Here is a 63,998-nt window from a genome sequence, read left to right as displayed (position 1 = left end):
CTAATTATTCCTGTAAAATTCTAAAAGGCTTATTTTATACAAAATGGTAAGCTAATTTCAAAAATTTTTGGTAATATAAATGACTTGGACCAGGGTTTGGTGAGACTTTTTCTATAAATGGCCAGAGAGTAAATATTTTAGGTCATGCAGTCCATAATCTGTCACAGATACTTTACTATTGTAGTACAAAAATAACTGTTAGAAAACATAGATGAATGGCATAGCTCTGTGTCAATAAAATTTACAAAGACATCAACCCTAACCTAGATTAGCAAAAAATATTTTGAAAAAGAATAATATTGGGTGAGTTACTCTGATTTCCACACTTGTTTTTAGCTACAATAATCAAAGCAGTATGATATTGGTGAAAAGATAGGTATAGTTCAATGGAGAAGAAAGACTCCAGAAATAAACTCACACATACATGCTCAATTAATTTTCAGTGAATGTACTGAGATAATTCATTGATAGAAAGGTTAGAACACGTGCATGCAAAAACAAAAAACAAAACCTAACCTTGATCCTTACCCTACAACATGCACAAAAATCAACTTGAGATGGATCATAGGCTTAAATTTAAGAACAAAAACTATACACTAATAGAAGAAAACAAGTCACCAAAAGCATGATTCATAATAGAAAAAAATGATAAACTGTTTTATCAAACTTCAAAAGTGTTGCTTTCCAAGGAACACAGTTGCAAAAATGAAGGGGCAAACTGCTGACCAGGAGAAAATATTTGCAAAATATATATCTGAAAAGAGATTTGCATCCAGAATGCATTTTTAAAAACTCTTACAGCTTATATAATAAAAGGGGAAGAAAAGTTAAAGGGAGTGAAAGATTCCAACAAATACTTGCCAAAGAATATATGCAAATGGAAGCACATGAAAAGATGCTCTCATCATTATTCATAAAGAAAATGCAAAAGCAAAGCCACAGATGCAGGAACACCTACAAGAATGGTTAATATAAAAAAGACTGACAATAGCAAGAATTGTCAGGGATGTGGAGAAACTGGAATACTTTCACATGGCTGGCAGAAATGTAATATGATACAGTCACTTTGGAAAACTATTTGGGAATTTCTAAAAAATTAAATGTACTTTTACTCCTACTTACCTATTTAAAGAGAAATTAAAATATATATGATTACAAAAAGTTGTTTTCACAGAAGCATTATTCATTAGAGTCAAGTCCTAGAAATAATCCAAATGTCCATCAGCTGGTAAATGGATAAATAAAAATGTCATACATTCGTACAATGGGACAGTACTCAGCAATAACAAGGAAAAACTGCTGATATATGCAATATCATAGATAAACCCTCAAAAATATTCTGACACAAATTCTGCACATTTACATGACTTTTTTTCCAAAAATGCAAAGCTCTAGAAAGAGAAAGCAGATCTTCTCCTACCTTAGGCCAGGCTGAGAGTAGGGGTTGACCTCAAACAGACACAAAGGGTGATGGATTTGGTCTAAAATTTTATTGTGGCTGTGATTGCACAACTGTGTACATTTACTAAAAACTCATTGATGAGGTAAATTTAATGGTATTAAAACTATTAAAGTTTTAAAGAATAAGAAAGAAAAAATATGGACCCAGAAGAGCTGTACAAAGGACACAGCAGCCCCAGATGGCATGCCACAATAAGAGACCCTCAAGGTGCCAACTGAGGTAGCATGGAATTCCCAGGATGATCTCAAGGTCATGGAATACTGAGGTATGTTGGGGTCCAAAATACTGAATTTTAATTATCAATGTTTCCCAGGATAGGCCCTTCCTGAGTTTATGCCTTTCCTTCATAATGCTTCTGACTTGTTTTCTGTGAAATGGAAGATGTGACTAAAGAGGTTACAAAATTATTCTTGAAATCTCTTCATAGAGAATAAGTGTCATTCTCAAAATACCAAATAGTTTTCCTGATTATTCACCTATTCCCAAATCTGACACAATAAAATTGTACCAATCAATCTATGATCCTACTTCATGGTTCCTAAGGCTAAATAAGTTTAAACTCTGTATTTTAATGCTTTATAGTGAGTACATAGAATTAATATGTTCCAATGTTTTTTCCAACAGTGGTAGGAATTACATTGTATGAATGTTAATAAATGAACTGTCAAAACGACTAGAATCCAGGCCTACGTTTAAAACAATAAACTAAAAAGTAGACTATTAGACAAGTGAATTGTGAAAAGAGATGGGAAGGAGGAAAATGTATGGATTAAAAGTGTCCCACTGGAACAAATACAGAAAATATGGCCATGGGTATAATATGTGTCTGCTTCTTAAAAATTGGTGCTGATAATTACATAGAACATAGACTCTGGACGGTACTCAACCATGCTAATTCCCTACCTCTGACCTCCACGGGTCTACTAAATCATTGTTTCCTGATTACCTGACCTAAGTAACTCTACATCATATATGACCAGAAGAATAAGGAGTTATACTCCATTTATGATGTGTCGAAAGTTATTCTACTATCATGAATAACTAATTAGAACAAATGAAAAAATAATTTTAAAAAAATGGTGTTGAGCTGGGCATGGTAGCCCATGCCTGTAATCCCAGTGACTCTGGAGGCCGAGGCAGGAGGATTGAAAGTTCAAATCCAGCCTCAGCAAAGAGCGAGATGCTAAGCAACTCAGAGAGACCCTGTCTCTAAATAAAATAAAAAATAGGGCTGAGGATTTGGCTCATTGGTGGAGTGCCCCTGAGTTCAATCCCCGGTACCAAAAAAAAAAAAAAAAAAAAAAAGGTGCTAAATTTACAGTACATAATAATAAAAAGTGATTGTTTCTTAAGGTCCAAAGTGAAAATAAAGTGTTTCTTATTTCAGCTGCAGGATACACATAAGATAGGCTTTCTGGGAATATGGATCTTTTTTTTTTTTTAATTTACATCAGTTTTAAGAGAAATTCCCCTGCCTCCCTCAGCATTCCCTGCCTCTCGTTGTGGTCAAACACACTAAGTGGCAGAACTGAGGTAAAAGTTATCTGATGGAAGCAAAAGGAACACATATCACTGCGTCATAAGATGAAACACAGACAACCCACAAACGTTCATTCATTTACTGCCTCAGTGCAACACCTATTTGGTGAGCAAATGAGCATTCAAAGTTAGCAGGGCCCTGGGGTTTGCTTTTTGCCTGAGCATGGTTTGCTGCTCTATCACAACTTCCATGTGTTCTATTACAAACAAAGACTTTCCATTATAACTTGTAAAGAAAGTCAGAGGTGCAACCCAAGTTCCAAGAAGAGGATTTTTCTTCCTTGTCTGATCTTACCCATCTCTAGGTAATGGAAAGAATGACCTTTTGTCCTGCTCAGCTAACCACGTTTATCAATGTTGCAGAGAAGCCGCCTGAGGAAGACAATGCATCCATCTACTGTTCCAGAAGGTGGCATCCTCACCACTTCATTAGCACCATCTTTACATTGATAGGCGGGGCTACAATTGCTAGCCCTACCAATTTATCCAATAAACAGCTGAAATCCATTTTTTTTTATGTTTTAGACAATCTTACAGTATCTAGAAGAAACTGATAAGATAGTTAGCCCTTCTCTTCTTCTGTAAAATATTGATAGTCCAACCCTACTCTTACTTTATAAATGAGTTTAGTTTGAAGACTGCACTTTGCTTAATGTTAGATGCAATAATGTTGAGCTTAATGTCAAAAATTTTCAAAACTGCTAAAATTTGTCTTCTTAAGGTTTTATTTGTTAAATTTACACTCAATATTTCTTTGAGGGGCTAAGAGCACCCGGAACCAGACTTCCCAAGTTTAAAATTGACCTCTTCGGGCTGGGGATGTGGCTCAAGCTGCGCGCTTGCCTGGCATACGTGCGGCCCGGGTTCGATCCTCAGCACCACATACCAACAGAGATGTTGTGTCCGCCGAGAACTAAAAAATAAATATTAAAAAAATTCTCTCTCTCCTCTCTCTCTCCCCTCTCTCACTCTCTCTTTAAAAATAAATAAATAAATAAATAAATAAATAAATAAATAAATAAATAAATAAAATTGACCTCTTCAAAACTAAAAGTTCTGTGATTTGGAGCAAATTACTCAATAGATGAGTTTTTCCACTTAAAAAAATAGAACTGATCTATAGAAGAGGGGTGATGATTAAATGGGTTAATAGGATAAAATACTGAACACAGTACCTGGTACATAAGACTTAACAAATGTTATTATTTGCAAGTATTTAATGTTTCTCTTACATGTACATTTATGTCCTGTCCTTCTCATCCACCTTCAAGATTCTTGAGGAAAGGGAACACATCAGACCAGGTAGCTCTCAGGGTCTGTCTTCTCTGTTCTCCCAGACATCCTGTCTAGGAGTCTAGGGTTCACACAGGGAACTGAAAATATGTCCTTGACTTCTAATGCTTGCCTAAAGTTCCTCTAATTCTTCACTTGGGTTCCTAGCCCAGGATTCAGACAGATCCCACTTCCCACTTTTTGTCTGATCTCACGATGATGGAAAGTATGACCTTCTGTCCTGCTCAACACTCTACCTTGATCAATCTCTATATCAGCATGTGATTTCATCATATTCAATTAGTGGAGAGAAGGGTGAGCAAAGACAAGTGAATCATAGTCAACAACAGTATCAGAGACACCAAACACACCTGCATGTATGCATACTACCCATTGATGTGCCCAACCAGCGAAAGGACATATAACTTCTAAATACTGTAGAGATTTGTATTATGCTGTGGGGATAATGAGAAAAGAAGAAGCAGGTAACCATAAGTGAAGGCATATTGTATGGAGGAGTAGGGAGAAAAGGCTGGGTTATTAAGCACTTACCCTGTGTGAGGCATATAAGAAAGCTGTCTCATCTAATTATCACAAGAAGATCGTGAGCTGGATCTAGAATTCCAAAGAAATGTCCAACAGGCACCACTTTCCCTACAGAGTGGTTGATCTGCTCACTAACCAAAGGTTTGAATCCAGATTTTAGTTCTTGTTGAAAAATAATAGATCAGGAAAAAACAGGCTGACAGTAAGCAGAGGCTGCTCCACTAGACCCCACATCTGCACTTCAGTGCATCCATGTCCCTCATCCCTTCCCATGACACAATCTTTACCTCCCTCCTTTGAGTTTCCTACACAGCTCCTATACACAACTGCATGTCAAATCCCAAAGCAGATATAATTATCCCTATTAATTAATGAATAATTGAAACAGGTGGCTCAGCACCTTTCTCAAGTTTGTTTGAAAGTAGACGGGCTAGAATTGGAATGTTGATCCATTTCCTTTTATTGAATATAAATATTATTCAGAACACACACTCTTGGAGAGAACACTTTATAAGAAAAAAACCCTCTCTGAATTTAGGAGCCGAGAGAGACTTGGATTCAAGTTATAGTACTTGCCAAATGTCTGAGCATGCCACCTCATGTCACTTCTCTGGACCTCAGAGAGCTCATCTGTAGAATGACCAGGCCTACTTTACTAGATTGTTCTGAGGACAACATGCACAGTTTGGAAAGCCCTTGAAAGTTCTACAACTCTGAAGAGACTGCTAATGTTGGCCAACAGCAAGATGGTAAGGTTGGCGAATAACATCTACTCTAAAGGAATGTGGGGGGGGGGGGGGAAGAGATTTGAGCCAGACCTCAGACCTTGAGCTAATGGATCAACACGTGAAAGGACTGGCTGAACTTGGTGGTCCCAGGTGGACGAGCAAACCGTTCACAATTCGAATGCACGCGGAGGAAATTCAGAGATGACACATTTGTAGGCACTAATTTTCTTAACGTCCTGGGCGAAAGTCTCACCCTCCTGCCCAACACCTTCCAGCCCCTCCGCCCTGCCCTGGGCAGGCCCGAGCCCAGCCGGCCGAGACCTCTCCCTGGCCCCTCCCCGGCCCGCCCCCGGCCCCGCCCCAGCCCCGGGCCGCCGCTCCTTCCCCGCGGTCTCTGCTCTGGGGCCCCCGCCCAGGGCCGAGAGCCTGGCATCTCGGAGCAGCCCTGCTCCTGTAGACTGGCGTCGACCGAGCCCAGCGCGCCGAGCCACAAGAGGGTCCCAGCAGGTGGCCGCCTGTCAGCCTCTCGGCTGAAGCCTGGGTGAGGACACCGGGAGCGCCTTTCGGCTCGCCCCAGTTACTTTGAAACCGAAAACGTCGCTGCGGCTTCAGCTTGGTGCGGGGCCGCGGCGGCCGCTGGCCTGGCCGCCCTCTGGGCTGGTGTCGGGCCAGGCCGGGCCGGGATGGGACAGAGACGGTGGGGTCCGGGTCCTAGGCGCGGGAGGCCGGCGGGGCAAGTGGCCGAGTGGGTGCGGTGTGGAGCGAGTTTTCTTAGCAGGGGGGTGTGGCAAGGACAGAGACTGGGGGTTCCCGAGCTGGGGAGCTGTTCCAGAGTGGCTGAGGGCTGGAGAAGCCAGGTTCAGGTGGGGGTGCTCTGGCAGGGTGGGACTAGCAGGACTACCCCAGCCCCTCCACTCCCTTAGCCATCCCTCCACTTCTGCAAGACTTTCCGAGCTGAGTTCCCCTCCAGAGGGAACCGTTAATATTGCCATGAATGGAAACCTCCACCAGTTCCATTGCACAGCACCCCGCCTCCCCAGAAGGTGAGTTCTAAGCGGTCTTGAAGCAAAAAACCAAGGGTCCCGGCGGTGAAATGAGTTGTTCAGGGGCACCCAGACAAATTGTGAAATTACCAGGACGTGTCCTCCCTCCGCACCCCATCCCCGCCCGCCATTATGGCTCTGCAGGGTTTTGGCAGTTGTGAGAACTCTCGGTGAAGATCAGGGCCAAGCTCTTGCTGCTGGTCGCGCAGGGCCGCTCAGGTCTACTTTCTTTCTTTCTTTCTCGGCTGTTCTGCTCCCTCCAGTGGTTTCCATATTTGGCTATTTCAGATTTACTTTCGTGAGAACTCGGTTATCTCGCAGTTGACAGGCAGGACTGCCAGAGGCATGTTGAAGTTAGTGAAATGAGACGAGGCTCCCTCCCCTGGCTGCCCCCTGCAGCCCCACCCTCCACAGCTCTGGGCTCTGACCCACGTTCGGGAGAATGGAATCTAGTAAACCAGTTTAAGGCACTAAATCTTTATTGGGCACAGGTGCTGTGTGAGAACTGGACTAGGGCCAATGGATATGTTTCCTTTCTCCAGAGGTACATGAATTTTAAAGGGGTTTTAGAAGACATGAAATGCAAAGAGATTGGCTGAAATACTTCTGGGAATAAAATAGGTCTGGGTGTGTGTGAGAGAGATAATTTTAGACACCAAGAGGCTGGGCTAATGGGTTAAGACCTCTCAGGGCCCAGCATGGACTGCCTGCTCTGCTTTACACATACACAAAACCCAAGTCAGGAGCCTTAACATAATTGCTGGTTTGGATGAATATCTGCTGTCTGAACACTCCCACCTCCAACTCCCATCTGAAGAAGAGAGACAGAAATTGCTGCAGGAGAGATGAATGTGAGATGGAAGTGGGAAATGCCTGGCCTTTATAGAGGGTTTTTGTTCTTGTAACTCTAGGAATGGGTCAGCTCTTAGATCTCCATTTATCTCTCATTAGGTAAAAGGCAGGAAAAAGCCTCCTGTCAGAGCCAGCCTCTGGAGAGGAGAAATGAATGGGGAAGGTGACTGGCCTGGGGTATGTGGTAGGTGGGGGAAAGAATAGCAGGCAGCAAGCATCACCTGAGAACTATTGGATGTGGGTAGTAGGACAGTGGAATGAATATGGAAAAGAAGTGGGGGCCCAGCCATGGGAAATATTGTCGTGACTTGGGTGTTTCAGGGGAAATATTTGCAGAGTGGGGGAGCTAGATGCCTCTGAGTCATTCCCATTAGGCTAGCAATGGGAAAGGTGCCTCAGCACTTGAACAAATAAACCTTCTGTGATTATCTCTGCTTTACTAGAGAGGACCATGAAGAAAAAATAATAATTTCTTGTTGTAAAACTCATTCCTTTCCAAAGCATTTTTTCATTACCCTTGTCACTTTGTTCTTTTTTGTCCTCCATGACACCCTCATGAGTCAGGCCAGAGCAGGATTATTCTCCACACCTCCCAGATGGTGAGGGGGAAGCACTGAGTATAAATAACACTCAAGTGCTTCTGCTGGATTAGGCTGGGGGCTCTAAGGTCTGGTTCTACTGCTCCAGGACCCTCACCCTGGTTTCTCACAGAGCCTCACATCTGCCCATCTCCTCTTCATCTGAGGGGTCAGCAGGGGACCCAGAATCCTGGATGGTCTGTTCCCAGCAACATGAAGTAGATTTTGTTGGAGACTTCCAGAGTCATTACCCCAATAGATACTTCATAGTCAGTTCTGCCAGCCAGGTGAACTTGGGGCAAGACCTGTATCTGTTTTTGTGTGTCTGGCATAGAGTTTGCTGAATTGCACTGAATTCATTTAGGATGTGTCTCCCTTGGGCTGCAAGCTGAGAACATGTGAGAATATGGGTAGGGCTTGGGAGAAAGATCTTGAACTGCTAGTAAGACTTGCTTAGATCCCAGGAATCAGTGTAACACTGTACAGTTTACAAATAGCCCATATCATTAGATTAGCTCCTAGTTACTTCCCTGAGAGAAGGGAGAGGCAGGTGCTATTCCTTCCACTGTACCTAGTTGCAAGCTGGGGCTTAGAAGTCATATGAAAGATCTCGGGTATGAGCAGAACCCAAGTCTTCTGAATGAAATTCCTGTGCTCTTCCCATGGTACTTTGACTAAAGGAATCCAAGATTCTGGGCAGGAAGGAGGTGACAGAACCAGCAAGGCATTCATCAAAAATTGCCAGGTACCTTTGTCACTGGTGGGGGTCTTTAAGAGTTCATAGACCAGGGGGAAGGGGGTAGTGGCAGATTCAATCTCTGAAGAATTTTCTCTGCCTAGGTTGTGGCTTTCCCAGTGTGTCTCTGAGCAGAAGCTCTTGTCTTAGCAGAGCTCCAGCAGAGGAGTATCGGTGTGCATGTGTGTTGGAGGTGGGGGGGGGGGACACACTAGGACAGAAATGATCTCTAGGACTGGGGGCACCTGCTGCTACTGCTGCCAGGCTTGGACCAACATGAATTTGTTGCTTTGCTAAAAGAAAAGCTTTATTGGAGGGACCCATATGGCCTCTGGCAAGTCATGTCTTGTGAGGAAGTAGAGTGGAGGACCAGGAGACAAAAGTGAAAATACTCATTGGTCCAGAGAGAGGCACATTTTGCAAACAACGACAAGCACATTTTGCATATTGATGTTGGCAGGCAGGTGGTAGTGCTGTAGCAGAAGCAGTGTGCACCCCCATGGCTTGAACATGTGCAATGTACATCAGACATGCAGTTCCTGTGGACACCGTGTTAAATGGCTTAGCCCAGTGAGCATCCCTCCTGGGGTATTCTGAGGGGTATGTGCATGTGTGGTGGGGGTGCTACTCACTTTCAGCAGATCCCTGTGCCTCATTTCCTGACAACATGAGCTCTGTCATTTTCACTCCTCACCAATTCACAAAACCCCTGGAATCCCCCCCCCCCCCAGCCTTTTCTTTCTTCACCACAAAGGTGCTCTCTTCCCAACCAAACCAAGAGCAACTTCTCCACCTACACTCCTGAGTCACTCCTCCCTCAGAGTCAGGTTCCCTCCATTATTCCCTCCCCTCTCCACAGACTGCCTTCTGCTGTCTGCCTTTACTATTAAACAGGAAGGCCCTGTGTTTTCCAGCCCTTCTTCTCTCTCCTTCACCAATTAGTTTCTGAAAACAGTAGCTAGCACTTGCTCCCTCTTCCTCACTCAGCACCCAGCACCTGCCCTGCTGCTCGGATTGCCTTGTGAAGACTTCCAGGACCTGGTAATCTTCTGTCGCCAGCCTCTGCTGCAGCTGTCACCAGGCTGCTACTCCATCTCCACTGGTGTTTCCCAGCTTGACCTCGAACTTCTAGTTCTCCCTCCCTCCCTGAAAGTGTCGGTGTGGGGCCCAGATTGCATCCAAAGGTGAATTTCTATTCCCCAGGCCCCTCTTCTAGAGCACTTTGTTACTCTGAAGGCTTAACCCCACCCTTTTAAGGAAAGATTATTTCTCTCCCAGCTCTATTCTTGGCCACTTTGATTTGTGATATTTCAGTAGCCCCTTAGATACTTGTCATAAGCCACTTCTTCCTCTGCACCCTCCACAACTGTTGCAGAAGTCCTCTCTTTCCCAGTCAGTGCCCATCTAGTCTATTCCCAGATCAAGGCTCTCCAGCCTTTTTCCTGGATCTCTGAATTATCCATTCTCTCCTTTCCTGCCCCAGGCCATACATATTCTCTTTTCCACACTGTTGCAGAGGGTCTTCTTAATACATCACCTAGTCAACACTTACTGCTTTCAGTAATAGCAGAGTGGAAATAGTGTGGTCTTCGGAATCTGGCAGAGCAAGCTGCAGCTTTGAGGAAGAATAATACCTGGCAAGGAGCAAACACCAGGAAAGCAAATAAAACTGATTTGGGAAGCAAAATGGAGGCTCTGGCTTAATCACCATGATCAGAGCAGTTACTTCAGTGATATTCTACTGTGAAGTGAGAACAGGATGAGCTGTATTTGTTGCAAGCCCATTAGCCAGAGGCCTTTCTGTTCTCTCTTCTCTCTCTCTCTCTCTCTCTCTCTCTCTCTCTCTCTCTCTCAACCTCTCTCAACATATATTTATTTAGTTGATGATAGAACTTCATTTTTCATTTACTTATATGTGGTGCTGCAAATCGAACCCAGTGCCTTACACATTCTAGGCAAGTGCTCTATCACTGAGATACAACCCCAACCCCTCAGTTCTCTCTTACTAAGGCAGATGACTTAGAACAGCTAGGCTGAGTTCTGAGTCTTCCAACAGTGAGGCTCTTGATCCTGGAGGATAGAGGCTGGTGGGTGGGGTTAAGCTAAGCCAAAATCAGGAAGGTCCCTCCTGATGCTGTTAGGACTCTGAGAGAGAGGTTGGGCATGTGATTCAACCTAGGAAAACTTACCCTGCCTCCCAGTTTAACATAAAGCAAAGGATTAGATGCTAATCTAATGAAAGAAGTTATCTTTCACTAATCTAGTGAAAGAAGTTATCTAAAAATTGGGTGAGGTTGATTGTGGGGTTGGAGAACAGTAGACAGAATATGTCCATAAGGTCCATTCAGGAGGCCTCAGCTACCAACTGGATGCGGGGAGGAAAAAAGGCATCGCCAGGAATGATGCCGGTATTCTGGTGACTGCAGCAAGGCAGACAGTGAGTGTTCACCAAAAGGGAGCTCTGGAGAGAGAGCAGCCAGGGAATGTGGAAACTGGCTCACTTTTGGATGTGCTGGCTTTGGAGTGTCTGCAAGGCATTCACAAGGACAGATGGGGTTGGCAGGAACACGGACAGTCTATAGGCATAGGGGCTGTCTGGGATGGAGGAAGAGACAATTGGGAGTTGTTTGTTCATACATGGTTATAGACGCCAGCTCAGTTTGGTTTCAGTGAAGCTAGAGGGAAAGTATTTTCAAGTGTGAGAGTTGGATGTGGAGAGTTGGAGTTAACCATGTCACATGTTGCCTAGAGGTCAGACAAGGGGAAAACTGAAGATTGACCATTAATGTTAAAGACCCATAGTCACTGGGGGACATGGCGAGAGCCGTTTTGGGGATCAGTGAGGATGTGAGCAGGCTGGAGTGGCTGTTGATTGGGTGGAAGAGAGGCCCACTTGCATGGGGTATGAGGATGAGTCCAGAAATTTAGCTGTGAGATGGGAGCGAGCACAAGTTTTAGGGAAATCTGAGAGGGGGAATGTTTTGTTTTTCTTGAATCTTGGGAGACGGTGACTGTTTGATGCTGAAAGGAAGGAGAGGTGGGTGGTAAAGGAGGTGGAGGTGGATGAGAATCTACATCAAAGGATCCCTGGGAAGGGAGGAAGACAGGAGTCCAGGGCAGGTGCAGACCATCTGGCGAGATTAGCCTAACTCAGAAGTCACCTCTGCAAACGCCCTGGGAGGGAGAGAGCAGAGCAAGGCCCCCTGTATAGGGAGATATGCAGATCTGGTGGCAGGAAGTGGAGGTCGTTCTGGTCTGATGACTTCTAGTTTTTTTGGTGTGTGTTGTAGGAAATTAAGTTTCCTGGTGAGACTGGGGGGAGTGGTCAAGGTTTGTGGAGAAGAGATAAAGCTTTGAAATAAACAGTGAAAACACAAATGAGCTCAAATAAAAAACTAGCCTTGCACCTGTCGACATGATCCCAAAAAGGATTCTGGCAAATGGCATTTTAGATTTAGCCCCTGTGCAGTGCCTGGCACCTCAGTGAGGACACTATAAATGTCTGGTGAACTGAATTGTTGTCTATCCACCTACAGACATCCTTCTCAGCATTTCTCCCCTCCTTTCCAGGTAACTGGTGCCCTTAGGCCAGAGCTCTCCACTGTGGCTCCTAAGTGAGTGAGGAGCACTGCTCTAGCTTCACTCTCGACCATGTAGACCCTCTTTCTCCTTACCCTTCTACCCCACCCCAAGTCAGCCATCAGTAGTCAACCTTGCCCTCTCTAGCTGAAAATGGTAGAATTTGAGGACTTACAAACAGGTGGCATGTTCCATGGCAGAGAGGCTGTCTGCTTTCTGTGGAACACCACTAAGGCTCTTGGTCTTCAGGTCAGTATTTATTGAGCATCTGTCATATGCACCACTGTAAGGGTTGGAACCTCAGAAAGCAGAAGAAACAACCCCTGCCCTCTTGGAGCTTTTATTCTGCTAGGGGAAATCAGAGAGTAAAGGGGTAAACATAGAATATCAAAAGGTAATACGGGCTTCAGAAAAAAAAATACAACAGGGGTTGGGAGTGCCAGGGACATTGGGTTTCCATATAGGTTGGTTGGCAAAGGCCTCACTAATGAGGCAGCATTTGAGCAGATGCCTGAAGCAAAAGAACAAGTCCTTTGGGCATCAGGGTGAAGAATATTGTAGGATTAGCAAGCAGAAGGCAATTGTGCCATTAAGAAAAAGCAAGGTCAGTGTGACTGGAGTTAATGCAGCGGGGGGTGGGGGGAGATGGGGGAAGCAATTAAGAAATGAAGATGGAGCGAATGGAAGGCCACATCACAGTGGGCTCTGCCATCTGAGGACCCTGACTCCTAAGTGTGATGGTACCCTTTCAGAAAAGAAGTGACAGAGATGACTTCTATTTTTTAAAGAGCCACTCTGACTGCTCAGATGTGAATGGGCTATAAAGGAGCAAGGTAGAACAAGAGACCACCTAAAAAGATGAACGCTATAATTAGTGGAAAGATGGTAGCACCACTTAGACCAGGGTGGTTATTCTGAAATCAGTGAGAATTATTTAGATTGGGAATATATTGGGATGGAAGAGCTAGTAGGATCTGGCCTTGTGAAATGGAGAAAGGAACCAAGGATGACTCCCAAGATTTAGGCCCAAGCAACAGGGTGATTGGTGGTACCATTTCACTGAGATGGACCAAAGCTATAAGGGGAGCAGGTCGGGGGGATTGAATGTGTTAAGTTTGTGATGCCTTCTAAATGTGGGGGAATGGATGAGGCAGTTGGAATGATCTGAGGTTCAGCAGAGGGGTTTATATACATAGAAATTGGGGCATTGTATGCTATTGATGGTATGTAAGCTGGGATGGACTTGGCAAGAGAATGAGTGTAATTAGAAAACAAGAGGAAGTGCAGAACCTACTTGGAGCTCCCCAAGAAGGGGCCTAAGACTGCTACAGTAATCTAGTTGGTGTTCTTGCACTGTTGCACCCATAGAGTCTAGCCTGGGAACTTGCTAAAATATCACTCTTCTCATTGCTGCTGAGAAATCCTGATGCTGAAGTATATTAATTAGGGTAGGCTAAATTACTATGACAAATAGACCTCCTCAAAGTAGAGGTCTTGTCCTTTGGAATAAAGAATCCAAGCCAGCAATTTTATCATGCTTGGGGACAGATTTTTAGGCAGCACATGCTGGGACCTGACCACTCTGAGAACTGCTGCGTAGATATGATCCCCACCTATACTGAACACCCCTTGGGAATGAGAGCTGTCCAGCAACCCACTCCAGCTCCACCCATGATAGAATAAGGCATAGACCTATCTGCATGCAATAGGCACTGAGTAAATCTGGCTGGAATGGAAAAGTTGATATTACACAGTTATTAAGTGCTGATTTATGTGCCAGACACTATGTGCTACTAATTTATGTGCATTAGCATATTTAATTTTAGCTATAAGCCTTTGAGGCAAGTATGGTTTTTTGTCATATTTTCTATATGAGGACAAGGTGCCACAGGTCAGAGGAGGGCAGAAATCCCAACAGTCTGGCTCCAAAGCTGGTCTCTAGCCAGTAGGCTGTACCATCTTTCAAGACCACGTGGTGTTGGTTGGGATGGTGGAACATCTCCCAGCGTTAAGAGCACTGGATTTGGAGTCAGAAAGTTTATACAGGTTGAGCATCCCTAATTCAAAAATTCAAAATGCCCCCAAATCTGAAACTTTTCTATTGTCAACATGATGCCACCAGTGGACACTTGCACACCATGAAACTCTGTTTCATGCACAGAAGTATTAGAAACATTCTACTAATTACTCCCAGGCTGTGTGTATGAGATCTATAAGAAATAAAAATTAAATTTGTGTTTAGACTTGGGTCCTATCCCCAAGGTATCTTGTTATGTATGTGCAAATGTTAAAAAAAATTCAGAATACAAAACTCTTCTGATTCTGAGAATACTGGATAAGGAATACTAAGCCTATATTTTAAATTCCTGCTCCACCACTTAGCTGTATGATTGGAGGTAAACTGCTTAACAGCTTGGGGCCTAGATACTAGATTGGAAATGGGACAGTGAAAATATTGTCACAGGATTAGTGGAGGCCTGGGTGTGATATTATATGTAAAGTAAGCTGGCAACGGGTAGTAGGTGCAAAGCATCATCATCATCATCATCACCACCACCACCACCACCACCCCTTAAAAAATGAACTGTTGGGGGGCTGGGGCTGGGGCTCAGCGGTAGCATACTTGCCTGGCATGTGTGAAGCACTGGGTTCGATTCTCAGAACCACATATAAATAAATAAATATATTGGGATAGAAGAGTTTGTTGGATTTGGCCTTGTGAAGTGTAGAAAGGAACCAAGGATGACTCCAAGATTTAGGCAAAAGCAACAGGGTGATTGGTGGTACCATTTCACTGAGATGGACTAAAACTATAAGGGGAGCAGGTTGGGAGGGGATTGGATTTGTTAAGTTTGTGATGCCTAACTAAATGGGGGGGAATGGACTGGGCAGTTGGAATGAGTCTGGGGTTCAGAGGAGGGGTTCATATACATAGAAATCTATTAACAACAACAACAAAAAACTGAACTGTGGGGGCTGGGGTTAGAGCTCAGTTGTAGGACATTTGTTTGCCCAGCATTTGTGAGGCACTAGGTTCGATTCTCGGCACCACATATAAATAAATAAATGTCTATTGACAACTAAAAAAAAAATTAAAAATAAAACAAACAAACAAACGACCACCACAACAAAAATCTGTGGATCCCCTGCTATTACCTAAAAGAGCTTCCAGATAGCAAACCAGAATAGTTCTTTGGTACATTTTTATGTGTTGGTATTTCTGCATGATATTTGGTTTGATGAGTTTTGCTATGTTTGCTTGCTTGATTTTTTAAATGTGAAGTACTTGACTAACTTAAGTCCTTCCAGAGCTATGTGGCTAAATTGGGGAAAGAAAGAGCCCCTCCCCAAATTCTGCCTGTTTCTCTTGGGTCTCCTTTCTGGATTCTCCCTCTTCTGTGTTATCAAGCCATGAGTCTCAAAGGCCAATGTCTTCCCCTGAGGCTGGATTGAGAGGGACCCCCCTGGTTCTGTCTGCTTCTTCCATGATCCTGGGCCAGAGCTGGCCTCACTACCAGTTAGGAGGGGGTTGTCCTACCTCCCACACAACATCACCTCATGCTCTAGCCACAAACTTCCAGCTCTGGCAGTATAATGTTGTCAGTATGTCACATGTCTGTGACCAGATTTAGAGATATGTATCTCCACAGCTGACAAAGGCAGCTATAGGTGAGCATTTATAGGAAGGTGGGTCACAGCTAGAATGATGTTGACCTTTGGTGGCTAAGCATCACCAAGTGATCAAACCACTCCTTATCAACAGGGGATATGTTCCAAGACCCCCCCGTGATGAATGCCTGAAACCTCAGATGATAACATACCCTATTTATACATACATACCTACAGTAGGGTTTAATTTACAAATTAGTAACAATAACTAATTAAAGAGATTAGTTAGAGATTAGTAAGAGATTAGTAACAGTAACTAATAAAAATAGAATAATTAAAACAATATGCTACAATAAAATTGCCAGCATAACTCTTCTTGTTCCTTGGGGCCAGTATTAAATAAAATAATGTTTACTTGAACACAACACTATAAACTTGTGGGTTGATAGCCAGGATGGCTATCAAGTGGGGATGCTGGACAAAGAGATGGTTCATATCTCAGCATGGAGCGGGATAGTATGATATTGCATCAGACTATTCAAAATGGTGTGCAATTCCAAACTTACTATTAGTTTCTTTCTGGAATTTTTATTAGAATATTTCAGACCTTGGTTCATCCCAGGTAGCTGAAACCAAGAGAGCAAAACTGAGGATGGGGGGAGCTACTGTACTCATTAGCATATCGGTTCTGGAGCCTGTGTAGAGTGGTCTCAGGTCCTTTGCCTTCCTTCAGAGCACCTTTCTTAGGCCATGGAGGGTGGAGTTATACCCAGTCCTTACTTCAAAATACTTCTGAATTCACCCTAAATCTAAAGTGTTGTTTATTTGGCTATGTATCCAAGCTCCCATGTCCACAGGACCATTGGAATCCCATTCAGTTTCCTAGTGTGTGCTCAGTGTGCCTATGTGAGCAAGTAGGTAATTAGGAAGGGAGAATGGAAGAAAAAATTGGGCCTGAGATGGTAGTCCCATAACTCCTCCAAGTGAGGATTTGCCTACATTCAGAAATACAGTCCAGCTGGGGAGGAGGGATCCTTTTTAATAAGAAGTGGAATCTGTGGCAAGAACCAAGGTCAGAGGGCTAACCCAGCCTGGGGAGCCCCACAAAGGGTAGGGTGCTGACAAAGAGCCTCCTAGTGGTGTGGTCCAGGCTGGGAAGAGAACCAAAAGTACAGTGTCCCCAGGGCCAACAGATCAGGGGGTTTCAAGAAGGAAGTGCCAAATGCCACATAAAGGGCAGGAGGACAGTGATTTAGAAGAGACTGTTTGGCAAATCCAATTATGTGATTATAGTTTAGATCATCAAATTAGCATAATGTGTTTTTCCATACTAGGACGGTTACGTATACCCCTCACCCTCATGATTTGGGCCCCCTCAGCCTATTCAAGGGTACAGATGAACTCAGGAGGGTAGGGAACACCACAGGAAAGTGCTGGTGAGGTCTAATGAAGGACAAGAGTCTTTGGCCACTATCTGGAGCCGCCGGGAGTGGGAAGGTGTTTGGCTGGAGCTATGACTGGGCTTGAGATGGTGAGTGAACTGGGCTCCAGAGAATGAGAAACCTGAGCCCATCAAACTGCATTTCTGTTTCCTTCCCTGCCTCTGCAGGTGGTAGGGACTCAGCAAAGGAACTATTTGCACAAAGTGGTTGGCTAAATGAACAAATGTAACCATGAATTCAAAATACTGCATTGGGTGAAAAGTGATCAGAAAAAATGGAGGATAAAATAGAGAAATGAGAAAAATGACAACAGAAGACAGTTCTAGGTAGAAAGAAAGCAGTCAGCTTAGTTAAGAGTGACAGAGGAGAGGGAGCAGCCCTGTTGTATGTTTGGGGTCAGTAGTAGTGACTAATGAAAAAGCTCATGATGTGGGGAAAAAACATGGAAATAGGTACAGTTTGGTGAGTAAATATGAATGTCAGCCAACAGTGTGCCGTGCTAAGCAGCCAAAAGGTTGCAATTATGACCTTGAGCCTTAATAGATGTACTACTGACTGGGAGTGGGGAGACAAAGAGAGGGAGTAGGGAGTGGCCTGACAGGACTTCACTGTGGTCAGATCACGTTGACCCATCACATTTCCTTCTGGGCCCAGACAAGGGGATAGGGATGCATAAAAAGCAGTGTCCATTCCCAGCAAACTGATGGATGGAGAGACAAGCATAAAAAGAACATGGGAAGGCAGTGGGCTTGCTAGGCTTAGGCAGGACCTCTTACTCAAACAGGTCTTCAGGAAGAGGGATTAGGCTTTCTCCCAGGGGTCCTCACCTTTCCTATCTCACTGGACAGCAGCACCCAGGTCCAGGTATGAAGTCCCAAATCTTGAATGTTAGTCTTGGTTCCTTCTGGGCTTTCCAGCGTCACTTTCAATCTCCTGTGAAAACATCCCGAATCTCTCCCTCTCCCCACCCTTCTTGGACCCACACCATCTCCTTCCCCTGGATGGTGTTCAGTTTCTTAACTTCCCTTGCTGTCCCTGATCCTCCATTCTCCATTTAGCATTTGGAATGGTCTTCAAATTCCAGAACAAGTACTGCCAGTGGCTGCCTAAGGTGCTCATGTGGCTTCCTGTTGCTCTGTTCTTAGGATAAGCCCAACTCCTTCCCTCGTCCACCTGTCCCTGTGGGTGCTGGCTCCTGCTTGCTCCTACTATGCTTCTCCTCCAGGACACTTAGGCAGCACTGCTTCCCTTCTGTTTCTCTGACGTGGCCAGTCCTTGCCAGCACTGACCTTTGCCCTCACTGGCCCTCCCTCCTTTCCTCATACCTGCTGCTCAGGTATCACCTCCTCCATGAGGTTTTCAGTCTAAAGTGGATGCTTCTAGCTCAACATCTTGTTTATTTTTTTTTCAAAGACCTTATCATATCCTGTGATTGCCAACTTTGTTTGTTTTCCCTTTGTCACTTCCATTAGATTGTAAATGCCATGGACCATCTTTCTTATCCACCCTTGGCCCTGAGCCCTGACATGTCAGGCAGCCGGTTATCCTCAGAGTGTATGATGATGATGGAGGCTTAGAGGAAAATGCTTAATAATTATAATAGCGTTTTGTGCAGCACCATTACAAGTGCTTAATGCCCATGGGGGTCTACAAACTTTTTCTGTAAGAAACCAGATTATGACTATTTTAGGCTTTGTAGGCTATATGGTCTGTGATGCAACTACTTAGCACTGCTGTGGTAGTGCACAGACAACCATAGGCAATAGAACAAATGAATGTTCCTGTGTGCCAATGAAACTTAGTTTACAAAAGCAAGTAGCAGCCTCACTGAGCACACCTGTAATCTCGGGAGGGTGAGGCAGGAGGATCCCAAGTCCAAAGCCAACCTCACCAAATTAGTGAGGTCCTAAGCAACTTGGCAAGATCCTATCTCAAAATAAAAAATTTTAAAAAAGGGCTGGGCATGAAGCTTCGTGGCTAAGCACCCCTGGGTTCAATCACTGGTATCAAAAAAAAAAAAAAAAAGTATCAGACCAGCCATCCCCTGATGCATAGTATTAACTTAGTTAATCTTCAAAAGTTCTATGAGGTAACTACTATTATCACTACCACCATTTTCAGATGAAGAAACCAAGAGTCTTAGACACTAAATAACTTGACTTCAAGCAAGAGAGGTGAAACCAGAGTTTGGACCCACATTACTGCACTTCAGAGCCCCTGGTGGTACCTACCAGATGCTGCCTCTCAGTGGGCCCTGGAGAAAAAGGGAGGAACCCCAGCTCCTGCTTATCCCAAGGGCCTCACTGCTTCCTGGCAGGAAGAACTCTCCGGTGTTCAGTATTCTCATTCAGTAATTAGGAAATGATGCTAATATGTGTGTCATAGTGTTGTCAGGGTTAAAATGGTTTAAACAGGTAAATTAGCTGGCTCCATGCCTGGACACAGCCCTAATAAGGATAATCCTAACCCAGGATTGATTCTAGTCTTGGGTTCCATAAACATCTTTCCATATCATCCCCTTGTCCTCTCCTCAACCAGAACAGTCCTGGATTCTCTTCATGGCCCTGCATACAGCAACCCTCCTGCACCGTGGCCTTGTCCATTAGCCCCAGCTTCCTTATTGATCAAGCACTTGAGTGCTTGGCCAGGCATGGTAGGTCTGAGGGTCAGGAGATTAATGGGGATGGCCATCCCCTCGGGCAGCCTCCTGAGGGGTTGCTGGATAACAGCAGGTCATTGGAGATTCACAGAATCAGAAATGAGGAAGGGTCCTAAAGTAGTACTAGAGTCAAATAAGCCTTACTGGGGGGAAGCTTTGTATGACCAAATCACACAAAGTATGATGCTTGCTCCCTTTTTTTTCCTCTTGGTTTAAATAGAGCAAATTTGAAAGTTCTCCTAATTCCCTAAAAGTAGCTCAGATAGACTCTGGATGGTTCTGAGTGGCTTCCCTTCGGTGAGACTGACCTAAGGCATCCTCAGGATATGCGTGGGTGTGTCAGCAGCAGCAGAGATGCCTTTTAGCCATTGCACACTTTTCTGTTCACCAATATTATATGTCGTGCTGCCAGGAAAATGAGGAAGCAGAGATTTCCTGACAACTTGGACAGAATCACACTTCTCTTCTAAGGAATTATGGTCAGAACTACATCACTCTTCATCCTGGTTCACCAACCTATCATCATATCTCTTCTGGCTACTATGGTGTTACCTGGTCTGGCCTTGGTCGCCCTCCCTTGATAGGTCCCATGGAAGAGGGCTTCATTGCTTCTGCCTTTCACCAAGGTCCTTCCTCTTTTTCTAACCTGTCTGGTTAAATATCAATAAAACCAGTTTCTCCCATAGGTCACATAGAGGGTTTTTTGGGTTGTTTTTAAGGTTAGGGTTGGAGGAGAGCCCTGGAAGTTCTTTGGCGTGGCTGCTTCTTCACAGTCTTAGATTGTGGGCTGGGCTGTCACAGACAGATTGTTTCAGTTCTCTCTTGTGCCATGGAAATAACATAGAGAAAAAGAGCTTTTCTTCACCCCCCCCCTTTTTTTTTAACATTCATGGAAGGAAATCATCTTCTTGAGAAAGCATATCACTGAATTCAAGGCCAGGTGCAATCTTGAACAGGGAGTTGCTGGCCTCCTAGCTGGTGAGCTTCTGGCATCAAAGCCAGGGCTACTGTCTTCTAGAATACCCAGGGCACAGCTTCCAGAGCCTCCTTGGGTTACTTTATCTAGAAACTTTTCCTAATTACTAGTCACAGTTTCTCCTTCTTTGAGCCCAGGGTCCTTCAATGGGCCTTAGGAAGGTTTGGAGAATAACATATTTGCATCCCCCTCATACTGCTGAATGTGAGTATTAGGAAGTTGGCTGCAAATACTCCTGGCAAGGCCTGAGAAGAACTGAGAAATGGACAGTTTGCAGTTGAGCAGCCCATCTATGACTAGGCAGATTTCACTGGTCAGTGTGGTGTTGCTTCCCAACTGTCCATGGCTTGAAGTCTATCCTGCAGCACTGAGCCAGCCTTTGTATTCCCACTTCATCACCCAGTTCTACAGCTGTAACCTCCCAAAGAAAGTGGTGTCTCTTGGCTCTTCAGCTTATTAGCCTCCCTTGCAGAGGAGCCTTGGAGAAAGGCCAGGGGCTTCTCCTATATCCTCAAGATCCTCCCAGGAACCACCACAGTACTTAACAGCAGCCCTTGACCCTGTGTGTTCTTGTCTAATCTAGTCACTAATAGCTTGAATCTTGGGCCTGGAAACAAGTCACAAAAGAGTCACAGAAGGCTAAAGGGGATATTCTTTGGGGAAAGCAGCACCAATTAAATCATACATGGGGTGTGACACAGAGGCTGTGCCCCAGCAATGTGTGTGCACAAGAGGGTTAAGGCTTTTATACTCACTTCAAAGAGTTTTCCAATGTGTTCTCTTGGCTTATCTTTCCATATCTTCCTGGCATAGACTAAACCTATTACATCAAACATCCCCACTAAATAAGAAAAGTATTTGTAAAGTAAAAAAAATTTTAATTCCCCAGACACATTTTTAAAATTTTTTTAAGTTGACAAATTCTGCATCTTTAATGAGAATTCCTGGTATTCTTAGATCTAACACACTGTGTTTTTTTTAAATTGAGGTAAAAGCCACACAACATAAAAGTAGCCATTTATAAGCATATAATTCAGTGATATGCAGTATATTCACAATATTATATGACCCTTGGGCGGGTTTTAAATTACTTGTATCACAAAGAAAACATGGCCATTCCTAGGAATAATGAAAATAAATGATAGTTTATATAATATGATAAATCATATGATTTTGACTAATCATATAATTTATTCCAATAGAAGAGATGTGAGAGGTCAGCAGGTCTCACTAACCCCACTCTCCCAAGACTGTCCCAAAGGCATCCTGACCTTACAAAGCCTCTACCCACACCCTCGCCTTCCCTCTCCATCCTCTCTTCCTGGTGCCAGTCCTTCCCTGGAGTCTCAGTCTCATCTCCAGTCTCCTTTCCCTCAGCCCTCTTAGCCAACTCACTTCTACACCTATGCATGTGACCTCACAAAGTGCTCCACAGACATGGGTCATTGCTTTGGGTCCGGCCGTCCTCACCTTCCTTTGCTCCCTTGTAGTCTCTTTCCATAAATTCCCAGCTGGGCTGTCTTCCACACTTATAATCCCTAAAAAGATCAAAATCATGGGGTGAAGTGTGCAGTTACAGGCTATGGTATTCATTCGGGGATCTTCACCATGTGCTCCTCCCACCTCTCCCAACTAATGTCTCACAGATCTTTCTAGGTATTTCTAAAAGCTAGTTAAGTTGTATAGGAGTCAGGCATAGGCCCTGGAAAAGCTGGGAAGCCAAAAAGGAGATTTGGAGGGAGGCATTCATACTCCTCCAGGGCTGAAGGCACTAGGGAGGGGACCCAGGAGCTGGGGATCATGCTGGGTCAGCCTGGTGGGAATTAGTCCATAAAGAGGGGTCTTTGGGCAGTGGGGTCTTAGAGCCATGGAAGAGACCCAGTCATGTTGAGATGCTGTCCAGCACTGGGAGACTGGGAAGAAATCCTCTGGCTTCTCCTCTCCTCCCACTTCCATCTCCTGCCACTGCCTTTCATTGACTGAAACCAGCCAGAAGCCAGGGAGTCCAGAAAGCAGAGTTTGTGGGGGTAAGCCTCACCCCACCTCATGATGCAGACCCTTGCAGAACAAAAGTAGTGAGTAAGCAAGCCAGCAAGTGACCACAGTGTTCCTTTACTTCCACTACAGTGACAGTTAATTACTAACCATTCTAAGAGCTTTTATGATACCCTCTGGGAAATTATTTTATGACTTTCATCTAGAAAACGCCTCCTTTTTGGGGACCAGCTGAAATGCTTTCTTCTCAGTGAAATCAACATGGACACACCTCAAAAAATGTTAGCTACCCCTCATCTGGGCTTCCACAGTTCTTTGTCTAAATCTCTTGGTGGCACTTGCCACCAGAATATTACAATTTATCATTTCTATGTCTGATTTCTTCTGCCTTTGGAGGGCCGCAGGTGTGGTCACAATGTCACATGCTTCTGCATTCTTAAGATCTAGTGCAGGATGCAGTCACTACAACTGCATCGGTGCCAGGAACATACGGACCAGCAGGCTGTGGAGGGTTCTTGCCCAAGATTCCACAGCTGGTGAGTGGCTGAGCATGTGGTGGGACTGTCTGTCCACAATCTCTTACCCAGGAGACTTGGTCATGTGTCCTTTTTACTCTGGGATATGCTTTGTTGTAATCAGAACTACCCAAGAATCAGCACTTTAAAACCCTGGAGACACAATTCCTGGGCTTATATCCTAGGAACTGTAATGTGGTGTGTAAAAATTTCCAGACCTCCATGAATCCAAAGAGGGTGTCAGGAATCTCTACAGGTGGTGTGGACAGACAGACAAGAACTGACCTTTCTTCATTAAACCTCGAGACTAAATTAACATATGGCCTTTTTGTTGTAGCTAAAGGCTCAATGCGTGCTGTTTCTGTATGTGAAACTACTTATTATATGTTCCTCAGAAACAAATAAGTCAGAAGGAATGTATTAGTAAAGAATTTAAATTGCGACATGCACATCTGTTCTTGGAATTCTCAAAAAAAAAATATTCTCCTGGAAAAGATGCATCCATTTGTTAAAAATCAAAAATGGTATTTAAAAGAAACTCTGTGGTTCTTAGGGAGCAGAGAGGTGAGATTTTTCTTTTGTCTTTCTTGACCTGAGCTAATAACTCCTCAGCAGGAGGAGCACACTGTACACTCCGTCACCCACAGGAATCAGGTACTGTTGACTACAGAAAGACGATGTGCAAGTTCTATTATTAGTGGCTTTGATGATTTCTTCCTTTTTTGTAAGAACTGAGCTTCTTTGCTGTTCCTGTTACATAAGCTATTATACACAGAGGGGAAAGGCTTTAATAAAGCGGGGTGCTGACTCATTCCTACAAAACAGCTGCCTGGGAATAACAGAGGACCAGCTGGAGTGCCTCATTAACTAGAGAACTATATATGTTAGGCAAAGAGCAGCCTTTTTAGTTCTGTTGTTAGGCTCTCATGTGGGTGGAGACCTGAGGAAACTTCAGAGGAAGGAGCAGGACCCCACCCTGCGAGATACCACAGCTCCCTTTGCCATGCAACAACATCAGAAGTCCCTACCTTACAGTTAAATGTAAGCGTTGGGTTTTTTATGTGTGTAATGAGATAAAAACTCAATTTCATATAAACAGATATTGAACAAGACAGATAAGGGCAGTGAACGAGGTCAGTGGATGGCTTGGGCTTGCTGAATAGGTCTGGGAAATGTACATATGGGTGGGGAGAAGAAGGGCCAGGCATTAGTCCTCGGGCCTCTACAGGCTGTTGAGCAGCACCAAGGAGACTGTCTGTGAGGGTCAGCTAGGGCTGGACCAGCAATTGTGAAAGTGGCAAGATACGAACCTACACAATAGCCTACTAGAGCAGTGGGTCCCAAAGTGTGCTTCAGGGTCCCTAAAGTGCCAGAGCAGCTCCCACGAGAAAAGCATGCACAAGATCTTGCTAACCGCGGGCAAGTTCAGGAAAAAAACAGTTGTGTGCACCTCTTTCCAGCTGGTGCCCATGGACCTCCTGCATTGGTGGCTTGAAACCAGCCATGGAGGGAGTATTTATAGCCACAGAAGTTGGCAAATGCTATAGACTGGAGCTTTTCCTCCAGGAGAGCATATTGTTAAACATTTACAAGCACATCCCTGATTGGATTGCCTGACACCCGTTCAGAGGGTCTGTACTGTCAGAACTATTTTCATAATACTAAAACATCCTTCACCACTTTCGCTCTTCTTTCCCAAATGTTCAGAGTTGCTTTCCAGACGCTGTGACATGTGATGCTGCAGATCAAATGTAGGAGCAGATGCCAGAATTCAGCTGTCTTCTTGTAAGCCAGATAGTAAAGAGATGTGCAAAAACAGTGCCATTCTTTTTACTGATTTTGTGTGTGTGGGGGGGGGGATTTTTTTTTTCTCAAAGATATTATTTATATTAAACATATGATTGGCTTATTATGTTAAAGTGAATCAATAAAGAAATAGTGTTAAGTTTATCACTTTAAATCTCAAATACAGTAAATATTGATAGATAAAATTCACATGAACAAAATACCTTAGGAGTCTTCATTTTAAAAAAATAGATTTATTTTAGAGCAACGTTCGATTCACAGCAAAACTGAGAGGAAGTTTAGCATATCGATTTTTTTCTTTCCTGGATTGTGCCTTTGGTGTTATATCAAAAAGTCATTGCCAAACCCAAGAACTAGATTTTTTCTCCTACACTGTCTTCTAGGAATTTTATAGTTTTTAATTTTATATTTGTATCTGTGATCCATTATAATTTAAATTTTGGGATGTGTGTAAGATCTGTGTCTAGGCTCATTTTTTTTTTTTTCAAATGTGATGTCCCATTGTTCCGGCACCATTTGGCTTTGCATCATTGAACAGTACTACCTTGTCAAAGGTCAGTTAGCTGTATTGATGTGGGCCTATTTCTGGGCTCTCTGTCCTTCCACGAGTCTGTTTATCTGTTCTTCCCACACTAACACTGTTGTTGATTACTGTAGTAAGTGTTGAAGTTGAGTGGTGTCAGTCCTCCAACGTTGTTCTTCTCCTTCAATATTTCGTTAGCTATCCTGGGTCTTTGTGTCCTGAATTTTTAAGGGTATCATCTAGTTTGTTTGTATTGTTAGAATAAAATTTACGGGTTACTAAAGAGCAGCAATTTATCTCACAGTTCTGGAGGCTGGGAAGTTCAAGGCGCTGGCAGGTTCAGTGTTTGGTGAGGGCTATTCTGTTTCTAAGGTGGCACATTTTTGCTGTGTCCTCACATGACAGGAGAATAGAAGGGCAAAATGTCTTTCTAATTCCTTCCAGCCCCTTTATAAGGTTGCTAATCCCATTCATGAGGGTGCTACCCTCATGATGTAATCACTTTCTAAAAGCCCCACCTCTTAGTATTATCACATTGGATCTTAAGTTCCAACATAGGAATTTGGGGGGCACATTTATGGTCAAACCATACTAAATGTGAAAGGGGAGGAGTCCTGAGACCACAAAGTTTGAGAACTGCTGTTGTAGAGAAAGATGGACATATAGATGAGTGCAACAGACTCTTGTGCTGGGAAAGAAGACAGAATGTAGTGGAGGAAAACTGAACTGAGTTTTGTACATTTCCCTGCTTGTTCTAGAGACTGAATGAGTCTGTTAACTTTAGGGTGCATCTCCAAGATTCCATATTTAGATGCTGTGTGACACAGGCATGATCTTTGTCTTAGAAGAGAATCCCAGAGGGTCATAGTACATGATCTAAGGGTGTAGGATGTGAAATGTCATCCTTCCTTGAGACTAGAGACCACAGGGCAGGTTAAGGCAGTGGGAGATTCGTTCTTGCAGTTTTCTGAGAGAAAGGTGGCTTTTTGGTTATTAGGGTTGTGCATGAAAATCATGCAAAGAGGCATACCTCTTCATCTTCAGAATTAAAACTTTGTTAAGTACCAAGAACAAACCACGTTAAAAGGGGAATAATAACACTCACCTCTCACCTGTCAAGATTTACAGGAAACACATGCTAAAGGGAAGAGGTGGGGTAGGTTCTGGTCTCAAACATCAGGATTAAAAAAAAAGTCCCCTGGTCTGCCAGAATCCTCCAAGGACAAAGCTTATTTGCCTAAAGAGGCCAGTTGTTTACTCTGCTCCTTTCTCCCCAGCCACACTCCAGATTTCCACCACTCTGGCAGGGAGAGAAGCCAGACAGGTTACATAGGAAAGAAAGGCAAGCAGATGACCCAAGCAGAGCTGGGTGGCAAACGGGGCTGTGTGTCTCTCCCCTGGCTTGTTGGAGCTTGCAGCTGCTCCCAGGCCCAGCAGAGTCATAAAGATCTCCAGAGCAGCCAAACCAAGCAAGTCTGCAGGTCAGGCCTTCCTGACCCTGGCCATGTGGAGGGGTAGTATCTCCAGTAACCACTCCAAAAGGCCTCCCATCTTTTAACCTTTAGCCAGATTCTGAAAGCACATTTCTGCACGGTGCCCCAAAGTAACCTCTGCTGGCAAGGCTAGAATATTCTCAATTGGGAACAACTAGTATGTTCCCAAGGTCCTAAAATGTTCAGAAATCTGATGGTGTGTGTGTGTGTGTGTGTGTGTGTGTGTGTGTGTGTGTGTGTGTGTATGTGTTATTTTGCAGAGGGAAGATCTAAAGTTTACATGACATTTTCAAAGAGGGGGGCATCTTGCACACACACACACACAAAATGTTAAAAATGGCTACATTAAAGACCAGTACTAATGAGGTTGCACTATTGAGGGTTTTTCAATGTTTTGTAGAATTAAAAATATTATTTCAGTGAATAGCTGACTTGTTCTCCACACCAGGCATAATGCTAGATATGGGAATACAATAAGGCGCAAGACCAGATGTAAACTGTGTGTCACTGAGGGACATAAACATAAATCAAAAAATTGCACCAATGCTGTCTAATGTCAGACCAAGTGTTGCACTGGAGGAGCAGAACCGGGTTCTACAAGTGATGTGATTTAGTGGATGTTTAGCTTTTGTTTTCTATATTTATTTATTTTTTAATTGATAATGCATTCATTTTTAAATGAATGTAGTGATTTTCATGATGTAGTGAAAAATCTTGTTCCTCATCTATTCATATTCCCAACCCCCTCTGAAGTCCACATACATGTTTTACAAACTGGTCATAGACCAGGAGGAGAAGAGAAAGCTTAACCTGAATATATGACTCTTGAAAGTCACAACTGGAGTATAAGTTCATCAAGTGAAGAAGACTGGAAAGAGACAAAGATGTTCCAGACACAGGCAACAGTCTTGCAAAGGCCCTGTGAAGTGTATTAAAAGAACCAAAAGAATGCATACATGGAAGGAGTGCTGAAAGCAAGGGCGAGAGAGACCAGGATGCCACTAGGTGGAAAGGATACAGCCTTGTAGCCTGTTCAGCACTATAGACTTTCCCTCAGAGATTGGGGAAGCCCCTGAGAGATGAAGGGCGATAACTTTAAATCATACTTGAATTTTGAAAATAATTACTCTGGCTAGGTAGCATGGAAAATGACTTGGAGGAGGAAGCAGTTAATGGTTTCCTTTTTCATTCAGGTGAGAAATGATGCAACTTGGCACCGGTCTTGGTTGGGTTGCTGACTCTGACAAGGTACCATAGACTGGAGAGCTTATCAACAACAGAAATTTCACTCTCATGGTTCTGGGTATTCTAAGTCTGAGATGAAGGTACCAGTATGGTTGGGTTCTGATGAGGACCCTCTCTTGCAGTTTGCAGATTTATTGTTTGCAGCAAGAGGGTGAAGCAGCTTTTCATTTATTTATTTTTCCACATATTTACTGATGTGTTATAATTGTACATAATGATGGGATTTGTCGTTAGATACTCATACTTGCACACAATGTAACTTCCCTCCTCCCTGCCTGTCTCCCACCCTTTGGTTCCTTTCTTCTATTGATCTCCCTTTGATCCACCCCATCTTTCTTTTCCTTTTCCTCTCTAGCTTCCGTATATGAGAGAAAACACAACCCTTGACCTTCTGAGTTGGACTTATTTGACATAACATGACATTCTCTAGTTCCATGCATTTTCTTGCAAATGACATAATTTCATTTTTCTTTATGGCTAAATAAAACTCCATTGTGTATATATACCACATTTGCTTCATTTGATGGATAACTAAACTGGTTCCATGGTTAGGTCATGGTGAATTGTGCTGCTGCAAACGTGGGTATGCATGTATCACTGTAGTATGAAGACTTTAATTCTTTAGGATAAATACTGAGGAATGATACAGTGGGTCATATGTTGGCTCCATCCCTTGTCTTTTGTGGATCCTTCATACTGATTTCCATAGTGTTTGTACTAATTTATAATCCCAACAGTATAAAAATTTCTTTTTTCTCTACACCCTCTCCAGCATTTATTATTATTTGTCTTCTTGATGACTGCCATTCTGACTAGTGTGAGATGAAATCTCAGTTTAGTTTTGATTTACATTTGCCTAATTGCTAAAGATGTTGAACATGTTTTTTGTTGTTGTTGTTGTTATTGTTGGCCATTTGTATTTCTTCTTTTGAAAAGTGTCTGTTTAATTCATTTATCTGGCCTCTTTTATAAGGTCACTATTCATGCTCTACCCTCTTGACCTAATTACCTTCCTCAGCCTACACTTTCTAATTGCATCACCTCATGGGTAAGGATTTCACCATGAATTTTGGGGGCCAGGGGGAGACAAAAATTCAGTCTGTTAAGATAGAGGAGTGGGAAGAAAGTGCGTGTGAGGGAGCGAGGGGAGATCAAGATTGATGGTAAGAAATGTATTTGTGTATAAGACATTTGCTTCTGGAATTTTTTTTTTAACAAAACATCTGTTTCAATTCTCTCATTTTTGGAAGAAAAACCCATAATAGTTTGCTTATAATGTACTTAACTCCTGGCAATATTTTATCCAAACATGTGGCCAAACTGACATGACGATGTAGCATCCTATAGAAGGTTAATGAACAAAGAGCTAAAGTTTCAGAGAATCTTGCTAGAGGTCATCTGGACCAGCTTCCTGGCCCGGTACCCCAAGGTCATCTCACCTTTGCAGGAGCCTCCCCATTGGCAGGAAGTTATCATTGTTGTTAACAGATCATAACAGAATGAGCGTGCGGGTGATGTTCACTAATTTTGAAACAAGTAATTGAACACTTGGTGGCTGTATCGTTTGGGTGTTTTCACACTTAATTTTCCTTCTCTTCCCCCGACTCCCCAGAATGGCTTTTTCAGAAGAACAAGGAGGAGCCCCCTGTGGTTTCATCCGCCAGAATTCCAGCAACTCCATCTCCTTGGACTTTGAGCCCCACACAGAATACCAGTTTGTGGAGCAGTTGGAAGAGCGCTACAAATGTGCCTTCTGCCACTCGGTACTTCACAACCCCCACCAGACCGGTTGTGGGCACCGCTTCTGCCAGCACTGCATCCTGTCCCTGAGGTGAGTGGGCAGGGCCTGCAGCTCCAGCCACAGCAGGCCAGACCCAGGCGGCGTGTTCCTGGCATCTAAGAGTCAGCTGCGCCACTCAACGGTAATCATGGTTTTGGGAATTCCTGTCGCTGGCCACAGAACCACAATAGATAGGAGGAGCTTTCTCAGGGGTCCTCTGTGAGGGCCTAAAGAGTAACCTTCACTTTTTGCCACTTATGATATATACCTTTTCTCAAAACCCAGACTCTGCCCATTTTGCATGGCAGAATAGACCCAGTTGCACAGTCTGTCATGAGTTGCCTATCAAGAATGGATTGTATCTTACAGCATCTGTGTTGTAACTTCCCTGACTGTTCTTTCCTTGAGGTAAAGATGCTGTCACATACATACAGGACTTGTTGCCATGGCTGCTGCCCACTCCAGGGCAGCTATCAACCCTGTGTTAGTCAGATTTCCATCACTATAACAAAACACCTGAGATAATTAATTTATAATGAGAAAAGGCTTATTTTAGCTCTCATTTTTGGCGATTCCAGTCCCAAATGATCAATTGGCCCTGATATTATGGGCCTGTGGCAAGGTATCACATCGAGGCAAGGTCATGTGGTGGAGAAAAAACACTTACCTTATCAGACAGGAAACAAAGGAAAAGGAGAGAAGGGGGCTTGGGTCTCACTATCCCACTCCAAGGGCATGCCCCCAATGACCTAAGGACCTACCACTAGGCCCCAGCTCCTAAAAGTTCTACCATCTCCCAGTAGAACCAGCCTGGGGACCAATCCTTTAACACATGGGCCTTTGGGGACATTCAACATCCCAACTGTAGCAGCCTGGGTCATGCCATTTTGAAGATCAGGAGAGGTGAAGAAGCATTCTAAGGGGGCTTCTATAGGGTCATCAAGGTAGTTGTTTTATCCTGCTGACTTTGAAAAGGGTTATCAAGCACATTCTTATTTACTCACATGTTCATACATTCAGCACTTGCTCTCCTAAGCTCTAGTGTAGGGAGGTGAACAGCTGGAGTATAGTGTGGAAAAGGACCTGACATATGTCTTCTAGAATGTCTCAGTCAAGTGAAGGAGACAGATTATGGCAAAGGACAGGGGCATTTAACACTGTCTGGGGGACTCCATTTTTGACTATATACTGAAGGATGAATGGGAGTTTTTCAGGTAGACTGAAAGAAGGAGGGGCCCAGGGGTGCCTTCTGGGTAGAGAATAGCATGTGCAAAGTCAAGGTCCAGCCACCCAGGGATGGAGTGTAGCTAGAGTACTGGACTGCTCTTAAAAAAGCAATTGAGGTTAAATGTCTAATTCTGGCTCTATTTTTATTTTTCTCTCCAGAGAATTAAATGCAGTGCCAATCTGCCCTGTAGATAAGGAGGTTATCAAATCTCAGGAGGTAAGAAAATCACTACTTTGCCTTAGCATCTGTCTGGGTGATAGTGAAGAAGAAGCTGGCGTCCTGGGTTGAATTGGACCTTAAGGAGAGTGGTCAAGGGGGACCTTCCTTGGAGCCTCTATTTCTCTGTTTTCGGGTCAAGTCAGACCCTCCTACCCCTGTTTGAGAGAAGCTTGCCTGGGTCTTTGCTGACCACACCTCCCCCCAGGTCTCCTCTCCTGCTTCTTCCTCACCCACTTCCTACACTAGCTTTAGCCACCCCAAGCTGCTGGGAGAAGTGGAGCATCCTGCCTAGATTTCACCTTTTCATCTGGTTGATCCCTAAAACTTCCTTTTATTATATGTTTGTTAACAGCTTTATTGAGATATAATTCACATACCATGAAATTTACCTATTAAAGTGTAGAGTTCAGTAGTTTATAGTGTGTTTACAGGTTATTAAGCTACCATAGTATCTAATTCTAGAATATTGTCATTACCCCAAGAAGCAACCCCATGTCCAGTGCTGTAGTTACTCCCCACCCTCCCTCATCCTCAGCCCTTGTAAACTACTAATCTAGTTTCTGCTTCTATGGATTTTCTATTCTGGATATTTTTATATAAGTAGAATCACATAATATGTGACTTCTTGTATCTGGGTTATTTTACAGCATAATGTTTTCAAGGTTCATCCATGTTGTAGAACATATCAGTACCAAATTCATTTTTATTGCTGAATATCATTTCTTTGTATAGATATACCACTTTTGTTTGTCCATTCATTAGCTAATGGACACTTGGGTTGTTTCCCTTTTGAACTATAATGAGTAATACTGCTATAAGCATTCATATACAAGTGTTTATGTATTCCTATGTATTTCTCTTAATTATCTAAGAATGGAATTACTGGGTCATACTCTATGTTTAACATTATGAAAACTGCCAGAGTGTTTTCCAAAGCAACTGAACCATTTCTTTCTTTCTTTCTTATTTTGATTCACTCTTTTTCCTTTTCTTTATTGGTTATTTTTAGTTATATATTACAGTAGAATTCATTTTGATATAATTATACAACATGGAATATATATTATATATGTGTGTGTGTGTGAGTGTGTGTGTAGTGTGTGATAGATATATATGTGTATATATATAGGCTCTTGCATCTAGTTTTTTTATTTCTCCAGACCTCATAAAAATTTGCTATTCTGTCTTTTTTGAGTATAGCCTTACCTTGTATGTGAAGTGAATTCATTTGTGGTTTTAATTGCTTTTCCCCCTTGGCTAATAACATCGAGTATCTTTTCATATGCTTATTGGCAAAAATGACTATTCAATTCCTTTGCCTCTCTCTCTCTCTCTCTCTCTCTCTCTCTCTCTTTCTCTCTCTCTCTCTCTCTCTTTTTAAGTTCTGGGGATTGAACCCAGGGCCCTGTGCATGCAAAGCAAGCACTCTACCAACTGAGCTATATCCCCAGTTCCTCCTTTGCCTCCTTTTTAATTGGGTGATTTGTAATTGTTGAGTTATAAAAGTTCTTTGTATATTCTGGATATAAATTTCTTATCAGATATATGATTTGCAAATATTTTTCTCTCATTCTGTAGGTTGTTTTCATTTTCTTGATGGTATACTTTGAAGCACAAAAATTAATCATTTTGATTTTAAGTCCAATTTCTTTGGTTGCTTGTTCTTTTGGTGTTGTATCTAAGAAACTCTTGTATAATTTATGATCATGAAGCTCTTCTCTCTTAAGCTTTCCCTTAATTAGATTCAGTTTTCTTCCTCTAATATTGTGTTGCAGGATGTCCAAGCTTTACTTTCTCTGGGGCCTTCCCAAGGGACTGGTCTGATGTCCTTGCTTCTTCTCTAAACTCTTTATGATGGGTTTTGCAAATGCTTCTCAGAGGACTGTGCTATACCTAATGTCTGTCTGACCCACAAGATTAGGGCGGGGGTGGGGGGGTTGGCATACTACACCTTGGAGCAAATTTAGCCCACCACCTGTTTTCATATGATCTGTTAGCTAGGAAAATGGTTTTTGGTTTTATGTTTTTTTAAAAAAGGGGTTGAATTTCAAAATAAAAATTTACTTTAAAAATCAGAAAATGAGTAATTTTTGTGACACATGAAAAGTATATAAAATTCAAATTTCAGTGTCTGTAAATGTTTTATTGAAACACAGTCATGTCTGTTCCTGTAAGTATTGCGTGCGAAAGTTGAAATAAGGCAATAGAGATGGTTGTTATGTGGCTTACAAAGCTGAAAATATTTGCTGTCTGACAGAGAAAGTTTGCCAACTCCTGGTTAGTGCTGAATAGCAAGTCAGCACAGCTTCAGGGACATTCTCTGATTTACCCTGTGACAGGAAGCTGAAAGCATCACCCTTGGCCACAGCTCCACCTCCTAACCTTTACTGTGTGGGGTCAGATTCACCATGCGATTCTCCCAGCAGTAGCAGCCTTTTGCACTGAGTCTTGAGTTACCTCCCTTGTGGGATGTATGTATCTGAGATGGCCTTTTCTTTTAGTGTGGTGGTGAGTGTGATATTTCCATTCCAACTACTGGAAGTTTCCACCTGACTTCAGAGATATACTTGAAGATCAAACTTACAGTAGCTTCATTTGCATTGCTGTTCAGCATCGGAATAAGACCTATCATCTTTATCTTTTAGGTGTTTAAAGACAATTGCTGCAAAAGAGAAGTTCTCAATTTATACGTATATTGCAAAAATGCTCCTGGATGCAATGCCAAGGTTATTCTGGGACGATACCAGGTTGGTATTACTTAGGACCAATGTTTGCCTTTGCCTTTTTTTAAGTGACATTTGTTAAACCTGTTGATGTCACAGTGCCTGGGTCAGCATGAGAGAGGAATTCACTGGCTTAGCCCCAGAGGATTCCCAGCTAGTCATACAATGAGTGGCAGTGCTATAGCTGCCAAGGACCAAGGTGTAGGAAGGACACAGGGGGTACATGCTTTACTTGGTAGGGATCACTGAGCCAAAACAGAGGGTGTTGGACATGCCAGGCAAAACGAATGCACAAACAAGACTGTGTCATTTGGGGGTAACTGAAGGAGTTGGAGTCCCTGAGGTCAGAGCCAGGCATGACTGCAGAAAAACATGATGGTGAGGGTCCCTCCCTGAAAGCATCTGCTGTGTGTTGTTGTGGAGGGTGGGCTCTGATCTGCAGAGTTATGACCCAAGGCAGATCACACAGACCAGAAAGAAGTAGTATGTGGTTTAAAGGTGAGCTATTGATATGAGATGCCAACAAACTGGTATATAGGGGAAGTGTAGGTGAAAAGATTCGAATTTCTTTCATTCTGCGGGAGAAGGCTATTAATGGGAAGCTGGAAAAGTGGCCCTGCCAGGCCCATATCAGGTTTGATCACACTGAATGAGGGAAGACTCAGGCATCACCAGCTTCCAGGGAATTGCCTGGAGGCTGCTGAAATTTTCCCCTTACACCCACACAGTTTGGAACACGTATTTCAGATGATTCAGCCTTTTCTTTATCAAGCCTCCAAATCCCCCAGGCACTGAGGTAATAAATGTGTAAATGATTTCCTTCTTAACTCAGGGAGTGCTTTGGAGGCTCACAGAATATTTTTGCTTTCCTGTGACGGTTCTTGGCTACTTGCTATAAATGGTGGGGCCTAGAAGGAGGCCTCAGATCCAACTTTCTTGTCACTAAGCCCGTATAGAAAATTAGGCTCAAATGTGCCATCAGACAGCCATAGTGACCAGACCACAGGCTACTAGAGAACAGGGGCTAGTTTCTTTCAACCTGTTTGTTTGTTTCGTTTTGTTTTTAATTTCCTGCTAGGCGTGATGGCGGCACACACCTGTAATTCCAGTGACTCAGGAGGCTAAGACAGAGGATCACAAGTTCGAAGCCACCCTCAGCTTAGTGAGGCACTAAACAACTCAGCAAGACCCTGTCTCTAAATAAAATATAAAGAAGGGCTGGAGATGTGTCTCAGTGGTTAAGTGCCCCTGGGTTCAGTCCCTGGTACCAACCAAAAAAAAAAAAAAAAAAAGAGAGAGAGAGAGCAAATGAGAGAGGTCACCCCTAACTACCTCCATCTGGAAATGTCCCTCCCCTATCAGATTACTTTTTCCTTTCCACCCAATTTCCTTTTATTTCTTGTCCGCTTCCCCCTTGTGTGGCAAGGTATAGGATCTTACAGGTAGCAGAATTTTGATGACTATTGACTGGGTGTTTTGTCTCAATGAAATTTGGAAATTTCAATGTTGATTAATAAGAACCATTTGTTTCTTTTTTTTTTGCATGTCAAAAAGATCATTTATCATGATCAAGTGGGATTAATTCTAGGAAGGCAAAGATGGTTCAATTGTACACAATCAATAAAGGCAATATATCATGCTGAAAAAACAAAGAACAAAATAATAGGATTATCTGAATAAATACAGAAAAAGCATTTGGCAAAATTCAACATCCTTTTATAACAAAAACTCGGAACAAATTAAATTATGTTATGTCGTACCTCAACATAGCAAAGGCTCTATACCATAAACAATGGACATCTTACTGAGTGGGGAAAAGCTAGGATCTGGAACATGAAAAGGATGGCACTCTTAAAACTCGGGTTCAACATGGTGCTAGGAGTCTTAGCTGAACAATTAGGCAAGAGAAAAAAATTATCAGAAGCAAAGAAAAATAGCTATCATCTTTATCCTGCTGTTGAAAAATGCTGCTCTTTTCCTTCAGAGAAGGGTTAGCAAACTGTTTCTGCTAAGAGATAGACAGTAAATATTTTGGGCTCTTCAGGCTAGGTGGTCTCTATTGCAATTACTCAGCCTTCCCACTTTAGAAGCAAGCAGCCGTAGACAGTATGTGAATGAACAGGCATTCAATAAAACTTTATTTACAAAGACATGTAGCCAGGCCAGATGCAGCCAGTTGGCCTTAGCTTGCCAACTCTGAAGCAGATTTACAGGGAGACAAGCTCACTAAGGTTTTGGTACCTTGTCAGCATCACAAGAACTTGCAATGATCTAATGGTTTTTATTGAGATATGCCTGCTTTTAAAAATCTGGAACATGAAGAACCGTAAAATGAACACTATCATGTCCTTAATCTCTAAGGTTCTAGTTAAGAATATTTCCTGATTTTTTTTTTTTTTTTGGTGGGGGAAGGTACCAGGGATTGAACTCAGGGGCACTTGACCACTGAGCCATATCCCCAGCTCTATTTTGTATTTTATTTAGAGACAGGGTCTCACTGAATTGCTTAGCACCTTGCTTTTGCTGAGGCTGGCTTTGAACTGACGATCCTCCTGCCTCAGCCTCCTGAACCACTGGGACAGGTGTGCACCACCGTGCCCAGCAAGAATATTTCCTGATTTTATAAGTCTGACCATTCCTGTTACCTTTGGCCCATGAACTCATGTTTTCCTCTCTCTCTCTCTCTCTTTTAACCACTTCTAGAACACCTTCCTTTCCTTCTTCTTAGTTCTTTACTTTTCTTCATTGAGTTAGGAGATGCCCCTTTCTCCTTCCTTCTTTTGCTTCTGTCTTTTACCATTTGCTATGCACAAACCAGTATGAGGTGCTGGGGATGGAGAGTAAACAAAAGAAACAAAAAATGTCCTCAAAGAACTGGCAAGTTAATTGGCAAACCTAAGGAAAATATCCCAGGACTGACCTGAGAAAATGAGCAGATTCCTAGATCACCTAAAACAAATGGGATATGAATTTCCCTTCTCTTCTCCTGATTCCCACTAGACAAGGCTAGCTTTCAGAGCTCAGGTCCCAGCAGCCCTCTCCATGTCCTGTCCTTAGTAGATGCAGTGGGTGGCCTCAGGGACAGCTGGGGAAACGTTGCCCCCTCCTCCCCTGTGCCAGCCTTGCTGCCCAGCTGCGCCCCTCTTCTCTTGCCCTCACTGGACCTCCAGTTGGTCCCTCCCACCACCCTGTTCTGCAGCCTGTTGTTACCCCTCACAGGACCACCTTCAGCAGTGCTTGCTTCAAGCTGTGCAGTGTTCTAACAAGAACTGTCAGGAAGCAGTCCTCCGGAAAGACCTGAAGGAGCATTTGAGCGCATACTGTCAGTTTCGAGAGGAAAAGTGCCTTTATTGCAAAAAGGATGTGGTAGTGATCAACTTACAGGTAAGAAGCACAGTCGTCTCTGTGGGGCTGTGTTCCGAGTGGTCGCAATAAGGCAGGTGGGATACTAGAAGCACATTTCTGCATTTATTTATGTACAGAATCAGGTCTATAGAGTGAGATTATCTGAGTTCGAAAGGCTCTTGCTGGCAGGACTCTGTTCACTGATCACTGGCAAAAATAGCACTTGAACACCTGCCGTGTGTGAGTGTGGATGGAGTGGCGTGAGGCCTGGATCACAGGGAAGTGACGCGGATGGCTACACTCCAGATTGTGTGATCTAGCTGCAGAGGCTGGATGTAGGCAGGCAAAAGAGACCATGGGTACCTTTCACATGTGCCAGAGCAGCCACACTGGTAATTCCCCAGGCTGCCTTCTTTGAACCCCATGCCCTCTGACCTTCTTTTGGAATAATCAACAAATTTAAATTTTAAACTGAATTCATTTTCACTCAGAAAGCAAACTTTTTTGGAACTAAGCCATAACTTCCTGTGGAGAGCAAGACACATGAAATATATCCCCAAAGAGACAAGCCTACAATCACTATGAGGCCACAAAAAGAGACTTTCTCTGTTTTTCATCACTTTCTCTCTTTCAGAATCATGAAGAAAACTTGTGTCCTGAGTACCCGGTATCTTGTCCCAACAAGTGTTTGCAGATTATTCCAAGAACTAAGGTGACTAAATAGTCCTCTCTGTAGATTCTATATAAGATAAGTTTTAAGCAATCATTGTGGTGTTTGATAAAATTCCATAGGCAAAGGCCCATGGTAAATGTGTGTCTATCTTCCCTTTTCTTTGCTCTAAGAACTCTTAGATTTCATCCCAGCTTTTACCAGCTTCTCTCCTTTTCCCGGTCCCTCCATTCCTCCCAAGCCACCCCTGACTCCCTGCAGTTATACCAGACAGTTGAATAATCAGAGGCGAGTCTCTGTAGCTGAAGGTTGTCTGTTTTGAAGGTGAATGAACATCTGGCTGTGTGTCCTGAAGCCGAACAAGACTGTCCTTTTAAGCACTATGGCTGTACTGTAAAGGTATGAGATGTCTTTTTTTTTTAAAATATTTTTTAGCTGTTGATGGACCCTTATTTAATTTCCTTATATGTGGTTCTGAGAATCGAACCCAGCGCCTACACATGTGAGGCAAGCACTGTACCACTACTGAGCTGCAATCCCAGCCCTAGGAGATGTCTTTTTGTTCTTCCTTGCATTCTATTCTGAAACTCACTTGGTGAGTCATTATACTCATTGATTTCATTTAGGATGTATAAGGACATAGAATTTTGAGAACTTTGAGATTAGGTTTCTCCAGAGAAGCAGAACTTAATATAAACACACACACATGGGGTGGAATTTGTTTTAAGGAATTGGCTCCTGCAGTTGTGGGGGTTAGGCAGGCCAGTGATCTGGAAACTTGCACTGGAATTTCTGTGTTGTAGTCTTTAGAAGCAGCGCTTCTTCAGGAAACTTAATTCTTTGCTGGTAAGGCCTTCAACTGATTGGATGGGACCCATCCACATTGCACATGGGTAATATTCACTTAAGGTCTACCAATTGTGTTAATCACAACTACAAAAATACCTTCACAGCAACACCTAGATGAGTTTTGACCAAACAATTAGGCACCATAGCTCAGTCAGGTTGACCCATAATATTAACCATCATAGTAATAATTTCTAATTCTGGCTCTACTTTCTTCATCACCTTTTGGAACCTTCCAGCATCCCATCATTACAAATCTTGGTTTTATGGTACTTCTATATATCACCAATTATTTTGAAGAAAAGTGACTTAAAATCATGTTTAAAATTTATTTTATAGATTTTTTATTGCTTTGAAAATTTATTTTTACTTTTGTTACTTTTTAAATGCCTTCAAAACAATTCTTCAATAAATTATGTATCAAATTAAAAATAAAAGAAAATGGAGTCTGATCTCTACTTCAATTCTTTAAACAGATTTCAAATGGATCAAAGTTGTAGACATTTAAATATATCTTGCTTTGTATTATCATTCCAGGTTTTCTGAAAATCTAAATCCAAAATAAAGTTTATTTTAAAAATTCTAAAAATACTAGAAAAAAGATGAGTGGATTTTTTTCTTCTTTTCTTTGGAGGGGGAGGTACTGGGGATTGAACCCAGGAGTGTTCTACATCTGAGCTATATCTCAAGCACTTTTTACTTTTTATTTTGAGACAGAGACTCACTAAGTGGCTGAGACTGGGATTACAGGTGTGTGCCCTTACACCAGGCTGAATTTTTTCATTCCCTAAAATAAAGAAGCCCTTTCTTAGATGACTAAGAACAACATCAGAAATCATCTTTTTTGGGGGGTGGGATCACTTAACCACTGAGCCACATCCTCAGTCCTTTTTCATATTTATTTAGATACAGGGTCTCATATAGTTGATTAGCATCTTGCTAAATTGCTGAGGCTGGCTTTGAACTCAAGATCCTCCTGCCTCAGCCTCCTGAATCGCTGGGATTACAGGTGTGTACCACCACCCATGGCCCAGAAGTCGTCATTTTGATAAATTTAATCACAAATATTTAAAACTTCTGAGTGTGTTGGATTTCTAAAATACCATAAATAATAACGTCAAATGGCAAACCACAAATTTGGAGAGGAGGGAGAATCTCTAACATGACTAGACCAAAAAAAAAAATGGGAGTTGTTTTCTTTATTATACAAATAATTATTACATATGAATAAGTTATTCAACTTAATAGGAAAGTAGGCAAAGGAAAAAATGAGCAGTTTGAGAAAAAAAATCCAGTTGACTGATAGATGTAAGAAGAGGTGCTCAATTTCACTCTTACATAAATATAACAGGAAATATAATTTCACCATCAAATTGACAAAGACTAAAAAAATTATAGTATGTAGTTGTTTTCAAGGGTAGTTTTATTATATCTATGAAAATTAGAAATGAACCCAAGGCTGAGCATATAGTTCAATTGGTAGAGTGCTTGCCTGACATGCACATGACCCTGGGTTCAATCCCAAGCATCACACACATACACACACACACACACACACACACACACACACAACACACACACAAAGAACCCATATATTAACCCTGCAATTCTTCTACTAAGAATTTATTACAGAAATCTTTTCTTAAGTGTACAGTGATCACACACATATACAAACACACACAACAGTGCATATTGTAGCATTGTTTGTATAGCAAACTCCCCAACACAACAACCTTTGAGTTTAACAATAAAGGACCAACTATATAATTATATATTCAATTTTAGAATACTATGCATCTCATAAGCAGAATGAGATAAATAGAAAAAAAGAAATAGCATCTCATTTATGCTATATATAGGGTAAAGATTCTCTGTGTAAGTAAGTTTAAGATTGCCTCATGGGTACTATAGAACCCCAAAGCTGGAAAAGAGACTTGGTGGAGTCAGTTTTCCAGCAACCCACCTAGAGAGGGTTGCATATTTAAACTCTTATAGCAAGCAAAGTTGCTAAGCTTCTGCATTAGCAAAATATTCCACTGCTTTTCTTATTTTTGGAGCCTCTCAGTCACTGGACTTCTTTTTCTCTTAATCTTGAAGGATAAGCGGGGGAACCTGCAGGAGCATGAACATTCAGCCTTGCGGGAACACATGCTTCTGGTTTTAGAAAAGAACTTTCAATTAGAAGAACAGGTAAGTCTTCACGAATTCACAGATAAAGGGAGGCCATGGAATTGCTGGGGTTTGCCTGTTTTATCTTGCTACTTTTACATTCTTCTCTGTTCAGTATAAGTTGTTTGGAGATAGATGTTTTTCTACCAGTGGCCAGACAGACTCATAGGATTATAGAACCTTAGTTTCCTTTGCTCCTCCTCCAATTGGGGCGCTATGCTAAGCCCCAGGCTAGCATCATTCTGAATGGAGAAAAATTGAAGGCATTCCCTCTAAATTCTGGAACAAGACAGGGATGCCCTCTATCTCCACTTCTATTCAATATAGTTCTCGAAACACTGGCCAGAGCAATTAGACAGACGAAAGAAATTAAAGGCATAAAAATAGGAAAAGAAGAACTTAAATTATCACTATTTGCAGATGACATGATTCTATACCTAGCAGACCCAAAAGGGTCTACAAAGAAACTATTAGAGCTAATAAATGAATTCAGCAAAGTGGCAGGATATAAAATCAACACGCATAAATCAAAGGCATTCCTGTATATCAGCGACAAACCCTCTGAAATGGAAATGAGGACAACCACTCCATTCACAATATCCTCAAAAACAATAAAATACTTGGGAATCAACCTAACAAAAGAGGTAAAAGACATATACAATGAAAACTACAGAACCCTAAAGAGAGAAATTGAAGAAGATCTTAGAAGATGGAAAAATATACCCTGTTCATGGATAGGCAGAACTAACATCATCAAAATGGCAATATTACCAAAAGTTCTCTATAGGTTTAATGCAATGCCAATCAAAATCCCAACGGCATTTCTTGTAGAAATAGAGAAAGCAATCATGAAATTCATATGGAAAAATAAAAGACCCAGAATAGCAAAAACAATGCTAAGCAGGAAGGGTGAATCAGGTGGTATAGCGATACCAGACTTCAAACTATACTACAGAGCAATAGTAACAAAAACAGCATGGTATTGGTACCAAAACAGGCGGGTGGACCAATGGTACAGAATAGAGGACACAGAAACCAACCCACAAAACTACAACTTTCTTATATTTGATAAAGGGGCTAAAAGCATGCAATGGAGGAAGGATAGCATCTTCAACAAATGGTGCTGGGAAAACTGGAAATCCATATGCAACAAAATGAAACTGAATCCCTTTCTCTCGCCATGCACAAAAGTTAACTCAAAATGGATCAAGGAGCTTGATATCAAACCAGAGACAAGGCATCTGATAGAAGAAAAAGTTGGCTACGACCTACACACTGTGGGGTCGGGCTCCAAATTCCTCAATAGGACATCCATAGCACAAGAATTAATATCTAGAATCAACAAATGGGACTTGCTCAAACTAAAAAGTTTTTTCTCAGCAAAAGAAACAATAAGAGAGGTAAATAGGAAGCCAACATCATGGGAACAAATTTTTACTCCTCACACTTCAGATAGAGCCCTAATATCCAGAGTATACAAAGAACTCAAAAAATTAGACAATAAGATAACAAATAACCCAATCAACAAATGGGCCAAGGACCTAAACAGACACTTCTCAGAGGAGGACATACAATCAATCAACAAGTACATGAAAAAATGCTCACCATCGCTAGCAGTCAGAGAAATGCAAATCAAAACCACCCTAAGATATCATCTCACTCCAGTAAGATTGGCAGCCATTAAGAAGTCAAGCAACAACAAGTGCTGGCGAGGATGTGGGGAAAAGGGTACACTTGTACATTGCTGGTGGGACTGCAAATTGGTGCAACCAATTTGGAAAGCAGTATGGAGATTTCTTGGAAAGCTGGGTATGGAACCACCATTTGATCCAGCTATTCCCCTTCTGGGTCTATTCCTTAAAGACCTAAAAACAGCATGCTACAGGGACACTGCTACATCAATGTTCATAGCAGTACAATTCACAATAGCAAGACTGTGGAAGCAACCTAGATGCCCTTCAATAGACGAATGGATAAAAAAAAAAATGTGGCATTTATACACAATGGAGTATTACTCTGCATTAAAAAATGACAAAATTATAGAATTTGGAGGGAAATGGATGGCATTAGAGCAGATTATGCTAAGTGAAGCTAGCCAATCCCTAAAAAACAAATGCCAAATGTCCTCTTTGATATAAGGAGAGTAACTAAGAACAGAGTAGGGAAGAAGAGCATGAGAAAATGACTAATATTAAACAGGGGTGAGAGGTGGGAGGGACAGGGAGAGAGAAGGGAAATTGCTTGGAAATGGAAGGAGACCCTCAGGGTTATACAAAATTATATACAAGAGGAAGTGAGGGGAAAGGGAAAAATAATACAAGGGGGAGAAATGCATTACAGTAGAGGGGGTAGAGAGAGAAGAGTGGAGGGGAGGGGAGGGGAGGGGGGATAGTAGAGGATAGGAAAGGCAGCAGAATACAACAGACACTAGTATGGCAATATGTAAATCAGTGGAAGTGTAACTGATGTGACTCTGCAATCTGTATACGGGGTAAAAATGGGAGTTCATAACCCACTTGAATCAAAGTGTGAAATATGATATATCAAGAACTATGTAATGTTTTGAACAACCAATAAAAAAATTTAAAAAAAATAAAGACTATATCAATATGTAAATTTACTTGAAATTAAAAAAAATAATAGAACCTTAGGACTGGAAGGTAATTTTGAGATCTTAAGGTACAATCTCCTTATTCAAGAGATGATGTAACCAAGCTCAAAGAAATGTTGATGTGTTTGTAACTGATAGGTGGTAGAATTCAATCTCAAGTCCATCTCCTCTGACTTTAAATCCAGTGTGCTTCATGGTGTACTTTACAGCCTCACCATAGCCTGTCCACACACTTTTCAGTTCTTACCTGGCATGCAGTAGGTGTTTAATGGTTTTTTTCCTTCCCTCTCTCTTTGACATACTCTACTTAAGCTCTGAGTACAGTGCCTGGTACATAATAAGCATTAAGTGGAGGCAAGATGCTAGAGGTGGTGGTGGTGAAGGCTCATGTGAATGGGATGACGAGGGAGCATGGAGAGACATTCTGAGGTTGAAAGGGATTGCTGTAAGCTTGGAAGGTGGGGAACATAGGAATTATTATTAATAATTATTAATGAGATGGACTCCACAAGAACAGGAGAAGGTTAGAAGTGATGGCAGGGAGAAGTGATGCTGACTTTGGTTTGGTTCTAAGTAGAAATCTGCCCCAGTGGTCTACAAAGAAGATTCTGAGGCCCAAGGTCAAGAGCTTGTTATAATAGTTTAAGCATGCATTCATCAGGCACACATGCAGTGCCTTCTGTGTGCCAGGACTGTGCTAGGCCCTGGTGATAAATGAATGAGATATAGCCTCAAGAAACAGTTTAGTGGAGTAAAAGGAACAAAACAACAACAAAAGCAAATTGTAAGAGTGGTAAGGATAAGTTATACATAGGAATGTAGATAGAGTATTGTGGAATATAGATAGGGTAATCTGAGTAGATAGTATTGGTCAGGAAATATTTCTGAGAAGACATACCCTTGAATGGCAGCTTAAAAAGCTGCCAACCTAAAAAGTTTTAGATGAAGATGGAAGTGTTTGAGTGAGCAGGGCCTGATGGGAACTAGGAGTTGTGTAATCTTGATGGCCAGGTTGAACTTAGGTTCTGAATGGGCATGAGCCCAAAAGCATAGCCAGGGGCAGATCAAGTAGGGGGCCCAGTGTAACCTGAAAAAGAAGAACACACATTTTAAGTGGGGAAGGCATGAGATCAGATTTGTCTCTTAATATTATTCTGGTCACAGTATGGAGCATGAATTGACTAAAGACAAGGAGAGCATTCATGCATTCATTTATTAAACAAATATTTATCAAGCACCTACACCCATTCAGTCGCTGGAGTTACAGTGGACTGTGAAATCTTCATCAATCCAGTTCCCACAGAACTTCCTGGTATATGTCAGGGTAGAAGGTGTAATGTAGACCCAGTTAGGAAGCTGTTTGTCACAGCTCAGGTGAAAAATAATGAAGGTTGAAATGAGAGGAAGTGAGAAATGGTTTTAAGAACTTTTTTGTTTGTAGTCTTGTGTTTTAGGAGTTAAAAGTTGGCAAACATTCCAGATTGAATGGATGTGAGGATAAGAGAAGGATTGTCTAGGATTGCTTTTAAGTTTCTGGTTGTTTCCCTCAAATAGATTACAAATTCTAAGTAAACAGACTTCTCATTTGTTTTGCCTACTACTTCCTAGTTCATATGCTGGGAGGGTTACTTAAACCCTCTTCTGTTTTATCTTCTTTAAAAAAAGTGGAACAAATATTTGCACCTTAACTTATAGGGTTCTTTGAAGATTAAAAGAGCTAATAAATATAAGGGTATGATAGAAATTGGGAAGAAAATGCTTTAAACATTACTAAAATATAGCAAAAATTACTTTAAAATCATGTACATATAATATATAATGTAAATTACATATACGTTAAATATTATGTATATAATATATAACTTATTTATATACCTATATGTTATTTATATTACATATGTTATTATTACATATACGTTATATGTTATATACATAATATATAATGTGGTATGGTGATCAGTACTCTGGTTATTTAGTAAGCGTGTACTTGAATGGGTGAAGTGAACAAGTTCAGTAAATTCAGCTAAGTGATGTCATTTTATTAGGTGAACCATCATAATAGGTTAAGTATAGAATAAGCTGATGAGAAATTCTGTGGGTCCGATTTTTAGAAACCACCTGCAAATGTTTTCCTAGAATTTATGTATATTTTTCCTAGAAACACATTCTTAACTGCAAGGACTATTTTAGCTGGAATGTATACATTTTAATGACCTCATTTTTTCTCATTCACATCCCTGTTACTAGATTTCTGACTTATATAAGAGCCTAGAACAAAAAGAAAGTAAAATCCAGAAGCTAGCAGAAACTGTAAAGACATTTGAAAAGGAATTCAAGCAGTTTTCACATTTATTTGGCAAAAATGGAAGCTTTCTCTCAAATATCCAGGTGAGAAATGGCCTTTTTACTCAATGCAAATATCTGGCTTTTTCTTTGAGCTTTTAAAGTGGAAATAATTTTAAATATATAGATATATGATAAGAATAACATGGTGCAAATAACATGTCCTCTGCCCAGATTCGTCCATTGTCAATGTTTTGTCCCATTTGCTTCATTTGCACCTTTCCCCCTCCAGCAAGTGTGTGTGTGAGTTTGTTCTTTCTGAACCATTGAGAATGCACTACAAATATTACAAACTTTTACCTCTACGTGCTTCAGTATTTATTTCCTAATAAAGATCATCTTTTTCATAAGCCCACCACATGTAGAAATGTCAATAAATTTAATATTTATATAATACTTTCATATAACTTAGGGAATTAGGGTTTTAATTAATGTTGGGTGAGTATTATTTTATTTCAGATTCTTTGAGAGCATCTGTAGTTCTGCATTTTGTAGGGAACAAAGTGAAACTATTCCCTTGGAGAGAAAATGCTTTAAGCATCATTAAAATATAGAAAAAAATTACTTTGTAAATCATGAATGTTAAATAATCACACATGGATTCCTAATGAATAATGTCTTCATCATGATTAAAAATTCAGAGTGAAAGATTTCAAGACATATAGAATGATTAGTATATTTGAAATCTAATTTATCCCAGAAAACCTAGAAATCTAGGCCATATAATTTTCATACTTAGTCAGCATATTTAATTTGTGTGTGTATAATATGTGTGTATATTTACATATACATATATTTGCATGTTTATGTGTGTATAAATATTTGTGTCCAGGAAAAAAGTAATCCATTATATGTTACTTTCTCAATTCTGGTATTGGTTTAATACAAAGACCAACCAGTTAGAATGAAGGCACTTAGGACAAGGTAGTTTTATTTAATCTCTTTCACCCAAGAGAACAATCAAACATTTAGGTCTCTTTAGGCCTTCAGTTCCACTTGCAGTGCTCAGGCCGGAATAGGTGGGTCTGTTTGCAGGACCCTCTGCCTTCTAGCAGAGCAGGAGTGAATCTAGAAAGCAGCATCTAAGAGAAGGAAGTGATAAGGCAAGAGGAGAGACAACCAGAGAAAGACATATAAAGATGGTTTAGAGAAACAAGCACAGAAAAACTGGAGGAGGAGTAAAAATTAAGAAGAAAGGTTCAAAGATTTGGAACAGTAGTTGGGATAAGAGAGGAGAAGGAAGGTAATTAGGAGCTTGTCTCTCTGAAGTCCTCATTGATTTTTCTGAATTGTGTATTTTTCATTTCATTAATTGATTAAGTAACAAATGTTTTGAGTTGAAAAATTTTAATCTCAACACGTCACTAAAATATTGACTTAAAAGTTATTTTAACGTTATGATCCATTTTCTGCTGAAAGGTTCTTGCCAGTCACATGGACAAGTCTGCTTGGCTAGAAGCTCAAGTGCGTCAGTTATTACAAATGGTTAACCAGCAACAAAATAAATTTGACCTAAGGCCTTTGATGGAAGCGATTGATACGATGAAACAGAAAATTACCCTATTAGAAACCAATGATCAAAGATTAGGTATGTCTAATATTTTACTTCTCTTTTGGTGATTCATTTATCGGCATGTATGCATGACACAAGCAAACATCTTGTAGAATAATCACATCTCTCCAGGATAAATAATGGCTGAATTTATTATTTGTAAAAAAGGAGTGTGAGATTCTGGCTGCTCAGGCAAAAATGAGGGAGGCTTGAATGGGGAGTGGAAACATCAAGGGGTAGAAATGGGCCAGGAAATTCCAAGAACAGGGAGTGGTGATTTTTAAGGAGAGTGGAAAATGAGAAAGTTAAGGGAGAATGTGATAAGATGATTTTGATATCAAAAAACCAGAAGAGTTTGGCTATTTAAAAGAGTTCTGATTAGAAGAGTATGGGACTCACCATGTCAATTCATGCTATGCAAATGCAGTGTTTGATCTACACTTTGGCAAGCCTCTTAAGAGTACACATTCCTAGCAAGGCATTCATGCCTGAAATCTCAGTGACTCAGGAAGGATGGGCAGGAGGATCATGAGTTCAAAGCCAACCTCAGCAAAAGGTCCTAAGCAGGCCCTTAGCCAGGCCCTAAGCAACTTTGCAAGACACTGTCTTAAAATTAAAAAAAATTAAAAAGGACTGGATATGGTTCAGTGATTAAGCCAAGCACTCATGGGCTCAGTCCCCAGATTAAACACACACACACACACACACACACACACACACACACACACAATTTCTTTGTGTATGTGTGTTTTACGTGTGTGTTTTGTTTTGTTTGCAAAGACTTACTGTTCACTGAGTTAATATTATTAATATAAGTGGTTCATTTATGGGCATTGAATTCAGTCCATCGTTAGGAGTCAGAATTTTATTGTTTCTCTTCAGGTAATAAAATTCCACTTTGGGCAAATTTTAAAGAAACTTCTCAGGCGATGAAACCTTTTGTTTGTTTCCTTTGCAGTTGTTTTGGAAGGGGAGACTAACAAACATGATGCACACATTAATATTCATAAAGCACAGTTGAATAAAAATGAAGAGCGATTTAAACTGCTGGAGGGTGCCTGCTATAATGGAAAGCTCATTTGGAAGGTGACAGACTACAAGATGAAGAAGAAGGAGGCAGTGGACGGGCACATAGTGTCCATCTTCAGTCAACCCTTCTACACCAGCCGCTGTGGCTATCGGCTCTGTGCCAGAGCATACCTGAATGGGGATGGGTCTGGCAAGGGAACCCACCTGTCCCTGTACTTTGTGGTGATGCGAGGAGAGTTTGACTCACTCTTGCAGTGGCCATTTAAGCAGAGGGTAACTCTGATGCTTCTAGACCAAAGTGGCAAAAAGAACCACATAATGGAGACCTTCAAAGCTGACCCCAATAGCAGCAGCTTTAAAAGACCTGATGGGGAGATGAACATTGCATCTGGCTGTCCCCGCTTTGTGGCTCATTCCACTTTGGAGAATTCGAAGAACACCTACATTAAAGATGACACCCTGTTCTTGAAAGTGGCTGTGGATTTAACTGATCTGGAGGATCTCTAGTTCACTGTTCCTGGGGTGATAGGAAAACTTCTTGGGTTCTAAAGCATGGTTCACTTGATTATCATATTGAGCTGGACTTCACTCAATGTATTTGGCTTTTTGCCTTTAATGTTTAAAGTCAGTTGAAAACGTCTAAATGCTGTCTTTTTACATTCTACTCTGGTGAAGTTTGTAATTTAAAAATCCTAGAATGTCCTATTTATATTTTTATATCTCACGAAAGATGGTAAGTTTCTTGAAAACCAGGTCTGGGGCTTATCTCTTTTGCTGGTGCTTAGTGAGGTGTATCAGACACTCTACAGTATTCAATGTTGTTGAGGACACAGAAGTATTAGAATTCCCAACTGAAAAATATTTTTGTATTTATTGTTTGGACTGTTGATTCTATCTCTGACCTTAAAACGGGAAAAGCCCTCTTTTCAAAGGTAGGCTGTTCCGGTTAAGTAGTGCATGACATAATTAGAAGTCAATATAATAGGCCCAGTTTGGACCCGATTTTTTCATTTAAATACTAAATTTTGGGAAATTACTGCACTCTTAAATGTTTTCATGAAATTCACCAAAAGTCTGCATAAGAACTGGTAAATGGCATAAACATTTTCATTCTTCTTCTTGAAGTAAACCAGAAAGCATTACATATTGTGTGTGTATGTGTGTGTGCACACGCACATGAATGTATAGAGAGCTAGCCAGCTAAAGTGAAGATTTTATTAGGGTCTCTAATGTCACAAATGTGTAAAAGGAATTTAAAACCTAAGGAGAAAACCATTAAAATTTCGAGTGGCAGAAGTACTCCCAATCCAAAACTGATTGCTGAAAATAGTATCTCCTTTTTCTTTTTGGAGACCTTTTGAATTTATAAATTGGCATGAAAATGGGCATTTAGTCAGCTTGTGAAGTTTCTTTTAGAGTCCTGAGTACTTTGCAAAGAACAGAAATGATCATATTCTTATACTTTTATCTGTATAGACCTAAGGGTGTATATATAAATCAAGATGAGTCCTTATTACTTTTGATAAGCATGACTTTAACAAAAACTGAAATACTGTTTTCCTGATTAGAAATAAATTATTATGCCATTACCATTGCTCATATGTGGGCTGGCTCTCCTGAGCATGCAAGGACAAGTTACATGACCCAGTGGTCACTGAAGAGCAGCTCACTTGGGTGATGGCCATGCATCTTACACTTTCTAAAGAAGAAACATGATTAGGCTTATGGGAATTACGGGAATCTTACTCTCTTTTATGGTACTTCCAATATACTAAAGACTCCTACTGCAGGAATCACTCCAAAGGATTAAATTCAATGAAAAAAGTGCACAATGGAAAGAACTGTAGTGAATTAACTCTAATATAGTTAAAGGTCTACACATCACCTCAGACAAACTCAGGATGCATTCTGTAGCCTACAATGCCAGACCCAGAGGTTTCTGCATGTTTGTTCTGTTTTTAATCATGTCCAAGGTCACTCTCTGTGTCTCTGTTGAGTAACAGGTCATTTTGTTGTAATTAGTTTTAAGCAGTTCATGTCGAAAACATTTAAAAGTGAATTTGTCAAAATATTACCTATCTTATGCACATAAAATGTCTTCTATGCATATAAAATATGTCATGGTTTGCTTAGCAGTTCAGAGTCCCTTAATCACTGAAATAGTGATTAAGTGATCATAGATTAAGGAATAAAAAGTACACCTTTTTCAGAAGAGCTGTGATTCTTTAAAAAGTGAATTCTTGTAATCTAATTTTCCTCTCTTATGGTCTGAACTGTTTTTATTCTGTATAAACAATACTTAAATTTTTATTTTCATTTTTGTCTACTGTCAGTTTTTGATGAAGAAAAAAACAATATTCTAGACATAATACTGGAGTTAACATCCTTGAAAAAGGTTTATAAGGATCACAGTAGGATGGGAGATGGGGGAACATATTAATACATATTGACTAGTCTGAATTCTGACCAAATTTGACATTTTTTAGAGAAATAAGAGATAGTCGCAGCTGGATTCAATATAAGTGCCAGTCCTAAATATAATAAGAGAGCAAGATATAAACCTTTCATGGGGTCCCTGGACAATCAATCCACACCACTGACTACCTTGTCTCTCTTAGAAAGTGGTTGGAGACATGTGTCTCAATCATATAAGAATTCTGAGCTGGAGATAAAGATTTGATGGATGCACAGGAAGGGACCTTGGGAAAAACACATTTTATGGGAGGAAGAAGAGAAGCCTGCAGAGCATCTGGAGAAGGAACTGCCAGAGGTAAGAGAAGTATGGAGGGAGGTGTGAAGGGAAAGATGTCAACCCTGGAAGGCAGTTGCTCCCAGCTCCCTACAGTTGGCTTGTGAACTTATCACCCACACTCTTTCCTCCTTGGTCTGTATCTGCCTCTGGCCTTTGTCTTTGCTTTAGATTTATATATCCAAGCAGGGCTGAACAAGGAGTCAGGTACTTTAGAGTCTACTTCTCCATAACTGAACTAGAAGTTTTCCCTCTCCTCCTACCACAGCTAACCTATTAACTTCTCCTGTGTCTTCTGCCTCAGGTAATGACATCATTCAAGCTAGAGTTTATACACTCTAGATTCTTCCCTCACCTTCCCCATCCAGTCACCCCAACTGGTCTTCAAATATTTCCTTTAAATGATTCCTACTATTTACCTCTACTGCATATTGCCACACTATTTTAGGCCTGCATTATTTTTTAAACTGTTTTGCATATTTGGGGGAATTTTGCCTCTTTCGAATCCAACCTCCTTGATGTCACCTGGTGATTGATTTCTCTAAAATGGAGATCCACTCTCCACCCCACCTTCACTGTGGTGCCACCACACATAGGAAAAAGCCCTATGGTACACACAAGGCTCTTCCTGCCCATGTCTTCTCCCCCAGCCTTACTTCCTGACATTTCTCCTACTTTGCATTTAACAATACCACATCAATCTATGTGACATTTAACTGAGCTTATGCTACAGGACTACCTGGCATACATTTCTCTAACCTCACCTCCTTCTTTGCCTGATGAATTCTTGCCCTTTAAGATTCTGTTTGGGCTTCATCTCCTTTGCAATGTTTTCCCACACTGTCCCTTATTCTGCACACCCTACTCCTATCCCTTCACCCTTCCCTAGCTCTAGATTTTTTGCTCTGTGTTCCATACTTCCATATATATCCCAATTGATGGACTTTTCTTTCCTTTTTTTTTTTTTTAAACCCCAGCACTGAGAACAAACTCAGGTCCTTGAGTGTGCTGGGTAAGTGCTCTGACATTGAGCTAAATCTCTAACCCTGGTACTTCTCTTTTTTCCAGAAAACCAATGTTAATTACATATTTGCCATATTCTGTGTTACATTAATCCCTGTCCTTCTCAAATTTATAATGAGGGGCTGGGATCAGAGCTCAGTGGTAGAGTTCTGGCCTAGCAAGTGTGACATACTGGGATTGATTCTCAGCACTGCAAATAAATAAATAAATATCCATCAAAAACTAAAAAATATTTTAAGGAAATAATGTGGCCTAATCATGTAAAGAAAATGGAGCAATATGTAACAGTAGCCTCCTGTTTGATAGATTTTGCCTCTCAACTCCTTTCCCATTTGCCCTAAGAAAATCTCTCTCAGACCAGTTCTGGATGTTTGTGATGCAAAATAACAAGAATAGGCAGAAAGACATTTGAAGGAATCGAGGGGCAAGATTTATGGAGAAGAGCTAAAGAGGATCCACCTAAGGATTGGGGAGAATTAAAGAAGAAAGAAAAGGAAATATAAAACTATGGGAGCTGCTGGGAATTGTGACTCCAAGCCTCTGATGCTTTTTCTTCCAAGAGGCCCATGTTAAAGATTAAAATACATTTACAAATTATTTTTGGCTGTTTAAAATATACATATTTGAAACTTCAGATGAAGACTAGACTCTGCGGCTCCAGAGTTTATAAAGCATTTGACAAGTAAGTATTTAACAATATAAGTTGTGATAAGTGCTTTAAAGAAAATCAGAGTACAGTGAAAGAATGAGGCAGGGTGTGGAGAATAGACTTCAGTTTGTCAGGGAAGGCCTTTTTTTTAATGCGGCAGTAACATGATATTTAGTGTTCATGTAACATGTTTTCTGAAAGCCCAACACTTGCAAACACTCATGTCTGAGGAATTTCCTGTTAAAAAACTTGCCTTCTTGATCCCTTTTGTAACAGACACGTGACCTGGGTACCACCAAGAGTCATAGCCATGCAAAACTTCAACTTGAAAGTGAGCAAGAGGAAGGAAACATGCCAAATTCCCACTACCCCGTGGCGACCAACAGTGTCTGTGGAAGTTGCAGTCATATATAGTGGCTACAACAATAGATTTCCACTAGATCCTCTAGTGGTTTGTGTATGGCCCCTGGGCCCTCTGTAGATTCTGTGAGCCATATAATAATGTTTGTAAAAGTTTCTTTCTCAACCAGAGGGGATTCTATTGTTTGAAACTAAGAACCTGACTGAATCAAGCAAATCTGAAAGAGAGCCAGGCATGGGAAAAGCAGATGGAATGGATCAATTCTGGGCAGGAAGAGTTAGCTCAGGGATCTGAGAAGAGGCCAATCTAATGGGAGTCGCACAGAGGGAGGGGAGTGGCACTTGATGAGATTAGGGAGGCAGAATTCAGAATCTGCCTGTGGTGCTGAGGTCACAGTGAGAAGTTTATGGTTTATGTAAAGTATAATGAAAGTTAACATGTTTGGGCATGATAATGCATGATCTGATTAATGCTAAGAATATACTCTGTATAGAGCACAAATGGGAGGGACAAGACAAGAGGACACAGTATTAAAGTTACATCATAATGAAATTACACTTATTAGATCATAAAATTCTTGAACCTAAAACCATGTCTAATTTGAGTACATGGCAGATTCTCAAACTGCATTAAAATGAAGGTATATAATCACTGAATATCACAATTCTGCTAAGCAGGTATTATTACTGTTTTTATACATGAGGAAATAAGCCACAGAGAGGTTATCTGATAAGCCCTAGGTTACACAGCTAATGAGCAGTAGAACCCGGACCAGCATCCAGGCAGTTTAGCTTTAAGGACTTCACTTTTAACCACTGTGTATGAGACTCTGTCATGTAAAAATTTAAATTTAAATGAGTGAGGAGTGACAAAAAAACTAGAATTAAAAATAAAATTAAAACCTTCAAACCATTCAAGGGTGGGGCAGAGTGGAGTGAGGGATGCTAAAAAAAGAAACTATCAAACCAGAGGAGGAAAAAAAGAACAAGAAGCATTATACATAGAAAAAAACAGCATATGTATGAATGAATTAAACTTTACTATTAAAAGAGCAAAAATCTCAAATGAAGGGAGGGGGACAAGTATCTGATTTTAAAATCATCTACACAAAACAGAGCTAATAACTCCATTACTAGTTATATATTCAGAGAAACTCTTGCACAGTATACATGTATAAGAAAGTTTACTGACAGCATTGTTTGTAATAGCAAAACAAGGGAGAAAATCATAACTTGCATTGGCATGCATGTGGAACAAAAGCAACTCTCCTACATTACAGGCAGAAAAGTAAGCTGGTACAACCACTGGAGAACAAGGTGGCACTATCAAAACTGAATTGTGCAAAGCCTTCCACCCTACAATTCTATTTCTAGACATATATTCTGAAGAAATTCTTATCACATGCCCAAGAAGTTGGGTGCAAGAATGTCCATTTACTCATGTTGTAATGACAAAAATCAGGAATCATCAAATGACTAGGAAGAGAATAAACTGCAGTGTATTCACAGTGAAATACTACACAGCAGTTCAAGTGAAAAAAAAAAAAACTAGAACTACATGAACCTACATGTAGTTGGTTAAATTTCACACACATAATTATGGGTGGCAAAAGCAAATTATGGAATGATATGTAAGTTTAAAAACAATATATATCTGTATAATAACAATACTGTTATTATACAGATATATATGTGTGTGTGTGTGTGTGTATATATATATATATATATATATATATATATAGTAGAAACTCTGATGGGAATGACAGATATCAAATGCAAGGGAGTTGTTAACTTTGGGAAGAGAGGGAAAATGAGACTGCAGAAGGATTCACAGGGAGCTATAACTGAATATGGAATATTAAAGTATAAAGCAAATATGTGAAAACGTTAAAACATGATAAAGTGAAGTGTTTGGAACAAAGCTGTTCATTGTATTCTCTGTAACTATACATATTTATAATTCATACAAAACAGTTAAAAGAAAAGCTATGCTTTCAAGATTCTATTTTTTTAAATAAAAAAATAAGCTCCAAGAAAATAAGAATGAAGGAACTAATGAAGGCATACATTAGAAAGAGAGGTAACTTTCAAAAATGTTTTGTCAATAAAACTAAAAGCTGGATCAATAAATCTGATCAATAAAAATGCCAATAAAATAAGAATGCATGAGAATGAGGTTAAAAAGTTGAATACCATTGATAATTTTATACCTATAAATTTGAAAATTGATTAAAACTCTCAGGAAGCAAAATAAAATGCTATCTATATATTAGTAACCATGGAAATTATGAAACAAAACTCTAAAGAGCATCCTCATCCGGCTGGCTTTAAAAATGAATTCAAAACCTAAAGAACAGATCATTCACATGCTATGTCTATTTGAGGTCACATAAAAGGAAGTTAATCCGACTCATTTTGAGATCTAGCACAGCCTAAAATCAAAACTAGACAAGCCCAGAAAGAAAAACCATAAGCTAATCCAAATTATGAAAACACACACACACACACACACACACACACACACACATACACACACTCAGCCTATTGCACCCAGCAATCCACTGCAAGGATACATCCCAGGAGTTAAGGATTGTTCGCCATTAGAAAATCTATTATTGTCGAATAATGGAGAAAAGCTATGTGGTCATTTCCAAAACTGATATCGAAATATTTGGTAAAATTTAGTCATTTGATTTAAAAGAAAATGATGAGTTGGCCAAGAAGGAAAAGAACAAATTGACTTTAGTTTTTATTTTTTAAAATAAAGGTATCTACCAGAAATCTGTAGATAATAACATGAATGAAACAAAATGCAATCAAAATAACTTCTGGAAAGAAAGAAGTTTATCCTTAAGACTGTTATTCAGCATTGTCCTGGACTCTTGGGAAGATCCAATATTATTATTTACAAATAAAGTCTTACCCACAAAATCAAAAAGAATTGTCAAATTTTAAGAATGTAAGGTTCAGCAAAACGACCAGATAGATCAACCAAACCCCACGCTAGCCTAGGGAACAGTAACAACAAAAATAGCCAGGGAAAAAGATAAAACCCCAACACTTCATCTTAAGAACAAGGGAAAACTTGAACTAACAGAGGGGAAGTCTCAAAACGGAACTGGTTATCAAGTCTGGGCAAATCTACACAAGTAAAGAATCTCAAATCCCAGGAAATCTTTGCCATTTGGTGACAACTTATTACTGATTGTAGTGCTAAAGTTTGAGGTTCTTCACAACTTGTGTGGAAAGGATATAGCGAACCGGCAAGGCCCTGACCGAGAAGCTACAACCCACCGCCTTCGCCCTTCCCAGAGGTCTCCGCCCCCACAAGCCCACAGATCCTGTAGCCGGGGCAGAAGTCCCACGCACACGGAAGAGCCATTTGCTCCCGCCCCTCTCTGTGTCGTGGCCGGACGTTTCCGGCCGGCGGGCGCGCGCGCGCCCGGAAGTCCCGCCCGCCAGTCCCGCCCGCCAGCCACAGCGCGCTGGCGCGCTGTCGGGCGTCCACCTCCGCGGCGGTCGCCGCCTGGCCTTTTCAGCACCCTCGAAAAAGTTTCCCCGAAGTTTCCAGTAAAAAGATGGTTGCAGCGGGACCGTGGCTAGAAAGAGCGTGAAGGCAAGCCGATAGAGGCCGTGCAGGCATTTCGTTTCCGCCTTCACCCTACCTTCAGGTCCCCTTCTGCTCCTCCCTGGCCCTTCGATTACTCTCTGGACTGCCCTTTACCCACCCCACGGACCGGTCCCTAGAGGTGTCCTTTGTCCTAAGCGCTCATAGCACTTAATCTTGAGTCTTTGCCGACTTCTACTCTAGAGGTTGTGTTCTTGTTATGACACTTGAGAGTTCCTCCTATTGTGAGGATTCCCCGCCCCTAGTACACCCCCCCCCCCCACCTCGTTCTTTGGGAATATATCCTGTTGCAAAACCCTACCCGCTGACGGCATTCCCACAAAGGACCATCTCTCTCAGCCCCCACTCCCTCCCTTACTGAAAACCTTCTTTCTCAATCTTTTTTTTTTTTGGGGGGGGGAGGTGGTGGTGCTAGGGATTAACCCAGGGCCCTATGCATGCAAGGCAAGCACTCTACCTACTGAGCTGCAGCCTGAAAGCCTTCTCTTACGTGACAACAGTTGACAAAACAATGTTTTAGGAGTAAGGGACCTGACCTAAAACCTTTACACGCACATTATTTAATCAACGATCCTAATGAGAAAATTGAGGCACAGAAAAAGTCAATAATTTGCCCAAGGTATCATAGTTTAGATGTAGTAGAGTTGAAAAGTTGACTCCATTACTACTCCTTTCTCTTTCCCAAATACTGTTGATCTCCCTGCCTGTCTTTTATTTGCTTCTCCTGAAGAATTGTTTCTGAATGCTGTCTAGACTCAACATTTATAGATATCTGGCTGCTAAGAACCCCCTGCCCACAACTCCCTCTTCACACAGGCCCTCAAGTGTTCCTTTTTATTGGATATCTAAACTCTAAATTTAGTAATATTTTGCATCTCCTCGTGTATGAAGTGTTAAGGATAGGTTAGATCACTAAAATATTGTAAATCTAAGTTCAGACAAAGGAGTGATCATTCTTCACTGATGTGGAAACAGTTGGGAAGCATAGTGGATTGATAGACAAAGATTTAGTTTGAAAAATTTGTTGCACATGTTCTTATTTTGAACGTCTAATAAAGATAGAAATAAAATTCACATTCATATAACATTTTGTACTCAATTTTAGGAGATTCATGAATCTTCCCCAAAATGTTTTTAAAACCCCCAGTTTAGGGAAATAGAATACTATACCTCAAAAGACAGAACTAAGTAAGCCAGACGTGGAAGACCTTTATCCTGTAGGCAGTGCAAAACCATTGGGGATACAAAAAGGTGGACCCAGCACTAGTATGACGTGTTCATTAAAATAAGAGGCAGTGAGATTAGTTAGGTGGCAGGTGGCATAGTTTAGGTAGGATATTGTGCCAGGAAGCATTGGGAATGAGGGTAAATTAACAAGAAATAATGGCAAGGGCAAATCAAAAGAACTTGGTATCTGACTGGATATGGAACTGAAAGAGAAAGAAATAACAAGGTTTGAGGCACAGTTATGTCCTCCTTCTATTTTTGTCTTCAGGTTTTTTTTTTTGTTTTTTTGTTTTTTTTTTGTACTAGGTCATTTCTAAAGAGGGGGCATTACTACTGACCCAGTTGACATTAAAAAGGGCAAGAGAATACTATAAACAACTCTATACTCATAAATTTGATAACTTGGGTGAGATGGACCGCTGTCAAAACTTCCAAAATTTACCCAAGAACAAAAAGATATGATGAATAGTCTTGATTATTTAAGAAATAGAACTGTGTTTAAAAGTAAAGGAAAAAAAAAAGGGAAAAATTTCAGGCCCAGATGGTTTTACCAGCTAATTTAACCCAACATTTAAGGGCAAAATATTACCAGTTCTATACAAGCTCTTCCAGAATTTAGGACAGGAAGAAGGACTTCTCAATTTATATTATAAAGCCAGTATATCCTGACACCAAAACCAGATAAAGATAAAACAAAAAATAAAAGTATAAATCAAACTTCCGATTGAACAGACTCAAAATTCTCAAAAATATGACCAAATGGATAAAAAAAATTAAAAATAATACACTAGGGCTGGGGTTGTGGCTCAGTAATAGAGTACTTGCCTAGCATGTGTGAAGCACTGGATTCGATCCTCAGCACCACATAATACTAAATAAATAAAGTAAAAATATTTAAAAAAATACATTTCAACCAAGTGTCACCTATCCCAGGAATTCAGAGCTGAAACAATACTTGAAAATCATTTGGCATAATCCACTATATTAACAGACTGAACCAAAACTACAAGATTCCAGCAATAGATGCAGAAAGAGCACTTGACAAAATTCAATATATGTTCTAAAACTTTGCAAACTAATTAGGAACCTGATAGACTAGAAAGAAACCTAATAAAAGCCAACCACAACGCCTATAATTAGCATTATATTTAATGGTGAAAAACTGGATACTCTCCACTCCACAAAATTGGGAGTGGGCAAGGATGTCTATTTTCACCACATCTATTCAATATCTCACTGAAGGTCTTAGCAAAGCAAGAAAAGGGGAGAAAGGGCATTCTGAATGGAAAATTAAAAAAATAAGATTGTCCATGTTTTCAGATAATAATTGTCTATATAAGTAAATCTATAAGCATGCTCTTTAAACTAATAAGTGAATTTAGCAGATTGCAGAATATAAGATAAAACAAATGAGTCTATCATATTATTATACTAGCAATGAGCAGTTGAACACTTGCCCACTCTCTTCACCCACAAATGAAATACTTAGGTAAAAACCTGCTGATATATACTCAGGACTCATACATTTTAAAATGCAAAACACTAATTAAAAAAAAAAAGAAGACCCATTCTGTGTTCATAGACTGGAAAATTAAATGTAAGTAAATGTCAGTATTAAAATTAAATGTAAGTAAAATGTCAGTATTCCCTAAATTGACCTGTGCATTTAAAGCAATGACAAGTAAATTCCCAGCAAGATTTTTGTAGGTATAGATTTGTTGAATATAACGTTTATAAGTAAAGGGAAAGGAAGTAGATTAACAAAACAATTCTTGAAAAAAAATCAAGGGCCTGAATCATAGTCAGGAATCTATGCATGTTTTAAGCACATAGTGCCATGATCATATTTCTGTATATTAGTTCATATGACTTGATTTTAAAACCATAAAGCTCTTGGGAAAAAAAAAAACAGGAGAAAATCTTCATGACTGAATCAGGCAAAAACCTCCTAGATACAACACTAAAATTACTATCAATAAGGAAAAATATCAATAAATTGAAGTTCATCAAAATTAAAATCTTTTGCTATATAAAGGAAAGAAAATGAAAGACAAGTCATACTGGGAAAATACTTGCAAATTACATAATTGACAAAGGACTTATATCCAAAATATATAATTTTCAAAATCTAATAAAATTTAAAATCGGCAAAAGTTTATAGACACTCCACTACAGATGACAAAAATTTAGTAAATAAGAACGGAAAAGATGTTCAATATTATTAGTCATTAGGGAAATTAAAACCATGAGATAATATTAGACACAGAATGGATTAAAAAATAAGTCTGACAAGGATATTGAGCAACTAAAACATTCACACTGTAATGCAGCTTTTCAAGAATAATTATGCCTAACACATGTGAGGCACTGGATTTGATCCCCCGCACCACATAAAAATAAATAAAGGTTAAAAAAAATCACTTAAAAAAAAGCGATCTCAGATGTTTACTTACTCATGATTCCATTTTGAACATATTGGAAAGGTAAAAATAAAGGGACAATGAATAGATCAATGGTTGCTAATAGTGAAAGGCAGGGAAAACTTTTGAGTGTGTGTAGGGGTGGCATCAGGAAATTCTTGGGATATTGAAATTGTTCTGTATCCTGTTAGTGGTAGTTACAAGAATTAAGTATGTGTTAAAACTCATAGTACTGCATACAAAAGATTTTATTATATAAATTTTTAAGTTTTAAACTTAAGTAAAAAAAAAGCAATATGTAGTCTGGAGTCTTATTTTTTTAAACACTTCCCCTTTAACTCAATAATCCCTCTAATCACTAGAGCATTTTTCCTGCTCTAATGGAAAAAAATGTACTTTATTGTCTCTCTTTCCTGGCTTCTCAATTCACTTTAAAAATAAACATTTTATTTAAAAACATTCAGCAACATAATGTATGCACATAATTAAAAGATTGAATAGTACAGAAAAGATTTTAATGAAAAACAGCAGTCCCCATCCTACCTGCTTTCTCTTCTTTCCAGATACAGCTTCCCAAAGGCAAATACTTTAAACACTTTTTATATTTAATTTTTTGATTATTATTGCTATATCTCTCAATAATATCTGCAGACTGTCCTTTCTTAATCAGTATGTATTATTTATGTATTATCCTTTGATTTTCTACTGTAATAGATGAAGACTTATCTCATTTTAGTATCCCCCATTTCCTCTAGCCATCTTTCCCACAGATTTGGAAGTTTTAAAATGTTTTTATGGGCTGGGGATGTGGCTCAAGCGGTAGCACGCTCGCCTGGCATGCGTGCGGCCCGGGTTTGATCCTCAGCACCACATACCAACAAAGATGTTGTGTCCGCCGAGAACTGAAAAATAAATATTAAAAAAAATTCTCACTCTCTCTCTCTCTCCTCTCTCACTCTCTAAAAAAAAAATGTTTTTATTTCCTTCATTATTTATCCTTGTAACCTTAAACAATATATTTAAGCGTAAGTTTTTTTGTTCTAACAAGCTGTACAACTATCTCTTGGCTTTATAGACTAATTTTAGTATTCATATGCTTTCTTCCATATTTTTTTCTCAATTTTCATGTTTTGACTACTGTACCTTTATAGTGGAACATTAAAAACTATGATTAAAACTTCAATGTTTTCTCCTATAAACTGAATTTTAAAAGTTAAAAAACAAATGAAAATAAGTTTTTTCATCTCTTTTTCTGTACTTGAGATCAAATTCAGGGCTTTGCTCACTGCAAAGAAAGTGCTTTACCACTGAACTACGTTCTGAAAAGAACATGTATTTTACCATGACATTGTAAATATTTTTAACTTAAGGTGGTAGTAATATGCTTAGATGATGTTTCCCTTAAGGTCTAAGGTCATGATGCTAGGAAATCGTTGCTAACATTAATTCTTGAGAACATTTTTTTTTTCAGTTGTAGATGGACACAATACCTTTATTTTGTTTATTTAGTTTTTATTTTTATGTGGTGCTGGGGATGGAACCCAGTGCCTCACACATGCTAGGCAAACACTGTCTCACTGAGCCACAACCCCAGCCCCTTGAGAACATTTTTGTTAGAACTCACCGACATTTTGTTCTAAAGCTGACCAATTATTTTTTAGTCTTTTGAATCACTTCCCCTGAGATTTCTTTTTCCTTTGAACTTCTGGAGTTTACCATGTTTTTTGTTTACCCCTGACCTTCTCCTTTCCTTGTTTTTTCATTTTCATTTGCTGGAGTGTACAACTTTCCGTATCTTTTTATTATTTGATTTTGCCTATTTCTTGATAGATCAGTTGGATTTAAAATTCTGGGTTTAAAATTGTTTCCCCCCAAAACTGTGAAGGTATTTTTACAATGGTCCTAGGTTCAGTGTTGCTGGTGAAAAGACTGATGCTAGTCTGAATGTGGTTTTTTTTTTTTTTTTTGTGATCATTTTCCTTTTGGAAGCATTCTTTAAAGATTTTTGTTTTGTTTTCGTTGGTCTACTTTAATGATCAGTGAGTGCTTTCAGTTTGAAGACTTCTTTCTCTGTTCAGCTCTGGGAAATTTTTCAATATTTAGTTGATATTCTCTCTGCCATTCTCTCTTCTTTCTTTCTGAAATTTCAGTACATATATTGGACCTCTTGATTTGTTCTCTTAACTCTTGTCTTTTCTCTAATTTTTCTAAGCTCTTTTTCTTTTGTACCCTGTCTTAATTGTTTTTTATTTCTGAAAAATATTTTTAGTTCATAAAAAGAACATCTTTATTTTCTGAAAGTGTTTTTTTTTTAGCATCCTGTTTTTTTTCTTTTGTTTTATGGGCGCAATATCTTTTCAACCTCTCTGAAGAAACAGGAGATATATATATATATATATATATATATATATATATATATATATATATATTTGAAGTTGTCTTCTGTTTTATCAAGGTTGTTTTTCTGTTTATCTTGGATTGTATATGCTGTCAGTTTTCTTCAAATAGCTGACTGATATTCTTTGATTGCCCATTCAAATTGAAGAACAGAGAATAAGAAAGATAATTTATAATTTTTGAGCACAGAGAGATCTTGTTAACTGTCATGATTTCACTCTAGAGGCTCTGTGACTTTACTAGCCTTATGTGGGTAGGTTAATCAGCCACTCTGTGTCATTTCAAAAATGGAATGATATGTTGTTTATTATTTTGGGGTAAATGGAAATTTCCTATACCATCCTTAGAACATTGCCTGGCATATTGCAAATACATATTTAATATTATTAAGGCAAGGTGGCAGTAACTGGCTATTTCATTAACGGTCCAACA

The 63,998-nt window shown here is 40.5% G+C and overlaps 1 protein-coding gene across 7 annotated transcripts; it reads left to right on the top strand.

Annotated features, from left to right (window-relative positions):
• Nucleotides 1-5,336: 5,336 nt before the first annotated feature.
• On the top strand, nucleotides 5,337-51,405 carry TRAF5 (TNF receptor associated factor 5). 7 transcript variants are annotated; one of them, XM_081297709.1, is made up of 12 exons: nucleotides 5,337-6,088; nucleotides 25,239-25,316; nucleotides 30,211-30,429; nucleotides 31,765-31,822; nucleotides 34,471-34,572; nucleotides 37,768-37,932; nucleotides 38,528-38,605; nucleotides 38,888-38,962; nucleotides 41,507-41,599; nucleotides 46,437-46,577; nucleotides 47,952-48,120; nucleotides 49,043-51,405. In XM_081297709.1, exons 2-12 carry the CDS (start codon nucleotides 25,267-25,269, stop codon nucleotides 49,618-49,620), a joined length of 1,728 nt encoding a protein of 575 aa, XP_081153835.1. In that variant the 5' UTR covers nucleotides 5,337-6,088; nucleotides 25,239-25,266; the 3' UTR covers nucleotides 49,621-51,405. The 7 variants fall into 7 exon arrangements, with proteins under 7 accessions (XP_081153835.1, XP_081153833.1, XP_081153837.1 ...); XM_081297707.1 differs by lacking the exon at nucleotides 25,239-25,316 and adding an exon at nucleotides 6,471-6,590; XM_081297708.1 differs by lacking the exon at nucleotides 5,337-6,088 and adding an exon at nucleotides 6,575-6,590.
• The last annotated feature ends 12,593 nt before the right edge of the window (nucleotides 51,406-63,998 follow it).

The sequence above is a fragment of the Spermophilus citellus genome (assembly GCF_964194105.1).
Source record: "Spermophilus citellus genome assembly, chromosome: 6".
NCBI lineage: Eukaryota > Metazoa > Chordata > Mammalia > Rodentia > Sciuridae > Spermophilus > Spermophilus citellus.
Note: the sequence above shows the minus strand (reverse complement) of the source record. Positions and strands in the feature narration are given on the sequence as shown.

Excerpts from the sequence above, each read along its gene's own strand:
- TRAF5 (XM_081297707.1), top strand. The coding sequence starts at position 6,538 with ATGAATGGAAACCTCCACCAGTTCCATTGCACAGCACCCCGCCTCCCC. Across the intron at positions 30,430-31,764 it reads CACTGCATCCTGTCCCTGAG|AGAATTAAATGCAGTGCCAA; the intron begins GTGAGTGGGCAG and ends TTTTCTCTCCAG. Across the intron at positions 38,963-41,506 it reads ACTATGGCTGTACTGTAAAG|GATAAGCGGGGGAACCTGCA; the intron begins GTATGAGATGTC and ends TTAATCTTGAAG.